This window comes from Cannabis sativa, chromosome 6 (assembly GCF_029168945.1).
Source record: "Cannabis sativa cultivar Pink pepper isolate KNU-18-1 chromosome 6, ASM2916894v1, whole genome shotgun sequence".
Taxonomy (NCBI): domain Eukaryota; kingdom Viridiplantae; phylum Streptophyta; class Magnoliopsida; order Rosales; family Cannabaceae; genus Cannabis; species Cannabis sativa.
The window spans coordinates 74,302,153-74,367,236 of NC_083606.1; the positions used below are offsets into that span (position 1 = coordinate 74,302,153).

General features: G+C 29.3%; 7 protein-coding genes across 9 annotated transcripts; 1 reads left to right on the top strand and 6 right to left on the bottom strand.

Moving 5' to 3' along the window:
- Positions 1 to 4,989: 4,989 nt before the first annotated feature.
- Positions 4,990 to 9,970, bottom strand: LOC115694690 (protein LUTEIN DEFICIENT 5, chloroplastic). The gene is made up of 15 exons (XM_030621774.2): positions 9,465 to 9,970; positions 9,052 to 9,268; positions 8,892 to 8,963; positions 8,585 to 8,695; positions 7,343 to 7,534; positions 7,093 to 7,254; positions 6,601 to 6,696; positions 6,412 to 6,513; positions 6,251 to 6,283; positions 6,096 to 6,176; positions 5,929 to 6,011; positions 5,720 to 5,851; positions 5,572 to 5,632; positions 5,427 to 5,492; positions 4,990 to 5,312 (listed from the first exon to the last, which is right to left on the bottom strand). The coding sequence occupies exons 1-15, from the start codon at positions 9,695 to 9,697 to the stop codon at positions 5,127 to 5,129; spliced, it is 1,827 nt and encodes a 608-aa protein (XP_030477634.2). The 5' UTR covers positions 9,698 to 9,970; the 3' UTR covers positions 4,990 to 5,126.
- Positions 9,971 to 11,031: 1,061 nt separating this feature from the next.
- LOC115724621 (arginine--tRNA ligase, cytoplasmic) lies at positions 11,032 to 17,886 on the bottom strand. 2 transcript variants are annotated; one of them, XM_030653948.2, is made up of 17 exons: positions 17,710 to 17,886; positions 15,943 to 15,985; positions 15,721 to 15,869; positions 15,557 to 15,632; positions 15,044 to 15,166; positions 14,731 to 14,946; positions 14,492 to 14,572; positions 14,321 to 14,404; positions 14,133 to 14,237; positions 13,870 to 14,048; positions 13,078 to 13,162; positions 12,730 to 12,986; positions 12,558 to 12,627; positions 12,089 to 12,178; positions 11,944 to 12,012; positions 11,753 to 11,854; positions 11,032 to 11,236 (listed from the first exon to the last, which is right to left on the bottom strand). In XM_030653948.2, the coding sequence occupies exons 2-17, from the start codon at positions 15,949 to 15,951 to the stop codon at positions 11,126 to 11,128; spliced, it is 1,806 nt and encodes a 601-aa protein (XP_030509808.2). In that variant the 5' UTR covers positions 15,952 to 15,985; positions 17,710 to 17,886; the 3' UTR covers positions 11,032 to 11,125. The 2 variants fall into 2 exon arrangements, with proteins under 2 accessions (XP_030509808.2, XP_030509809.2); XM_030653949.2 differs by lacking the exon at positions 17,710 to 17,886 and adding an exon at positions 17,147 to 17,545.
- Positions 17,887 to 19,275: 1,389 nt separating this feature from the next.
- On the bottom strand, positions 19,276 to 23,814 carry LOC115695916 (ruBisCO large subunit-binding protein subunit beta, chloroplastic). The gene is made up of 15 exons (XM_030623012.2): positions 23,484 to 23,814; positions 22,796 to 23,038; positions 22,578 to 22,703; positions 22,353 to 22,490; positions 22,162 to 22,257; positions 21,834 to 22,076; positions 21,493 to 21,727; positions 21,236 to 21,405; positions 21,073 to 21,150; positions 20,910 to 20,981; positions 20,716 to 20,820; positions 20,550 to 20,642; positions 20,372 to 20,464; positions 20,146 to 20,269; positions 19,276 to 19,587 (listed from the first exon to the last, which is right to left on the bottom strand). The coding sequence occupies exons 2-15, from the start codon at positions 23,021 to 23,023 to the stop codon at positions 19,574 to 19,576; spliced, it is 1,815 nt and encodes a 604-aa protein (XP_030478872.1). The 5' UTR covers positions 23,024 to 23,038; positions 23,484 to 23,814; the 3' UTR covers positions 19,276 to 19,573.
- A 6,707-nt stretch (positions 23,815 to 30,521) lies between these two features.
- LOC115725767 (beta-amyrin synthase) lies at positions 30,522 to 41,959 on the top strand. The gene is made up of 17 exons (XM_030655376.2): positions 30,522 to 30,659; positions 32,068 to 32,276; positions 32,865 to 33,050; positions 33,484 to 33,573; positions 33,677 to 33,880; positions 33,965 to 34,049; positions 34,159 to 34,325; positions 34,773 to 34,964; positions 35,520 to 35,633; positions 36,127 to 36,246; positions 36,939 to 37,061; positions 37,162 to 37,260; positions 40,159 to 40,215; positions 40,330 to 40,520; positions 40,624 to 40,801; positions 41,224 to 41,388; positions 41,569 to 41,959. Exons 2-17 carry the CDS (start codon positions 32,076 to 32,078, stop codon positions 41,698 to 41,700), a joined length of 2,304 nt encoding a protein of 767 aa, XP_030511236.2. The 5' UTR covers positions 30,522 to 30,659; positions 32,068 to 32,075; the 3' UTR covers positions 41,701 to 41,959.
- A 3,103-nt stretch (positions 41,960 to 45,062) lies between these two features.
- On the bottom strand, positions 45,063 to 48,339 carry LOC115725057 (malate synthase, glyoxysomal). The gene is made up of 4 exons (XM_030654472.2): positions 47,669 to 48,339; positions 46,720 to 47,045; positions 46,210 to 46,540; positions 45,063 to 45,904 (listed from the first exon to the last, which is right to left on the bottom strand). Exons 1-4 carry the CDS (start codon positions 48,077 to 48,079, stop codon positions 45,245 to 45,247), a joined length of 1,728 nt encoding a protein of 575 aa, XP_030510332.2. The 5' UTR covers positions 48,080 to 48,339; the 3' UTR covers positions 45,063 to 45,244.
- Positions 48,340 to 49,650: 1,311 nt separating this feature from the next.
- Positions 49,651 to 56,969, bottom strand: LOC115725058 (phenylacetaldehyde reductase). 2 transcript variants are annotated; one of them, XM_030654473.2, is made up of 6 exons: positions 56,808 to 56,968; positions 55,894 to 56,063; positions 55,042 to 55,233; positions 53,021 to 53,186; positions 50,781 to 50,964; positions 49,651 to 50,024 (listed from the first exon to the last, which is right to left on the bottom strand). In XM_030654473.2, exons 1-6 carry the CDS (start codon positions 56,923 to 56,925, stop codon positions 49,883 to 49,885), a joined length of 972 nt encoding a protein of 323 aa, XP_030510333.1. In that variant the 5' UTR covers positions 56,926 to 56,968; the 3' UTR covers positions 49,651 to 49,882. The 2 variants fall into 2 exon arrangements, with proteins under 2 accessions (XP_030510333.1, XP_030510334.1); XM_030654474.2 differs by lacking the exon at positions 55,042 to 55,233 and having other exon boundaries at positions 56,808 to 56,969.
- A 513-nt stretch (positions 56,970 to 57,482) lies between these two features.
- LOC115695582 (uncharacterized) lies at positions 57,483 to 59,012 on the bottom strand. The gene is made up of 3 exons (XM_030622639.2): positions 58,305 to 59,012; positions 58,108 to 58,206; positions 57,483 to 58,001 (listed from the first exon to the last, which is right to left on the bottom strand). The coding sequence occupies exons 1-3, from the start codon at positions 59,010 to 59,012 to the stop codon at positions 57,483 to 57,485; spliced, it is 1,326 nt and encodes a 441-aa protein (XP_030478499.2).
- Positions 59,013 to 65,084: the final 6,072 nt, after the last annotated feature.

Sequence of the window (65,084 nt, forward strand, 5' to 3'; positions counted from 1 at the left end):
GATCCTGGTGGAGGCTTTAGAAGCTGGTTGGAGCTGTGGTTTCAAATAGTTTTAATCGATAGCATGTGTAGCATTGCCATGACATGTTGGGCAATATGGAAGGCAAGGAACAAAACTGTTTAGAAGAAAGTAATTGCATCTGCTAATAGCTCTTGATCAATGAAAAAAAGCTCAAGATAAAATCACTCTAACATCCTTATGTCTCGGCAACAAGGGTGATGGCTCCGAGTTATGGTCTAAATTAGAAGAAAATACAATCAAGATAAACATGGATGATGCGATCTTTGAACAAGAGGAAAAGTATGGCTTCGGCATTGTTGTTCGTGACCAACTTGGCAGCCTTATTGTAGCACTTGCCGACTGCTATGATGGTAACTTTGCTGTTGAAGTTATTGAAGTGTTGGCAATTAAAGAGGCCCTTAGCTGGATTAAAGATAAACATTAGAAACGGGTTGAGATTGAAACTGATAATATGATCTCCGTGCAAGCCATACAAAGTAATTAACCAATATTTTCTACCTTTAGCTTGTTAGTTGCAAATTGTCAAATTCTTCTATCTACTTTACCTAATGTCCACTTACATTTCATATCAAACGATCAACAAATCAGGTAGCACATTATGTTGCTAGACACTCCCATTTAAATTCTGGTTGTAGCATTTTTTATTTTCCTGTTTGGGTAGATTTACAAAATCTTATATACTTAGAATATTAAACTATTTCAATAAAGTTGATATTTTATTTTTAAAAAAATAACTTAGTTCAATATATGGTCAAATTATTTTTTATTAGTTTCCAATAATATGATTACGAAATTAATATATTTCTAATATATTTTATAGGATCAATATGGAATTTTTGGAAAAGTAAATCCATAATTTACATCGCACTAATAGTTTTATTATAGTTTCTTGTTTATAATAAATAAAGAAACCATTTTTGATAAGAAAGAAAAACTCAATAGAAATTGTGCCAACCCAAACTAACAACTTAATAAACCTTTTATGAAGAGTTAATTTTTTATATTGTCAAATATATAATCACATTTTGGCTGATTGTTGCTATAATTTATAAACACTATGCAAGTATACGCAATCAAGTAGTAAATCTCACACAGGTAAGGTCGATCTCACAGGGAATTGGATTAAATACCACTAAACTATACTTATAATTCTATTTGGCAAATCGAAAAGTATTTATGATTGAAAAAAGATGAAAGTAATTTAGAAAACTTAAATAACACAATTGAAAGTTTAACAAGATGAGATAATAGGGAGGAGAATCCTGTTGTATGTTTACCTAAATTGTTAATGCCTAATTGTTATCCTTTTCTTGAAGTGAATGACAGATTATAAAATAACCTAGCTCTTTTCAGATCTTCTAGATTCTAAATCTCATGTTCTCTAATTAATCTCTTAATTAAACTAACATGATGAAATCAGCATTAAGCAATAATCTACTTGTCACATAAGTCATGTGAATACTCTCGTTTCACATAGAACATCGATTATCCAAATTTTAGCATTCTCAATTCTCACTTTTCAGATTTCGAATTGAGATCATAAAGCATGCATAAGGTGATCAATCTTAAACATGAAATTAAACACAAATTAAGATAATTTCACAACAAGAATGAAGGAATGGCAATTAAACATTAACTAGGCAAAACATTAAACAACAATCATCATCCTCCCTAAATGGGAAATTTAGTTCAGAAATAAATCCATAACCATTCCTATAACAATATTCAACATAAATAAATTAAAGAGGAATAGAGAAAGAAACTGTTGGTGGATGAATTCTGGATCTTCACTTTGATTTCCTCTGCTCTTCCTGCCGCTCTCTGCTGTGTTTTAGGGTTCCAAATCGCTTCCCTTCACTTCCAATTGCAGTTTTCTATTTATATCTAATTTTTAGGGTTCGTCGGACAAAAATACCCCTGACCGTACGGACGCTCGCCGCGGCCAAAAGTGGTCTCGCCGCGGCCAAAAGTGCATCAAAAAACCACGTTTCTGCCCAGACTTTCTAGCCGCGGCCATGGAATTCTCGCCGCGGCGAGATGGAATTTTCAGCTTCGACATCTTTTAGTAAAATGGGCATAACTTTCTCATACAAACTCCAAATGGGCTGATTCAAGATGCGTTGGAAAGATAAGAAAGAGATCTAAAACTTTTATGTTTTGACTTCTTCCAAAATATGACCAGAACATAGTCGAATTTAGGCTTAAACTTTCAGTTTTATTCTCTTTCAAAATTTTCTCTATTTTATAGATCACTGTTTTCCGAAATTTGTCCAATTTCTACATTCCAAGTGTAGAAACCTGAAACCAAAGAAAACAAGCGTAATTCTATTCCAAAAACAATAATAAAGAAGAAAAATAACTATAAAATGTGAACCAAAACTTAGGCTAAAAATAGCCTAACACTGATGCCATTCATCAGTCAATTTTTAGTCCTCAACTCATTGTTCACAAAGTGGTGTTCTCTAAGATTATTTTTTCAAAAATATAATAATAATAATAATAATAATAATAATAATAATAATAATAATAATAATAATAATATTTTTCACAAAATTAAGGAGAGATTTCACATTTTGTGTTACACAACAATAAAAAAATTACAAAAATAAAATTGTACAGAATTTTAAATATTTTTATAATTTTTAAGATTTTATTTACATAAAATACAGTCTTTTGATGTATTATTATGTTATATTCTTGTTATTTTATTGTTAATTTTTTATTATTTTTATATTATTTTTTTATATTATTTTGATGTTGTTTTCATGTTATTTTCCTATAGTTTATTTGAATATCGTAAATATATATAATTTTGAAAGTAAGAGTGTAATTTTTTTTTTTTATCAAAAATAGTAATTAATGCAATTTTCCCTTAATACTATCTTTAATTTTGTTATTTCGTTGATTTATGGGATTTGTCTCGATTGATTTTCATGCTATTTTGTTAGTTTATTTGCACTTTTAATTAATAATACGGTAAATTTTCCGTAAAAAAAAATACTATCTTTAATAATTATAAGGTCAATTTTAAAATAAGAAATGTATGAATTTAACCAATTTATAGACCTCAACATTAAAATTCAGACTAACAAGAACATACTTAAACAAATTATTTTTTATTAGTTTCCAAATAATATATGATTACCAAATTAATATATTTCTAATTAAAATAGGTTACACTATATATTTTATAGGATTGTTTTTTGGAAATGGATTACATATATTTTAAGAATATTTTAATATTTAATTTCGGAAATTTTCTTCCTTAATTTTCGTGAGTTGTTAAATGTCATATTTTTATTTTATTATTAATTTTAACTAATTTGATTTTCATTAGTTTTCTTACTGCTTTAATAACCATTTTAATGACTTGTTAAATCCAAACCTCTTTTTAAGGGATATTTTCGATTTTAATAATTTACTTTTCCCCACAAATTCAATATAATTATTTTAAAAATTTCACAATTTGAAATTGTTAGTTTGGCAATGAACAGAACTTGGCATTTTATTCATCGAGAAATCCCACAAAATCGAAAACTTTTTAAAGGAATAATACAAAAAAAAAAAAAAAAAAAAAAAAGTTCTCTTTTAATAATTTATATTTTTATTATTTATTAACTTAACTAAATATTAATTAACGATAAGATTTATTATCACTTTTTGTATAGATTTATTATCATTTTTTTGTATGTCTCCAAACATTTAGGGCAGTTTCAACTAGAGCTCATATAGTATATTTATGACATGTTTACTAAAAGGGAATGAGAATCAATTGTATGAGATTGATTCCCATTCATTTACTAAATTTTGGAATGGAGCCCACATAAATTAAGGAGAAAACGAAGAGAATGGTTCTCCCCATTTTCATAACAAATACATTTTTTTTTTTTTAACTTACTTTATATTAATTATATTTTTATTAATTAAAAATAAAAAAGACAAATATGCCCCTTAAAAATATATAAATAAAAAACAATTACATGTTCTAAATGACAATTTAGTCAAATTAAGTCATTCCGATTACCTTTCTTAATATTGTAAACAAAATAAAATGATTTTGATTTTCTTTCCGATCAGTTTAGTAAATAACAAAATAAAATATTGTTTTTCGATTATTTTATATTTTAACCCGATTCATTTTTTCCATTGATTATTCTGATTCTAATTACAGTAAACGTGCCATTAGTGTGTAATTTTTTTTTAACCAATATGTATAATGTCTACCATTTGCTATTTTGTTATAGTGTCCCACTATATATATAGTGTTATACTATACATTAGGACATTTCTATTTTTTTTTCCTATAATATTAAAATTATATAATTATTTTACATAATAATGTTAAAATTAATATTTTATTTTACTAATATCAATATAATAATAAGAAAAATAAGTTTTAGTGTAGCTTTTAGTGTTATGATTGGAATGAAAGAATTTTATTTTACTAATATCAATTTAATAATAAGAAAAATAAGAAAGTATAGCTTTTAGTGTTACGATTGGAATAAAAGAATGAGATTATTTCACAAATACACAAAAATAAAAAAAAAAATACGATTGTACGAAATTTTAAATATTTTTACAATTTTTGATTTTATTTACAGAAAATATACTCTTTTGATGTATTTTTATGTTATAATCTTATTCTTTTGTTGTTGATTTTTTGTTATTATATGTTATTTTTTGTTATTTTGATATTGTTCGAATGCTATTTTTATGTTACTTTTATGTAATTTTTTTTTTATTTTTATAAATGGGAAAATATTCTTTTTTATTATGAACAACAATAGTATATCCGATCATTGTAGGTATAACGGTAGACACTCAGGACTGAGCTACTATTATTATTTGGAACACCTTCATTTCATAATCTATTCTAAAAGTTTAGTTAAGTCTTGTTACTTCACTTAATTATTATTAGCTAAAATATGTGTTTATAGAGAAATTAAGAAAGAACCAACATTGACATTTTCAATTAACTCTTTTTTCTTTCTTTTCTTGAATTGATTTCCCTTTTGGTAATAATGTCACATTGTATTATTCTACAAGTAATGTGTATGTAGCTTGGGGAGCTAGCTTCACCATGAATGTACAAAAGAAGAAACTTAACCGGTCTGACCAACTAATGGATCGTTCCCGATAACACCGGCTGCTGATGATGACGACGATGATGAATCCAAATTCAATGCTTGTGTCTCCAATGTAGGCACTATCGGCGGTTTTACTCTTCTAGTCACCGTCATGTTTAATCCGTCGGTTGTGTGAATTGTTGCTCCGGTTGTCATTTTAACCTTTACACAAAAGAAAAATATAATAAAATCATTCTTTCGAAATAATAATTCTAAAAGCTAAAAAAGAACTTATAGAAGCTAAGTCAAACAGGATCGTTGAATAATTTGACTTACTTCGGGGGCTCCAACTGCCATTTGGAAGTTAAATCTTCGAACAAGCATAGCGAGCGCCACTACAGTCTGTTAAGCATAAGAGTTTCAATATGTTCATATGAAAGAAAGATTTAAGAATTACCAGAAATCAATCATGTTAAGTTACCTCATAGGTAGCGAACATGTCACCGACACATTTTCGGGGCCCTCCTCCGAAGGGCAAATAACTATGAACAAACGGGACAAGATGAGTTTCTCGAAAAAAACATTAGTCTAATTTGTCAAATGAGTAGGAAGAAAAAAATCAATATTACCTAAAACCTTGATTAGTCTCGTTTGGATTAGGTCCATCTAAAGGCCATCTTTCGGGTATGAACTTGTCTGCATTCTCCCAATGATTTGGGCTGCGATGTAGATTCCATACCGAAATAAATATGTCCTCTCCTCTGTAAGTAGAAGAATTTATGTTAGTTGTAAGTCTCTTGTAATTTGATTACTCGAAAACTATGTTCTTCGAAATAACCTTCTTATAGGGTATTGACCGAGCGTGTCATTTTCAATAGAGCGACGGATTAGCACCGGTGGTTGAGGGTAAAGCCGAAGGGACTGAAATCATTCCAATAAGAATCTTAAATTGGATACAAGATTGAAAAAATGAGCATAAAAGGAAAGGAAAAACTATCTACTAACTTCATTGATCACACGAGTCGAATACTTGAGTTTCTTCATGTCATCAATGGTTGGATATCGATCACCTAGAACCGAATCAACCTAAAGTAAAGAGAAAATAAAATTAAAGCTACAATCTTCTAGTTATGTTTAGATGACCGAAAATTTTGAAGTACCTCTTCTTGGAGCTTAGCAACAACCCGAGGCTCCTGCAACCAATCGAAAAGAAATATGTTAACATTTAGAACTGTTTTTTCGAAGTGTATAGTGTAGTATAGAATCATTTCGATCTCTAGTAGTGTTGAGAAATATTGTTAGCCTCATTTCGCGTGATTACCTTGGATAAAAGATAAAATGTCCATGTTAAAACCGCAGCTGAAGTTTCATGCCCCGCTATAAGCATTGTCATCAAATCATCGCGAAGTTGCTTGCTCGAAACCTACAAATAGATGATGTATTATTATCTCTAGAACATACATCATTATAAATAATACAGAAATAGAAAGAAAACAAAACCGAATCGTACGTCATCTCCAGAGGCTAAGAGGAAGTGAAGAATACTAGGATCCTTTTCGTTCATGTATTCCTCGTGGAATTGCAGCTCTTCTTCATCAACCATCCTCTGAAAACGCAAAATCGAGTTGCCTATTATTAGCAAATGTACAACTAAAGGATCAAACCATAGATTGGGTAGAGCTTGCATCAGAAGACCAAGTTAAATATACTATACCAAGGCCGAGATATATAGGTTGCGTTTGGCTAGAAGTAATGAAATAGAAAGGAACAAATTTTCATTCCAGTCTTTTGTTTGGTTGTATTTTAAAGTATTAAAATGTCATGCTAAAAGGAATGGCAACTTTTTCACTATTTTGGTAAAATGACTATTTCATTTTGAAACGAAAGAGAAGACAAAGATTTATTAATTGTTGTTAAGCATTTCAAATTCTATTCTTATTCTCGTGTTTTCATTCGTCACTACTAAACGTGTATTTACTTCAAAAAGTTTGAGTTTTTTTACCTTGCATATTGCAATAAGATTATCAAGCGTGTCGTTGATTAATTTGAGAGCGGTAGAAACCTTCCTTTGCCTCGGCGATATGTCCTTCCATATTGGGATCTCCCAGAATGGAATAGGCGAGATACTTCGATCCTCTGCTTCTCTCAAGACAGTATAAACAGCCTGACAAACAAACAAACAAACAAACATGTGAAAGTGTTCGATATGATGATGCTAAAACAAGAGCAAACATAGAGGGGAACAATGATACCTCAACTATCCCGGTATCATTAGTCAAAGAATCGAAATCATAATTAAAGAGTGCCTTGCCGATGATATCCAATGTCAAACGAGAAAAGAGCGATTCCATCTCAACATCTTCCCCGTCATTTGCTGCAGCATCTAGCTTCTGACAAAGTTTATCTGTAGCTTGTCCAAAGAGATTGATCATAGCTGCTACATACTACAGGTAGAGTTCAAAGAGAAAACCTATGTCAAATTACAAACAATTTGTTAAGGTTAAAAAAAAAAAAGTTGTTGTGAACTCAATACGAGCATGGGAAAAGAACGATGATCGTGATCATGCCATTACAACAACAAAAATATTTATTTTCCAACTTAGAGACCCTCCAACCACAAGCAAAATACTTAAAGAAACTCAAAGGAATCAAATTGATGACATCAAGAACCAGCTTGCGAGACATGAGAGTATTCCACCTCAATTGCTGGCCGGTAGTATGCAGTTTAAACGAAAATGAGAGCACAATCTCCAACAAGATCCATAACATTATATTGAGCTGTACATTGACATGATGACAACAAACTTTTCCTAATAACAAATGAATTTTTATGTTATTGCTATCTATTGGAGAGAAAGGAGCATGACATTTCAGAGTGAGAAGCGAAATTTTCTGATTTTCTTAAATTTTTGCTATAACTGAGTCTTATATTCTTGTGTTTGCATTAAGGCTACATATCTCATACAATGAAGTCAAGAAAGCTCGACCTTCCTGGTTATCTAAACTTTTCTTTGGAAGAGGAGCTTGAGGAGGCTACAAACAACTTTGATACATCTACTTGATATCAGTCATGTCATATTGAGCTTATTTCGAGATTGAGGGCATCGAAATTTGGTCAGTGCTCTTGGAGATTGCTTTGAATGCTACTTGGACATGTAACTTTGATACACCCCAATATGATTCTTACAGAAAAGAGAGTGATGATTATTGATAATTCTACAAAATTCGAGAGTCCTAGTTTCTCTCAAAGAGCCAAGGCTTAATACAAACAATTCAATCTCTAAGACTTTCCAAAACTAAAATTCCTAATGCCCACACTTAGCATAGGCATACCGAATTGGGGGTCTATCAAACTTCTCTAACTAAGCATCTTCATGTCTCTCAAGAAAAGGCAAACACTAAACCATCCTTAATGAAAACTCACATGAATAGAGAATGGAAAAAACTGACATTGAATAGAGATTATGATAACTGAACACTCAGTAATTTAATACCTTGAGATGCAATGCAGGAACAATAGTACGCCGACGAACACGCCATATTTCTCCATCAGCTGGGATAAGTCCTTTCCCCATTACAAACTCTAAGATTTCGGCTAAAATACCCTGCAAAGGAAGTCTAATATGAGCTAAACTAACAAACTTGAAATTGTAAAATTTGCATTGTAAGATCATTACATTGTAAATTTATGGTTGCAAACAGATCATTATGGTCGCACAGTGTAATTTTTGGTCGCTTGTGCCCAAATGTGGTTATTTCACTAACAAAAGAAAGAGAGAATTAAGCTCTCTAGTTTCTTACCTTTGAATAAGCCTTTGAATTATCTCTAAGTATATGTTTAGCAATGGAAGGATCAGACACTATCAAAAATGACTGCAACAACCAAAAAAAGCAAGTGATTGAGCAAAAGCAGAAAGTGACCCATGTATATAAACACAATCAAAAACCATAAAAAACCAACCTTTGGTCCAAAAGTCAATCTAAAAATTCCACCATATGTAATGAAAAGCTCATACAAAGGAATAAAAAAGGCCTCACTTTGAACAGCTCTAACAGACCCTTTTGCTTCTGGAACTTTGGGATAATCTCCATTGGAATCAACCCAACTAAACAAGAATTCCAATGTCTCTTTAGGAACTCCCAACTTTGACAAACCATTCTTCACTTGAGATGGAAAACTAAGTTACCAAAACAACCCAAAAATAAAAATCAAATTTTCAACAAAGAAAACAGAAAAATCAGCTTACTAACCTGAAAAGACTCAAACTTTAAACATACCCAGATTGGTTTATAGTGAAATTGAGATTGAAAACTAACCTAATAAAGTGAAAAGTCAGCTTACTAACCTAATAAAGGTTGAAACTTTAAACATACCCAGATTGATTTACAGTGAAATCTCCAGCAGCAATCCTAGCAGAGAGCTCCTCACGCTTCTTCTTCTTGACTAAGTCAGGTTCTCTTCCATTTGAAGATGAACATGTAATTACAGACAACCCTTTATGATTATTATTACTACTTCTTAATCCAATTGGGTATGAGGAAGTGGGTCTGAGTCTAGTAGTATGAAAAGAAGGAGGTGAGTGAAGTAGAAAAATGTTGGAAGCCATTGAAGAAGAAGGTGGTGAATAATGAAACACCTTAAATGAAAGAAAATTAACTAAAGCCTCAGATGTTTGATGATGATGATAATGATAATTCAAAGACAGTTAAAAAAAATAATAATAATAAGGTTTTTTGGTCCACTAAAAAACAGATTTTGGAATCTTGAATAGTTTTCACAGTTTGATACTTGAGAAGGTCAACACGTGGTGGATTTTTGGATCAGACAGTTTTGTGGCTCTGTTGTTTTTAGGTAGAAAAAATACTACATAAGCTTCAAATGTTCAATCTTTCATTGTAAAGACAGATTTTTTAATGATTAAGCATAGAAAGAAAGCTAAATTTTTAATGTCAAGGCTAATTTGTTGAATTTTTTTCTTCGAACAGATCATAGATACAGTACTTGAAAATGGTTGGATTGTTTCAAAAAAAAAAAATGGTTGGATTTTCCATGGGTTGATTCATTCAAACTATATTAATTATTAGGACACTTAGTTTTAATGCAAACCATAATATTTCTTATGGAATACATAAAAAGGGGATGTATAAGCGTGCATTGTAATATTTATGAACTTATGTTGTATTGTGGTGAAGATCGAATCGAGGTCGGGGCTAGGCCTAGGTCTGAGGCCAAAGCCATGGTTGGGGTCGGGAAAGGAGTTAAGGCTAAGTCTATGTTCTGAGGTCAAGGTTGGGGGTTGAGGTGAGATTTTGGATTTGAGGTAAGAGGTCACGAGTCGAGTCTAAGGACTAGAGTCTGGGATCGAGGGTCTAGGGTTGAGGATTTGGGTTATAGGCTCGGGGGTTGAGGTTGGAGGCCGAGTCCAGGGTTGGGGCTTAGGCCAGGGCTAGGGTTCATGATCCGGGGTAAGAGGCAGAACCTGAGGTCAAGGGCGAAGTCTGGGGTCCAGAGTTAAGGGTTTAGATCCAGGGTTGGCGTTAGGGACTGATCTAGGGTCAAGGTCCAGACTTAGGGCTAGGGCTGAAGTTGAGACCCGAGTCCGAGGTTTGGAGTCAGGGTTCATGTACGAGGCCTTGGCTAGAGTCGTAAGTATGTTACAAATGATATAATTGAACAAAAAAATTAATACAAAATATTACAATATTTTAGTTGTAGGTAAAAATAATGTGTAATATCCTCTTTTTGTTGCTTTATAGTTTAGTTATGATTGTCATGAGGTCAATTTTTTTCTTAATTTATAATTGTTGTAAGATTAATTTATTATTGTTTTTCTAAAAACATATTTTTGTAATTTTAAAACTTTAAAATTATACTTAAAAAAAATGTATAAATTGTAAAAATATAAATAAAAATACATATATATATATTTATATGAAGATATTTATGGAAAAAAAATGCTCTAGCCTCATAATAAGCATTTACTAGAAAAAAGTAGTCTACAAATTGTCAAAAATGTTGAATACAAACATATATATTAAATCTTGTTAAGAGGCTCAATTCCAAGCAAATAGAAGCATTTCTTCATCACTATCGCTGTTGCTTTACAAAGCAAGAGTCTGCTAGTTTCTTCTGCAGATCCAACCACCTGACCATACATTTACATATCAATAATATAATTAGTATATAGGAGATTTCGACCCGTTTAAAAGGTCGTTCGGGTAGATTTCTTATCTGTTTCAGGCATTTAGAAGAGTTTTTCAGTAATTTTTTTTCATGATCGCATATATTGTAACTATTTAAGACTACTTGTAAATTTTTAGAAAATTCCGAATAGTTTACATAATGCTGAAAATAAAATTTACATAGTTACTTACTATGAGTATAAAAAAAATAGTCGCGCGTCTACAACAAAATATGTAAATTTTATTTCGGCATTATAAACTATTTGAAATTTTCTGAAAATTTATAGGTAGTAAGTGGTCTTAAATAAGTATAACGTATACGATTATTAAAAATTGGACTAAAAAACTCTCTTATATGCAAAAATAAATAAGGAGTACCGAAACACCCTTTTAATGGGTGCACTGTAAACTTACTCTATAACATAATAATGTTTGTTTAGATTGATCAGTGAAGTGACTATGTATATATATATATGTACCTGACAATTGGTATAAAATTTCTTTGTGAAGATTTCTGACAAGTTGTAAAGATATTCACACACAACATTTGGCAACAGATTGGTGACTGCTTCTTCAACAGCCTTGCAAAATCAGAATCAAAATCAAAATTTAGACGACATGGCACGACACGATACAACACGACAGTTATTGTTAAGTACTTTTCTCTTACCTCGGAAAATTGTAGCAAATGAAGGCCTAATTCGCGCTCACCGGCATGATCCAAAACAATCACCCCACTCTGTTTAAAACAAAGTAAGGTTTAGCAATTAGTTAGTTAATTAGTTAGAATTATTAGCAAAGTAGAAATTACTTACTCTCTTCAACTCTTCTATGTCTTTGTTAGATTTACTAATGATTGAACATATCCTAGCATAAGCATAGAGCAAGTAGACAGCCGTATTTCCCTGCTCGGTCATCGAACAAAGAAGAAAAAAATAGCATCAAAGGTTGCGTTTGAATGACATTCCAATACGTTAAAATGCAGCCTAAGTTTTACTAACAAATATAAGTCGATTTTCACTAGTGATTAACAAATTCAATTAAAGAAAGCTCGTTAAATATCAACTCAAAAACACGTAGTGATCACCGAGCAGGGAAATACTACTGTGTTTCTGAGTTGACACTTAAAGGTACGACTGCAACAAAATCGTAAGATAAAGTACTTTTACTGTCATTTTTTATGCAATAATTACAAATGTTAAAGGGGGTTTCGCCGCATATACTAAAGAGTAATTCTTTTCTTTCTTCAACTACAACATAGAAGAGATCACAAGCAACACAAACCTTATCACTTAACATCTGATCAAAATCAAATGTATAATTGGTTAGCCTGTTATTCTTCAGATCAGCATACCTGCCACACATAATTATTAAATCAGAGAGATTAATTGAGATTAATCACATCACCATAAACAACGTGTTCATTCAATTCAAGCATTTGATTGATCACACTTACTTGACTGCACCATAACCAACTGCCTCAGCTGTTTTTTCAAGCTCCTCTTCACTCCACTCTTTGGCCTTGCCACGCTCGATAAGAGCTGTTTTACTGCGGCTCTTGGCTTCATCGAGCAAATCAACTAACCGAACAACCTCTGAGCTCCGAGTTCTGAATCTTTTCCCATCTTGTCCAAGTACCAAACCGAAACCAACATGACTGGTTTTCGGATATTTGCTATCATCAGCAGCAAGCCAACCTGCACGTTTGGCAGCCTGGAACGAAAAAGAAAAAAAACCAACTTCATTTAAGACTGTCAATCTTGATTTTGATACAAAATGGTAAAAATTTTGATACAACACATACCTTGAATAACATATCAAAGTGCTGCTGCTGACCAACATCAGTGACATATATTACCCACTCTGCTTCCTCTTCATTGAGTCGATACCTATCCATTGCAAGAAATCGATGTCAAACACACAAAATCAAGACACAAATAGTGAAATCCCTCGAATAATTCTTTCGAGAGGCTCTGTCTCTCCTATTCCAATCTTTCGAGAGAATTGAATTGATCTCTCTGCAAAAGTCTAATCTTCTCTAATTCCAAGCTACCCTTACAAAAAGAATTCGTATAACTAATCCCAACTATGATCCACTAAGAACAAGATTAAAAAACATGAAATAACAAAAAAGACTACAAAAACACAAAGTACTCAAATCAATGTCAAACACACCAAATCATGACACAAATAGTGAAATCCCTTGAAGAATTCTTTATTACAAAACAGTGACAAAGTATATAAATCGAGCTTTCGAGAGGCTCTGTCTCTCCTATTCCAATCTTTCGAGAGGATTGAATTGGTCTCTCCAAAAAAGTCTACTCTTCTCTAATTCCAAGCTACCCTTACAAAAAGAATCCATATAACTAATCCCGACTATGATCCACTAAGAACAAGATTAAAAAAAACATGCAATAACAAAAAAGACTACGAAAACACAAAGTACTCTATTTACTTGGGCAATCACCTATAGAAATTTCACATGTCAAGCAATCAAATAAGAATGTAAAAGAAAGTGCACAATAGATACTTAGATTAAGTGAAAGAAAGTGAACGATTAAAGAGTATTTAGACTAATAATAAACAAACAACTAACCAAAGAGCTGCGAGATCAGTTGAAGCATAGTTGAAACCACCATCACTCTTCACCACAATGAGGGGAATCTTAACCCCTTTAATAAAGATCACACGAGCACCGTCACTTTCCTCAACTAATCCTAGTTTGCTCAATTCCTTTATAACTCTTGGAATATATGGATTGTAAAAACTTTCTCCCTGTAAAAAAAACAAAACCAATGATGAGAAAATCTAAAAACTTCATCTTCAAGTAGCGGAAAGTTAAGCCTTTAAACTAACTACCTTTTCTTCTAAGTTCACTCCAAGACGTTGGTAGACTTTATCAAACTCTCTCCGGCTTATGTCACATATTTTGGACCATGCTTGTCGATACTCAGATTCACCACCCTGTGTAGAAGCAGTAGAAATTCAATGAGCAAAACAAAGAAAGCAAAACCCGAAATTAAAACAATGAAATGATAGTAACTTACCTGAAGCTTTACAACAGCTTGTTGTGCCTTCACTTTGAAATCAGCATCATCATCAAATTTCTGTTTGGAAGCCTTATAGAAAGCCTGCAACAAAGAAAAACAAACAAAATTCATAAAAAATAATAATAATAAAAAATTATATAATTGTTGTTTAGTGTTAGTTTCACAAACCTGCAAGTCTCCAATAGCAGTTTCACTAACATCTTCCAGATTTGGATAGTTCTCAAAGAGGAATTCAATCAACATACCAAACTGAAAAACACAGAAAAAAAAGAATGAAAAAGTGAATGATGACTACTGAATCCATTCTTTGACTTTTAATGTTACAAAAGTTCCAAACTTTTCAAAGAGAAAAATACGAAGTTCAAAACTTTTCGAGACAGTTTACAAAAAACTATCATTCTACCTACCTGTGTTCCCCAATCACCAACATGGTTCCGTCTTAGGACATTGACATTGGAGAACTCGAGCAAACGGGCTAGGGCGTCTCCAATAATGGTAGACCTTAAGTGGCCAACATGCATTTCTTTGGCTATATTCGGAGATGAAAAATCGAGCACAGCTTTTTTCACTGAAAGCTTCGGTGCCCAAGTTTCAATACCATCCAGCAACATGTTTTGTATGGTCTGCAGCACCAGGCATTTTACAGTTAATAATACTAATCCACCACATGACAGAACTATTAATCAGTTGTGAAATACCTTAAAATACAAAAAAGTATACCTTAGCTATCCAACTCTTTGATAATACAACATTCACAAATACTCTTTTAGGTTGTTTAGAGCCTATTTCAGCTATAGAGCATGATTCCACAATTTCTGAGGGTGGAAGATTATTGATGATGGCCTATACAAAACCAAACAGAATTAATCGAGTTCAAAAGAACAAAAAAAGAGAGGCATATAAATAAGGCTAATTGGGATTTTCACCCCAGAACTTTTCAAGACGATTTGGTACATGTCTAACTAATAATTTGTTTTTTATTTCTACTTTCGAATTAAAAATAAGTTAGGCCAATAGGAATTTGCCACGTAGATTATTGGTTGACATGTAAAGGTATCTAACTGCCACATCATACAACTGCTAATAAATTTGGATTGAAGTCCTAAAATTCAACACTTTCAATAGTTCGTGAAGAATTTTTAACGTCTTGAAAAGTTTAGGGAGCACGATTTAGTACATGTCGTAGTATAATCTTAAAAAAGATACACATAAAAATAAAAACAGAATCTTTACCTGTCCAACAGATGAAGGATCCTTAAAGTCAGTCCCTTTGTTTTTTATTTTTGACCACAGGCTCATGGTGTTATTACTTCACCCGAAAAAAGAAATGTCAACATAGAATTCAAAACATACAGATATTAAAATCGAAATCCAATGAAGAATGTTCATATGCTTACCACTGATAATCGCCACCAATTTTTCCTGTGCAAGGAGCGATCAACGGCTCTACATCTAACTCCTCATCTTGAACAATCACTCTAAGCGATGTTTTAAACAGTTTGGCCAACTGTCTCTTCACATTTCCAACTCTTTCTGCTCCATCATCCTATATCAAGAAATATTCAAATGAATTTCACAATGATCAACAACAAATTGAATGGTAAATTGTAAGAACTTACAGTTGCCATAGTAGAAAGTGGTTGTTATGTCTTTGTTGCAAATCTGTAGACAATAAAAGCTCCAAAGTCAACACAAATTGGGAATATATATACACAACCAATTTCATATCAAGACCAAGATAATCATAATAATAAAGAAAATCATCAACAAGAAGAGATCAAAACGGTGCGTTTTACTCGTGTTAAGCTACTTCGTCCAACAGAGACTCTTGCTCATCGCCATGCTTATCGACTAGTCACTACTCAAGGTAATGTATTGTTGTTATTATTGTTGTTGTTGTACTTAAATTTCGGGTAAATCCTAAGTGGGTTTTGATTGTTTTTCTCTGTAGATTCTTAAAGTTGTGAACTTTTTTTCGTTTTTGTTGTTGTTGTTGTTGCAGAAGTTGTTGGGTAAATCACTATTTCAGAAGTTCTTGCAAAAAATATACATTGAAAAAATGTACCATTTATGTATTGCAGCTAGCTTGAATTAGCTCAACCTTTTTTATCCTTCTTCAAGAACAATTACACAACTCATTATTATGTCAAATATGATTTAACCCACTTTTGTTACTTCTACTAAATGCATTTGTCTCATTCAAATTTCACTAAGTACAACACAATATTCTTAGTAGTAAACAAAATAAGCTAATAAGAATCTACTAAGTCAAATACCAATCTAAGTGAGATCATGGGCATATGACATAAAAACAGAACAAGGCCAAATCAACTTTGTCTTGGACAAACCTTAACAGATGAAAATATAAGCCAAACAAAATAACATTTTACAAATAAGTAAATGAATGAATAAAAGAATCTTACAATGAAAAGGTTAGTAACTATTTCAATGAAGTATTATTGTCTATTTTGGTTCAAAACTTTTCTAAAAAAGGTTATTAATTTATAACTATTCAATGAAAGCAAGCATTGACTATTGACTATTGACTATTTTGCTTCTCTTATTAAAATAATGGATAATAAAATCTGAAACAACTTCAAATTATCTCTCCAATCCAATCAAATCAAATCAACAACAACACAACATTGTTCCATTCCACATTGCATGCAAAGGTAACTTATTGTTGGGAAAATTAATCAACTTCAGGAACATCGAAATAATAAAGAGGCGAAGCAAAGCAAAACAATTTACTCGTTTTGGTAAAATTACCAAGCCCACAAATAGACATATATTTCATTTATAACTTCAAAATTACACACTCACACTATCTCAATCTTTCCACCGAAAATCCAATAGGCCCTTTGCTTCTTCCTCACTCTCGCCGCACTACAAACTCACACTCACTTCTCTTTTCACAACTCACTCTTCATCTCACACACACAACACACACATATATAAATACTTAAGAATAGGAATAAAACTTGGGCATTAAGATACTCTAAACTTGGCCACCAAGATTCATTTTCACACAATTATTAATTACCTAAAAAAAATTAATAAATAAATAATTTAAGTCAAACAAAAATAATAGATTTTTTTTTTCTCAATGTAACCAACGAAACACTTCCTAAACACCATTATACAGAATTATCCTAAAACTTAAATACAGTACTAAATAGCAAATGGAGTCTATAGTGATTAAGGAAGCAAAAATCACAAATTTATGGAAGTTTCTTTATCTCAGAATGAATCTTAGAACAAAGCAAATATATAAATTAATTATGCCTAAATGAAGATGATTACTTTGATAATTATAATGCCTAAATCAACTCTCAGAACAAAACAACAAAAGAGTGAAATAGATGAAAGGAAAGAACCGTCCGTACCTTTTGCCAGTGAACTCCTCCTCTCCTCTCCGATCTGATGGTGATGAGTGTGTGTGTGAGAGAGAAAGAGGGTTACTCACCAAACAAGAAATACCAAAACTTTGGCTTCCCTTTACATAATCGTGCATGGAAAAGGAAATAAAAATGTCATCTTTATTATAAAAATCGATTCTTTATTAAAAAACCAAAAAACAAACAATTTTTTTTTAATAATAATAAAAATCGTTTGTTTAAAATAATTTACAACATAAATATTTATATTTTAACACTCAATTGAAGATAATATTAAGTTTAATTTTCTTACAATTATAATTATTAAGTGTGAAGTCAGTAGTGATGTGCCTGATTGGTCTAAATTATTAAATTCTTAACTTTTATTTAAAAATTTATTTAAATATATCAATACAAAATGACACGTAAATAATGTGTTCGCACTGAACGGTTAGGTAGCTACCAAAAATTTTAAAAATATAACTTAAATATTATTATCATTGAAAAATTAAACCTAAGTATTCATCTACAACTGAGAATTAAACTTAAGTATTTATGTCGCAAATTACTCTTTATTATATTACTATGCGTGCAAGATATGTCATAGGCACGTAATTCCTGTCAAAAGTTGTGAATTATAATCATATATCTTACTTTTATTAATTATATTTAAACAATCGTTAACGAAAATTGTGTTCTAATAATGATATTATGGTATAGATTCAAAGTCGCCCGTCATCCCATCTAAATGTATGCTTATATAATTTTTTCTATTATTATATACTCTTAAGTAAAATTTAGAAAAATAAATAAAATAACAATTAACAAAAATTTATGAAAAAACAGAAATATCATGTCTATAATCGAATAGCACGAAGGACTAACCCAAGTATTTTGAGAGTCTTGTGCCAAAGTTTATAATTAGGCCCTTTATTATTGTAAAAAAAAAATTGTGTACGTTAAAACTACAATTTTACCATTCTAATGCAAAATGAAAAAAAAATATTTACTGATATAATCTTAACTGTGTTAGTATTTAGCAGAATTTTATAATCTCATTTTTTTCATAATCGTCTACATCATAATTATTTAAAATATCTTATAAAATTTTAAAAAATTCAAAAAAAAAAAATAATACAAAAAACATGATTCAAATAACCTATTTCACATATAAAATTAAAAAAAATTAAGTACAACAAACTAAACTCTATTTTTTAAGATGTTAAATTTTTTTAAATTTTTCAAAATTTTACAAAATATTTTAAATATCAACATGACAACTAAAAAATTCACTCAATGTAATTGCAAAAGTATTTAAATATATATTTAATAATTTATTACTAATTTTTATTTTATATATTTTAAATTTAATTCCATTACTCAAAACATTACATATTTTTTACAAGTGCTGCAATTTACCATGACACACCTAATAATACTAAAGAACATCTTAAGTTCTTAAATTTTGATATATTTTTATGATTTTTAATTTTACTAGACTACATGTTCCAAATTTATAATTTGCTGTTGGTAACTTGTTAAATAATAAAAATTTAAAAATAACAAAAGAAAATATTGACTACAAAAATGTAATTATTTTATGACCAAAATTAAATTCTACAAATTTTTTGCCGCAATCCAAAGATTTGATGATGAAGCTAAGCTAAGCTATCCTCTTCTTTCTTCTTTTTTTCACCAAAGATAATTACTTTCTCACCCACACAACACAACAACTACAAATTTCATCTAAATAATCAAAAATTAAGGTTGAGTTGAGTTGAGTTTCAAGTTGGTTTTTTCCATTTGAGAATTTGACTTTATTTCTTCTTAAATCTCCCTCCTTTCTCTCAAGATGGACTCAATTTTTCTTTCCTCAATAGCCATAACCTGTCATCAAAATCCAAACATTAGTAACCATTATATATATATACAAACTTTTAGCATTTTCCAAAACACACCCTCCAATCAATTACACTATGTTTGGTTAGAGGGAAGGAAAGGATAACAAGTCTCCTTAGAAGGATGGAAACATAATTATTTGTGAAAATTACTATATTATCCTCTTCAAATATATATTATTTATTTCTTATGAAGGGTATTTAGGACATTTAATATACTTATTTTTGTCCTTTTCTCCCTTTCCTTGCACTTTTGGAAAGATTGGATTTTTTGTACATTTAGAGGGAAAATGTATCCTTCCACTCAAAAAACCTTCCTACCAAACATAATATATTATTAAAGTTGATTTTTCTTTTCAAGTATTTACCAATCAAGTACAGATTTAACCTTTTCAAGACTCAAAAACAACAAACAAAACCATACAGAGATATTCACATTTTGTTTTTATAGCATATTATTAAAAATGGGATTTTTATTTGGTATTACTCTAAATTAGTTAATTTCCCATTTGGATGAAATTTGTTTATAGAGTGAAAAGCTACAAACCTGAATTGTCCATGGGGTTGCCTGCAGGCACTGGTTCAGGCTCCTTAATCTCCACAACCACACAGTCAGACATCAAGAATGTTTTCGCCACCGACGAGGCATGCTCTAAACAACACCTCACCACCTGAAAAACAATCAATTAGAAAATAGAAAACACAAAGCTAAGAACTTTCCCATAATTTTACACTCACAACCAAGTTTTTCCATAATTCACACTAAAACCAACCTTGGTTGGGTCAATAATTCCAGCAGCCATCAAATCTTCGTACTTTCCTGTGGCAGCGTTGTATCCGAATTTGAAATTGTCGGTGGAAAGCACCTGAAGAAAGAGTACAAATGCTTTAATTCATCACCCATAAGGAAAAGATTAAAACTTTGATATAATATCAGTTGATGATGCATACCTTCTCGCTGACCACGCTACCGTTAACACCAGCATTCTTGGCAATCAATTTCAATGGGTAGCTCAAAGCTCTCTTGACAATATCAGCTCCAACCTGAAATTTATACAAAGGTGAGTTTCGACTTTCAACATAAAAAATTTCCCTTTCTAATCGAAAAAGACGATACCTTTTCCTCGTCATTTGTAAGGCTCTCTCTAATTGCATCCACCTTTGATGCCAATCTCAACAAGGTGCATCCACCACCAACAACGATACCTTCCTCGACAGCGGCCTGAAAATAAAAGAACAAACTTTCAAGCTCTACTCGTCTCGAGTGAATGAATACAAGAAAAATAAATAGTTTGCGAGAAATTAAATTACCTTTGTTGCATTGAGGGCATCTTCAACTCTCAACTTCTTTTCTTTGAGCTCTGTCTCAGTTTGTGCACCAACCTTAATAACATTGAAAAGATTAGGCCACACCGAAACCAGGAATAAAATAATCGATAACACCCTGAAGCCTTAACACGACTCTAATGTTTACCTGAATCACAGCAACACCGCCGGACAATTTTGCAATTCTCTCGTTAAGCTTCTCCTTTTCGTAGTCCTGCTCTGCAGCCTGCGATAAAGTACAACTAATTTAAGCTACCGAAACTAACAAAGCTTTCACATTGATAATTTGTATAACACTTTAAAAAATTTACCTCAATAAGATTCTTAATCTGTGCAACTCGCTTGTTAACTGCATCTTGGGTACTTCCATCACCAACGATTGTGGTGGTGTCCTTGGTTAGCACCACCTTCGAAGCATGACCGAGGACCTCATTGCCTACTTTGTCCAAACTGAGTCCCACCTCTTCTCTGATCACAGTTCCTACACAAAACGAGAAAAAGACAATCTATCATAAGCTTTGTTATAAATAGGTAAGTAAGTAATGTGACCAATTAGAAGTTAACTAACCTCCGGTCAAAATAGCAATATCGTCAAGGTATTGGCTCTTGCGATCTCCGAAACCAGGAGCTTTAAGTGCAGCAATCTTCAATGCCCCTCTAAGCTTGTTCACAACAAGAGTAGCCAATGCTTCTTGTTCAATATCTTCCGAAATAATCAGAATTGGGTATCCACCCCTGATGGCTTCCTCCAAAACATTGATAAGATCCCTTGCATTTGTAATTTTCTTGTCAACAAGAAGCAGCTGCACAAATATGCACCCGAATCAGTACACGCTTAACAAAAATAGTAACATGTGGTTGTTAATAGTTAAAAGCTAAAATCAATTACTATAGCATTACTATATATACCTTGCAGTTTTCATATTCTACGGTCATCTTCTCGCTGTCGGTAACAAAGTAAGGGGAAATGTAACCTCGGTCGAATTGCATTCCTTCAACAACATATAGACTGTTTTCAGCACTTTTCCCTTCCTCAAGGGTCACCACACCCTTCCTTCCAACCTTACTCATGGCTTCGGCGATCATTCTTCCGACCTCGTGGTTGTTACCTGCACTAACTGCAGCCACATCTGCGAGTTCACTGTCCTCAACCTGGAATCAACATCACCAAATGATAATTAACCACTATAAAACAAAATAAACAGAATTGACTAATAAATTCAAACAATTCGCTTACCTCTTTCGACATTAACTTGAGTTCAGCAACAAGAGCTTTGGTGGTTTTCTCAATACCTCTTGTGATCAAAACAGGATTTGCACCAGCAGCTACCACCTGAAAAAACACAAACTCCCAACAATAGTTAGAATTCATCTCTCCACACACAACATCACAAATCATATATATGAACTGAACAGAAAAGAACAAACCTTTACTCCTTCAGCAATAAGACCTTGAGCAAGGACAACAGATGTAGTGGTTCCATCACCAGCCAAGTCATTAGTCTTAGCAGCTGCCTGTCTCACTAATTTAGCTCCAATGTTCTCAACTGGGTCCTCTAACTCAACCTTCAAAGTTTAAAACCAATTAAAGGGTTGCACTTGAATTGTTAACCTTATCTATAAAAAATTAAGAGCAATAATATAAACAATTACCTCTTTGGCCACAGTGACACCATCATTAACAATCTTGGGTGAACCATACTTGCTCTCAAGGACAACATTCCTTCCTTTAGGACCAAGAGTGACACCAACAAGATCAGCTAGCTTGTTAACACCAGTCTGAGAGAACGATTGTAAGTCATTATTAATACAACAAACAACATAAAGGGAAATCAAATTAGGTAAAGAGATAAGAGATAAGAATTCCTTACCTGTAATTTCTTGATGGCTGAACCATCCTTGTTGAAATGCAACTCTTTAGCCATAGCTGAAATCCTTGGAGAAGGGGTTCTTCTAACAACATTCTGTTGTCTTTTAGCAAAAGAACATGAAGCAATGGATGAAGAAGAGGAAAGCTTTTGGAACTTGTTATCCAAAACTCTACCACTTGGTGCAGCTAAGGAACCAGCAGAAGACATGGCTGCAAATGTAGATGCCATCTACTCTCTCTATCTCTACAATGGTTACCAAAACAAAATCAGATAATGTTTCACTTGAATTCCACAAAATTCAATCCAAAATGTAATCATTTCATTTCTATCACCAAAACCAATAAACCCAAATAAAGAAAAAACAACAAAATAACAAAAACCCAGATAAGGTTTCAGTTAAATTCACTCAAATTTAATATGCCATTTCATTTCTATCACAAAAACAATAAACCCCACAAAACAATTATTCATAAACAGAAGAAACTAAACAAGAAGATTCAAACTTTAATCCAATAAAACAACAACATAACAAAAACCCAGTTACGGTTTCAGTTAAATTCACTCAAATTTCATATCCCATTTCATTTATATCACAAAAACAATAAACCCCACAAAACAATAACTCATAAACAGAACAACCTAAACAAAAAGATTGAAGCTTTAATCCCTTAAAGTTGATTATACTTACAGAAGATAACTGCAGAGGAGTGGTGAGAGCTTTTAGGGTTTAGGAAGAAGATGACAATGGAGGAGGCTGGTGGGTTTTGGATAAGAGAGTGTTTGTAGTATAGTGTTGAGAGAGTTTTTGGTGAAAGGTTAGGTTTTTCTTTATTCGTTCTAGTCACAGAGAGTAAGTATTACAGTGATAAATAAATAAATAAAATAAAATGGAATAAATGTTTTGAAGCATTGATCTTGAACCTTCTAGAATCAGAATTAATCTGAACCGTCCAATTGTTTCTAAGGCCTTCTCTTATTGTCGTTTATCTATTGGTTTTTAGAACTCTCTAGAATTGTTTGTTTTAGGATTTGAATATTGAAATCAAAGGCTTTTATGTTGGTGGGTGTGGGTTCTTGGGCCTAGGGTATGGGCCTTATGTTGAGCCCAATAAAGATGTACTTACTAGCCTTCCTTTATGGTTTGGTATCAAACTCTCTTGGTTCTCCTTTACAAGAAAAAGAAGCCCAACAAAAATGGTCCAAATCAATAAAAATAGGCCTTAATAAGAAAGATCTAATGTGCAATATTGAAACCAAAGGCTTTTATGTTGGTGGGTGTGGGTTATTGGGCTTATAGTATGGGCATTATATTGAGCCCAATAAAGACATGTACTTTACTAGCCTTCCTTTATGATTTGAGGAAATTATACTCACTTTATATATTTGTTTTAATTTTTTATCATTATTTCCATATTCTTTAAAATACACCTATTTTTATAGATGATATATTTATTATAGATCTTAAGTTTAATGTAAATTATGTTCTAGACTTAAGTGGAAGGTGAGGATATGTTGGGCAACATACTCACAAAAGTAGGTATATTTTAATGAAATATAATATGAAGGTATCTTTAATTAATAGTACAGAAAAATGTATTCCTCAACTTATCCCTTATAATTTGGTATCAAACTCTCTTGGTTCTCTATTACAAGAAAAGAAGCCCAAAAAAATTGTCCAAAAAAATCAAACATAGGCCTTAATAAGAAAAGTGCATCTGCACCAAAATGCTATGATGAACCTAGGTATGCACAAAAATAGACCTAGAGTATGGACCTTATGTTGAGCCCTATAAAGAAATGTACTTACTAACCATCCTTTATGGTTTGGTATCAATCTCTCTTTGGTTCACCATTATTACAAAACATAGGCCATACTCATAAAGGTGTAATGTGCACCAAAATGTTATGTTAATGGATGTAGGGTGCCCATGTGAGTTCATGCTAAATAGGTGTTGTGTTGAGATTTAGGTATTACAACTTGCAACTTGCAAGTAAATGTTATATGATTGACCTAACTCAGTTCCTTTAACTCATTTATATGAAGATAAATAAATTATACTTAATTATAAGTAATTTATTAATTCATTAACATATTTATAAAAAATTTAACATGTTTACAACTTTTTTTAAGAAACATTTATGAGTAATTTCACATATTTATGTCCTTCTTTAACTAACTTAATATAATTTACATATAATAAAGTTGCATCATTTTCCAAATTAGGTGTGTCAACCTTAAAATAATATGTTTAAATGCTTCTTCAGTGCCAAAAAATTAATTAAATTTATATTGTGTCAAATTTAGTATAACAATGAATATATTTTTTTTATTACAATATTGCATTAATATTAATTAATTAATGAGTGATTCTAATAAATATGTCTACTTTAAAAAATACAATAGTGTCATTAATTAATTTTTCTTTTTTGAGAATATCTAATTGATAACTACTTTTTTTTTTATCTATTTGTATTTTTTATATATATATAATAGGGAGGGATTCGATCTCTTTTATGTGATTATAGGTATAAAATTACCATGTTATGCTTATGCATTGGAGAATAAATATTATATTTGTTCATTTTTTTTGAATTTTTTTGGGTCAAATTTAACACATTTTTTAAATCATGCATTTTAGATTATCTTAGATAATAACCAAATGAATAAAGTTAACTATGTTTTTTTCCTTTCAAGCTGTAAAATGTTCTTGTTGGTAAGTAACACTAGTTAATTGGCTATGTAAGCAATTTTCAAAGTTGTTTAATTTGGGTTTGGTATATAATATAGTTTGATAAAAAGATTCAAATGCCAAAGCAAATTGTCTATCACCAAAATTTTGATTCTTACAAGTTTTGTTATTATTTATATTTTTTCTAATTAAAATTGTAAAAATGATGGATGGTTTAGAGGGAGAATATTATAATTATCAATAATAATAAGTTTTTTAATTCACTAGGATGGAACTTTCATTTATGACAGACATTTGTTTGTAAAATTAAACTAAAATTGAATAAAATTATTGAATCTAATAATTTTAATAGTTCTAAAATTTTTTATCAACTTAAAAAGTTTAAGTGACATAATTTTTTTTTTATTTTATTTTATGAAATAAAGAGCGTTTATAGATTCAAGAAAATTACGTCTTCCCGTCATTACAAATAATATTTTGAAGAATGAAGAATACTGGACACTCACTATAAAAAAATCTTACTTTTACTCACAACAAAATTTGTGACTAATTATAAATGATTATTCATATGCTGTGATTAAAATGTACGTGGTTAAAGATATTAGTCACACAAATTATAATTTGTCGTGACTAAATGTATTTTTAGTCACATTACTTGCGTCTAATTATTTTATTTTTGTTGTACATTTATGAAAAAAGCCCATTTTTTTATTTTATTTTATGAAATAAAGAGCGTTTATAGATTCAACAAAGTTAGGCCTCCTTATCATTACAAATAATATTTTGAAGAATGAAGAATACTGAACACTTCCAACATACGAGCATAAACTCATTTTATGAGCTACAAAATTAAAAGATCTATTAATACTAAAGAAATTACAACCTAAAAATGCATTAGAACTCCTTTTACAATGTGTAATATAAGTATTTATTTCCCATTTAGAAATTTGGTCGTTAAGGGTTTAGATGGTAATATTGGAATTGCCTTTTAAAATAACAAATTTACACACAATTTCATATATATGTCCAAATTCATAATTAATTAAACATTTATATATATTTATGTAATTTATTAATGATAGGGTAATTTGCGGCAAAACCTCCTAAAGTGGACAGGTTTTTGCAACTAACCCCCTAATCTAAAATTTTGGTGGTAAAACTACCTAAACCACTAGTCCGTTAGCAGTTAGCCCTTTCCATCCATATTTGGCTGTTAAGTGCCAAGTTGGAATGTCCACGTGTACACAGTGTACACGTGGCACAATTTTATTAGTCCACATAAATAAATATAGAGCAAAAGACAAATAATAACCTCTTTTAAAAGAAAATCAGCCACGATTTAGTATATGTCAAAAATTATAATTAATAAGACATCTATATATATTTATTTTATATATTAATGATAATATAAACATGTATGCACTAATATAACCTTGACCAAATTATATATAATACACTTATAAAATAGTAAGATATAGAATGATTGTTTGTTCCCTTTGGTCAAAATTATTATTGGTAGATAGATTTTCTCTTTTATGATTTCTTCTTGTTGGGATCAATATTTTTTTGACTACATATGCTAATCTGTTGACTTATTTTGTCTTCCTATGATTTATTTATATTTGGTTCTAGGAGTGGTTAACATCAAATCTAATCTAATCGAATTTAATTGATTTAATCTAATCTAATTATAAAAAAAAATAGATATTTAATTACAATTAAATTAGATTGGATCATAAAAATTAAATTTTAATTGAATTGATTGGTTATTGAATATTAATCTCAAAATCTAACTAAAAATCAATCTAATCCAATTATATTTATATATATTAAAAAAATTATTTATATAATAAAAATATATACATATTAAATATATTTTTAGTAGCTTTTTTGTTGAATTTGTAACACTTAGTTGTTTTGTGTATTTATTTTATAAAATTTTAGTTCTATTTTATTACCCGTTAATGTTGTTGCTTTAGTTATTTTAATTTTTTAGTTACCTTACTCATATAATGATGATATTTATATAGAGTATTTTTTTTTTTGAAACAAATATTGCAACTTTCATTAAAGCAAATCAGCTAACAGAATAGTTTCCAAACCAGAAGGGACAGACCCCCTACTGGAAATACGACCAGGACATGAACCAGAAGAACGAGCTAACCAGTTAGCCGCTTGGTTCCCAGATCGTTTAACAAACTGAACTGAAATATCAAAACTAGAAAAGGATCGTATAAGAGAAATACAATCCGAAACAATAAGACCAAGAGGAGATAGAATATGGCTCTTGCTATTAATAGCATTAACCAACACAAGACAATCCGACTCCAACATTACCGCTGTAGGACAAAATTTATAGAGTATTGAATTTAAGTAAATGATAATATTTTAATTTTACATATATCTTTTTTTTTTTATCTTTTTAAGTTAATATTAAAATTAAATATGTAATTGGATATCAAATTAAAGAATCGATCCAATCAAATTAGTAATTGTATTACATTAGATTTAATTGGATTTTAAAGTTTAATTAAATTAGATTGAATAATAATTCTCTAAATTTAATTATTAATTGAATTTGATAGAATGAAAAAGAAAATTGATTTGGATTTGATGTCCAACCTTATTTGATTGAATTGAATGACATTTCATAAGTACTTTTATTAGTTTACTTATAAATTATGTTATCTTTTTTTCTTATCATAGCTTTCTTATAATATGTACTTTTATTAGTTTACTAATAAATTATGTTATCTTTTTTTCATATCATATCTTTCTTATACTATGTATTTATCTTATTCTTAGTCTATGAATTTTCAATTATATATTACATCATAATTAAATGCTAAAGCATACAACTCGACCAAATTAATCTCTTAAAATATTATATACAATCTTGTGAGATATTATGAAAACAATTTAAGTATAAAATAAGTAAAATATTTTGTATAATTTACCCTAAAAAAATAAATATATAATTGCAACACTGAAAATATTAAGTATATACCATTATTAAGAGTTTGTGTTTGTTTCTTCTCTTTTGAGAAGTGTAGTTTGTTTGTATTTAACGAGTTGATTAATGAAGTTTTTTTCTTCTTGATCAAAAAAAATATATATACCATGAGAAAAAAAATGAGGTATAAACATATTATATTTAAAAATATTAAATATTTCAACCATATTTTACTATAAAAATAATGACAAAAACTTAGTAATAATAAAATAACACTATAAATATTTGTCAAAATAAAATTTAATAATAACGAGACTGATTATATCTTTTGCATCTATTCGTGTTAAAAACTGACTTTAAGTTGGTTATACTAACAAAAAATCGAGTCTATGTTACATATAAACTTAAAACTTTAGATACTTACATTGTAGATATTTTTTTTCTTATCAATATGTTGCCAATATTGACACTTAAATGAGGTGGCCCATTATATTTTTTTCAATGTATTTTTATAATTTTTTTGGGAGTTTCACGTTTTAGTACTAAGGAAAGAAAGAGGAACATACATTGTATACTCACTTTACTTTACTTGTTTTAATTTTTACCTCTATTTTCATATTCTTTATAAGATATACCCACTTTTATGAATGATGTCTCCATTAATTAATGTAAATTATATGCTAGACTTAAGTAGAGAGTAAGAATATATTGGACAACCTAATAAAAAAATAAGTATATTTTAATAAAATATAATATAAAAATATTTTTGACTAATAAATATAAAAAAAAAATATATATTTTTTAACTTATTCCGAAAAGAAAAAGGTCATATTATTTTTTACTAACTTAATAAAAAGTCTTACATTATTTAAAAATACTTTTAAGTGTTATTAATATTGACACCTACTAGCCAGTAAGATAATAATTAATTTTTTAATTTAATTTATACTAACAAATATTATAAATATATATACATTTATGTTGGTAGGTAAGACATTATTGGAAAGTCTTATCAAAACAACACATCTCAACTATATTGGTATTTTTAATATTTTCGATATGTAAATGAATAAGTTGCAACTTAATTTAATTTATAAAACAATAACTTAGAATGTCCAAATTAGAATTTAAATTGCTTTTTGCACACATCTATCAAAATAAGCAAGGTGCATACAACAAAGTATTTGAATTAATTATAATTTTGGTATTATAAATTATTTAAAATTTTGTGAAATGTTTTTTTCAACTATATTATACAATGTTATAAAAATTGCATCATGTATAATAAGAGACTGAATACAAAGAGGATAGTCAGACCTCCAAAACAGGTGCCGACAAAAAGCATACTTAACCAAAGTGTGAGCTGCTATGTTAACAGTTTTAAGACAATACACAAGATTCGCTATATTAAAATGTCTAAATGACAAACTAAAATAAGTCCTAATTAAGACTCCAATAAAATATGGTTATTAAATTTAGACACCAAATTAAGATAATCAGACTCAAAAATAAACATTATAAAAAGCTAAGTAAATAACATTGTGAGGCAGCATTCCTTAGAGCCAAAACTTATTTCTGGCGGCTTTCCATTATCACCGTTATTATAAGTAATACAACTAAAAGAGGAGTAAACTATTATCATTATTATAAGGTCGAACCTTTATAAATCTCTATGTTCTTATTTGCTTAATTATTCATTATTATTAACTATTATCTATTTATTTCAATCATTTAATTGACTCAACGTCGTTGGCTAAAAGTGAGATGTTAACAAAATGTATCCTAAATCTATCATTTTCTCTACAACTCTAGTTTCAGTAATAGCAAAACGGTCAAAGTAGGTCAACACGAATACGACACATTTTTTTACGAGTTGAGTTAGAGTTGAGAAAATTAGACACGAGTAAAAAACGAGTCGTCAACACGCCAGACACAAAATATAAAAACGGGTCATATATATAAAATATGACACAAACATGACACGATAATATTTTGCCAACCCTAATTAACATAATTATATATTTAATATATAAATTCTATATTGTTTTTGTTTATTCTCAACAACTGTGTTTCTTAGCACGTTTCTTATCCTTACCCACCTAATTATTATATTTATATAATTTTGTAAGTATATATAGCTATACTTATACATATAAATATATGTAGTAATAAAGCCAATTAAGCTTGGAAAACAAAGAAAATTGAAGTACATATCAACGAGGTATTATTCTCTCCCTAGTCTTCATAATATAATTGAAGTACTATATGTATTTATTTTCCAATTTAAGTCATAATCCATTTTTTTATTTTCCTATTTATTGGTTATTTTCAATCATAGTTTTTACTTTAATAAAGAGTTTCCATTTTTTTCTATCTTCTTTTTCCTTTCTCTTTTTGAATTTTTTTGAATGTCTTAATAGTTAAAATGCATTTTATTTACATGTATTTTTTTAGAAGATGACATAGAACAAAAAAATTAATATAAATTAAAAATATTATTATATGTTAATTATTTTTCTTTTATAAGTTTTAAGGGTATCTATTAAATTTTGGGATGTTAATAATGGGGCGCGATTGTATATAAATATAGTTTATACTTTTTATGTAGAGTAATTTGCGGCAAAACCCCCTCAACTATCAATTTACTTGCAAAAAACCATCCAACCTCATATTTTGGTGGGAAAACCCTCCAAAGTACTGTTTCGTTTACATTTTTAAGGTGCCGTCCATTCTGCCTCATTAAGGCCTAATTTTGCCCACGTGGCAATGACAAGTCACTAAAAAAATATCCTACGTGGCCATATTTTACAAAATAAAAATTAAAATAAAAACAAAAAATTTAAGAGTAATTTGCGGCAAAACTCCCCCAACTATCAATTTACTTGCAAAAAACCATTCAACCTTAAAGTTTTTTGGATAGTTTTTTGCAAGTAAATTGATAGTTGGGGGAGTTTTGCCGCAAATTACTCTTAAAGTTTTATTTTTATTTTGTAAAATATGGCCACATAGGATAATTTTTTAGTGACTTGTCATTGCCACGTGGGCAAAATTAGGACTTAACGATAAGACGTACGACACCTTAAAAATGTAAACGGAATAGTACTTTGGAGGGTTTTCCCACCAAAATATGAGGTTGGATGGTTTTTTGCAAGTAAATTGATAGTTGGGGGGGTTTTGGCGCAAATTACTCTTTTATGTATTATATGATTAAATTTTGATCAATTTAATTGTTTTGATACGATGCCTTGTTATTGTTATTAATTAATGTATAGTTATAATAAGTTTCGATTTTCAAAAAATTCTAAATAATTTAAGTAACTAAAAGGAATAAAGATAGTTTCGAAATTGCAGTTTCACACCACAAGCATAACATTTTATTCAGAATCTACTTTAACAACTGAAATTATTTAAATTTTTTACTATGAAATTCTAACTTATCTATACATGTGAACTATAAATATGTGCTACGATATATACTTTCTATTGTAATTTACCATACCATATTAATATTATTAATTTTGAACAAAGATAGAATAATCTTTTCTCACAAGTTTTTACAATCACATAATACATAATACATAATACATAATACAAATTAACAATGTATTTACGAATCGAAAAATGAAAAGGAGAAATTATGTGGAGGCTTAAGATAGGAGAGCGAGGAAATGATCCAAACATTTATAGCACAAATGAGTTCGTGGGAAGACAAATATGGGAGTTTGATGCTGAGGCCGGTACAGCTGAAGAGCGAGCGGAGGTTGAAGCCGCTCGCTCCAACTTCTACAACCGTCGTTCTCAAGTTACGACTTCTGTTGATTCTCTTTGGCGAATGCAGGTATACATATATTGTATACATATGGATAGTGTTACATGAGTTTAGGGTTAGCTTAAGCCCTCTTAAATGTTACTTTTACTAATTATTTAAATTATATTCTTATTTTTAAAAATAATAATAATATTTCAGCTCTTCTTATTTTTTTTTTCTTTCTAATTTTTGTTTATAATCATATTATTGTAAATCGTGATTATTATATTTGTATACTTAGACATACATATCAAATAAACTTGTTGTTTGATCATATACAAAGTTTGTACTAATATTGAATTTTCAACCTATTGACAATTTTAAGAAAATTAAATAGATAAATTCTAAGTTTAATTTCACACAATATATGTTATTAAATTGTCTCCGAACCCTCCCAGGCAGAACCCCGACCAAGCCCAGTGAGGTTCTGACTAAGAGAAAGAAAATTAATATTATGACTAAAAGTGTGAAAGAGACACTAAAAGTGTTTATCTATACAAAAAGATTACAATTTAGTAACTATAATAAAGACCTAATTGATTTTTTTTATATTTTATATCATAATAGGATAATATGAAAAATATCTTAGTTTAATTCAATTTTCGAAATATTTTGTAGTTTTTGAGAGAAAAAAGTTTCAAACAAACAATTCCCGCCGTTCATATTGAAGATGATGAAGTGATCAGTCATGAAAAGATAACATGTGCAATAAGAAGGAGTGCCCACTACTTGTCCGCCTTACAAGCTAGCGATGGACATTGGCCTGCAGAAAATAGTGGTCCATCGTATTTTTTACCGCCATTTGTTAGTATATTTTATCTTTCTTAAATATAAATAATTTATAGTTTTTAATTTAAAGAATATACTTATTTGATACCCTTTAGTTCGATAAAATACAAAGTTATAATTTATAATATCGAGTACCTTACAATCCGAATTCAAATAAACATACATTAGTACTTTAGGTTTAAATTTGGTCACAAGCTACAAGGTACCAAATATGTATGTTTTCGTGGGTGATAGAGTGCCTTTTACACCTATCTTCAAATTACAAGATAACTTACATTTAAGAATACAAACATTACCAAAGTATGCACGATTCAAGTTATAGAGTACTCGATAACTGTTAAAGAGAACATAGGGTACTTAAAACTATATTTCGTTACCAAATAAGTATATTCTCTTTACGTTATATAAATACATTAACATATAAAACATTTTGTTTGTTTGATTGCAGGTTATGTGTTTATACATTACAGGTCACCTTAATACTATTTTTACTAGTGAACATCGTAAGGAAATTTTTCGTCATATGTATAACCACCAGGTAAAAGTATTTTAACTAATTTGGTTACGATATCCATCTCAAAAGGACACTTTTATTACTGTACACATTCATTTATTAAGGAACATTATTTTGTGACATTTAGAATGAAGATGGTGGATGGGGATTACATGTAGGGGGCCATAGTTCAATGTTTGGTACAACTTTTAATTATATTTGTCTACGAATTCTCGGAGAAGAATTACCTAAAAATGGTGAAGAAGATAACGCTTGTGCAAGAGCAAGAAAATGGATCCTCGATCATGGCAGTGTAACGAAAATACTCTCTTGGGGAAAGACTTGGCTTTCGGTATGCAAAAGTTACATTAATATGTTAAATAAGATGATAAATTATAAATTATTTCTCTTAATTAACCTTTTCCTTTCCTTGTAGATGTTAGGAGTCTTTGAATGGATTGGTTGCAACCCAATGCCACCTGAATTTTGGATTCTTCCACCCTTTTCTCCTATACATCCATGTTTGTATATTTATATATTTTAATCAATCATAAATTAATATAAATACTTACATTTTGTTTGACATATTTGTGTTAATTGACACTTTTTTGTTTTGTTACAAAATTGTAGCTAAAATATGGTGTTATTGTCGACTGGTTTATTTGCCTATGTCGTATTTATATGGAAAAAGATTTGTTGGTCCCATCACACCACTTATTCTACAATTGAGAGATGAACTTTACACTCAACCTTATAATCAAATCAACTGGAAAAATGCGCGCCATCAATGTTCTAAGGTATGTAATTAGTTGACACGCACATAAAAAAAAATGTTAAAGATCGACCACACCTTAAAAGGCCTAACCCTTTATATACAGAGTCGACCCTGAAATAGGGTATGTTTTAGGTGAAAAGAAAATTATTAGGCCCTTTATTAAAAAATAATCTATAGTATTTTCAAAAACCACCTAAACAATATGTATATTTTTCAAAGGATATTTGTTTGGCCCTTTAGGTTAGGTGGGCCATAGATGCAGGTTTAGCCCAACTCGAAGCAGGTTATATATTATTATTAGTGTAATTGAATATCAAGTCTCACTTAAAATAATTTATATTTGTTCAAAGTGACTTAATACGTAAGTATGTGTGCGTACACATCAAACAAACATATCTTATACATTTTATTGGTTAACATTTATCTCTATCTTTATAAGTTAATGTTTTTTATGACTTCATTATTGTAGGAGGATCTTTATTATCCACCTCATTGGATACAAAATTTTTTGTGGGATAGTCTCTACCTATGCACTGAGCCTCTTTTAAGTCGTTGGCCGTTGAAAAAAATTATAAGAGAACAAGCTCTTCAAGTAACAATGAAACATATTCATTACGAAGATGAGAATAGTCGATACATTACTATTGGATGTGTTGAAAAGGTGATAAAAATATTCAAGCATACATCGAGATATTATATATTATGATCATGTTTTAAAAATAAACATACATTACATTATAACATTATGTCAATATGTTAAACATGCATTAAAGTTATAACACTACCATGGTGTTATTTTTCTGTTTTTGACACTTTCAGAAATTATAATCTAATATTTTTTGGTAATAAACATACATTAAAGTTATAACATTCTAATCAATATGTTCGAAATTAATTTAAATAATTTATGATAGCGAAATCAGAGTTCAAATAATTTTTTTTACCATGCTTATACAAAAAATTACATTTGCTTAATTATTTGAATATTAATTTTAACTTTGGAAATTATTCAAAATTTCTAGAATATTGGCAAGATACTTACTATAATTATAATACCTTAGTTCATATATATGTATGGAAAACATTATGTTATAACTTTTTTATATACCAAAAATAAAATAAAAAAAAATAACAATGAAGTGATGGTATTTTTAAGGTCTCTACTTAAGATTCTTCTATAATTTATAAAGTTACTCAAACTCTTTATTCAAGACAGGTGTTATGTATGCTCGCTTGTTGGGTTGAAGATCCAAATGGAATGTATTTCAAAAAGCATCTTGCTAGGGTTCCGGACTTCATATGGATTGGTGAAGATGGATTGAAGATACAAGTGAGTATTATTAATAAAGACCTTAGTTAAAAACTAATCAAAACATCCCAAATGAGAAGAACTTGTCTAAACCCAATAATGATAGGCAAATCTTTACTATGAGTTAGTTAGCAATTAACATACACTAACTAGTATAACTTACTCTTCTTCCTATAGTGCACATATATTATACAAGGTTAGCCTTAAGTTGAAATAGGCCAAAAGAAAAATAATATTTTTAGGCTTTTATTTTAAAAATAAATAGTATTTATAAAAATTATTAAAAAAATATATATATCTTAAAGTATATCTTTTTTATTTAAACTTCTAAAATATGTGAGCTATAAGCATAGACCTAACTCGTCTTAACCTAAAATCAACCCTGTATACATATCTTATTTTATATAAACACTATAGAAATTAGAAACACACATGGATTCTTTGTGTTTGTATTTTAATAATATATATATTTATATAAAGAGACATGTAGTGATATTTACATCTTTGTTTGTAGAGCTTTGGTAGTCAATTGTGGGATGCTACATTTGCAGTTCAAGCTCTTCTTGCAAGTAACCTTATTGATGAAGTTGGACCAATCTTGGCAAAAGGTCATGACTTTATTAAAAAATCTCAGGTTAGTGCTAATTTAAAAGTTTATGATTATTTTGATACATGTTACAAAAAAAGATTGTGTAGAATATTATCTCATCAAAACACTTTGAGAAAAAAAAAATATTTATCCTAATTATTGCCTAACTTGCTTGTAATATACTTTTAGATGTTATACAAAATAAAATATTAAAAATTATTTTAGATTTTCCATCATAATTTTGTAATATATATAAGAAATATGTATGCATATTAATTTTATTGTATTCTTTAACTGGTTGAAAAAATAAGGTAAATATTATTTTAGATTCTGTGTTTTATAAAAATTATTGATTAGGCCATTTATTTGTTAAATGATAAATTGGACTATAGTACTCTGAATTGATTTTTCTTTGTAAAAATAAAAGTTAATAATAGCCTAATCTAAAGTTGCTATGATAAAACTGGATACATTTTTTGTATCTGGCAATGCTAGAATTGTCTTCAAGTTGGTAATATTAGAAAAAAAATTATCGAAAATTGAGCTCAGAGTACTATTTTGTATCATTTTTGAAAATATAGAGTCCAAAATGAAATGAAGCCAAAAAAATATCACGTTAATTAGTGTGTATTATTTGAGTGTAATTTGTGAACGTCCATATTAATAATTAATTTTATTTCACTCGAATTAACTAATTCTCTTATGTTCGATATTTACCGGCCCTATAATTCTGTTAGGTCAAGGACAATCCTTCCGGTGACTTTAAAAGTATGTATCGCCACATATCGAAAGGATCGTGGACGTTTTCCGATCAAGATCATGGATGGCAACTTTCTGATTGTACTACGGAAGGTTTAAAGGTTAATTAATATAATTTAACCAAATTAATGTTTTTAATTTATTTTCACAATAAGATTAATAATGTTTTGAACTCATTTTCTTAATACTTTTAATCTACAGTGTTGTGCAATGTTGTCAATGATGCCACCAAAAATTGTTGGAGAACATATTGAAGCTGAGAAATTATATGATACTGTTAATGTTATACTTTCTTTGCAGGTGAGAATTATTCTATACAAAATTTCTTTGTTAATTAGTATAAAACTATTTCTTAGAAAAGAAAAGAAAAAAAAAATAAGCTCAATGTGACTGAGCATTATTATCAACTTCTATATTTTATTCTTCAAAATATATTACCAAAATTTTGCTTTCTTTATTTACCTCAAACTTTTACTTTAAATTATACATCAGCTTCTTTAAAATACACCACTCAAACGAGTCAAACCCCCACTTTTTCAATTTTACCTTAAACTTTTATGGTAGAGCATATATCATGTAACACCCTAACTACCTTAGGCGTATTACGTGATTTTTAAACGTACTGTGCAGCTCGTTGCTAATCAACGAGGTTTATGGAAAAACGTGATTAATTAAAATTTTGCTTTTTAATTAAACGTATAAAACCATATTATAAAAGACTCGGGATCCCGATGATAAAAATATTTACAAAAAGTTTAACTGTTTAACTATTACATCAAAATAAAAGTCGTCTAACGACAGTTACAAAAATTCAAATTTCGTCGTCCCGAGGATCGTACGCTCCAGGCCTAACCGCTCCAACATGTACAATCTCATAAGCTCGCTCACGGTCCATCAGCTATAGCCTTGCCTTTACCTACACATGAACATAAACTGTGAGTCGACAGACTCAGTAAGAAAAGCATAATAATATCATACATAATTCTAACCGCCGTGTCCAACACGATACTGAGTCCCGCTACTGCCATGTCCAACATGGTACTGAGCTACTACCGCCATGTCCAACATGGTACTGAGTTTTGAACGTTCAGGGGACGGTACTATTGACAAGTATCCTCCTGATCGGTCGAACCGGTCATACTCCGGCTGCTGGTCATACTCCACTCGTACCGACGGATAGGTCAATAAGCACCGAACCACCAACCAAATGTCACTGACGGCCGAACCTGGCCATACTCCGGCGTCGGTCATACTCACTCGTACCGACGTGACAGGTTGGATGGTTCGAAGCCTAAATACATAACTAATGTAATCTAGCAAGCCTCCTACATGCACGTTAAACATGTACTCTACATATGCATATCGTTATACTAATCTTACCCGGATTCCGATTTCAAAGTGTGCGTCAACCCGACCGAACCGGGAAGCCGAAGCGCTGACATCGGCTCCTAAAACCATAAAAATCACAACGCTATAAGTGACACGCTAAATCACTTCCCGGACTAAAACTAGGAACTAAAAGTTTCCCTATCGATAAAAAGCATGGCAATACCCCTAAAAACAGAAAAACGAGGAAAACTAGTGGTCCCCCGAATTTTCCCCAACCCAGACCGCTTGCCCACCGAATCTGCCTCCGGAAAATTCGTAACCCTCATCCGAATTCCGGATGCACAACCGAATTCCGGCTCGCAGCAGTACCAACTAAAATTCTCATAACTCGACCAATTCAACCCCAATTGGTACCAAACTTTCCGACTCGTTCTAAACACCCCAAAGAACAAATCTAAGGCCTCAAAACCACCCAGAAAACACAGAGGCAAAAATCACCATTAAAGACCAAGCTTTGAGTTCCAAAACTCAAACTTGGTTAAATCCACTAACATGCATCCAAACCTAGTTAATTCTACTCAAATAAGCTTGAAATAGCTTCTGAAAACACACAAGAACATCCAGCAATTTCACAGAAACAAAATGAACCATTTCACTCAAAAATCACATATTTGCATAGGAAATTCAAAGCTTTAAACAACACCACTAGCATGCATTAAAACCTATATAATCCATCCATTTAAAACCTAATTAAGCTACTGGAAACAACAATTTAACACAGCAACAAGAACTTCAAATTAACATGCATTTTCTCAACTTTTTCATCAAACAAACTCAAGAAAACAAGGTAGAGAAATCACATAAAGAAATACCTCAACAAAGGATTACTAGAGCTTGCAATCCAAGCTTGAATCACCACAAAAATTCCAGCTCTTGAACCCCAAGTTTCAGCCGAAAAAGAGAGAGAGAAAAGAGAGTGTTTTGCTTGAAATTTTCTTTCTTTTTTCTAAACTTAATATTTTGTGAAAATGAAAAAGAATTAAACTAACCAAGCACTATTCATTTCAGCCAAATAAACCATGAAATAAACATTTAATTTTTCAAATAAAAAGTCACTAAAGACAAAAGTCATTGGGGCAAAAAGACCATTTTGCCCCTCCACCATAAAATCACAAAAATCATACTAAAGGGGTATTTTTGGGAAATTCTAAATTCCCGGCCATTCCCGACATTCCCAATGTCTAAAACCCGTCCCCAAATTACTAACATACTAAGTTGTGATTTCTACTGAGCCAAACGCCGAGTTCCAAAATACCTAATAATCGAAATGCAAAATATGCAAGCTACTGAATAACATAAATAACAGTATCATAAATTATTTAAATAGCTATAAATAATTTCATAATTAATCCCAATTAACTGATAATTTCCAAATTAGCTAAGCGGGCTTTACATATCAACTTCTTTAAAATACATCTACAAAACTCTATTTCTTTTTTTACTTTTTTTTAATATATTTTATTCATTTCAAACATATAATATTTATATTTATACACATCTCCATATAAAAAAGTAAAATTAAAACCCCCAACAATTAATAAAATAAATTTAGACCAATGAATAATATTCTATAAATGTAATATAAATAGTGAATTTTAAAGAAGCTTTAAAATAGAGAATAAATTTATAGCATCTAATGTAACGTGTTTTAGTTTAGTTCTTTAAATATTTTAGAGAATTTTTATTTTAAAGCATCTGATATAAGTACTCATACTTGGATCTAATTTTCTTATATTATTTTAAATTATTTTTCACAATTAATTAGTGTTATCTCTAAATAATAAAGACTACTAATTTGACTTATTTTAGAGTAAAAATGGTGGTGAAGCAGCATGGGAGCCTGCTAGATCACCAGCTTGGTTGGAAGTAAGTAGTTCATTATACATGCAACATAAAACTACAAAGAAAAAAAAAAATATTTACACATAATTTGTATTAAAAAATAATTCAAAAATGTAATTTTTGTGTTTACAAATTCAGATGTTGAATCCCGTTGAATTTCTTGAAGAAATTGTTATCGAGCATGTGTATGTGGAATGTACTTCGAGTGCAATCCAATCTTTAGTTCTCTTCAGAAAGCTATACCCCGAACATAGAGAACAAGAAATAAAGATGTTCATAACAGGAGCAGTTCGGTTTTTGGAAAACATACAAAGGCACGACGGTTCATGGTTAGCATAATTAACATATTTACAACACATTCAAAATTTGAGTTATAATTTTGTTTTGATAAACAAATTAAATTAACATGGAAAAATTATTATTGATTTATAGGTATGGAAATTGGGGAATTTGCTTTACATATGCGTCGTGGTTTGCCCTAGGAGGACTAGTTGCAGCTGGTAAAACTTACAACAACAGTTTAACTATACGTAAGGCAGTAGAATTTCTACTCAAGAAACAAACACTCGATGGCGGTTGGGGAGAGAGTTACCTTTCATGTCCAAAAAAGGTATACATTATTTTACATCGATCATTAAATGTGAAAAAATCATGTAATTTAAGTGTATCTCAATCATTATTTCAACTAAAAAGTATATTGTACAATATGCGAGTAAAAACGTGTGACTAAAAGTAAAAAAGTTATGACTTACTATAAAACATCATTCCTATGTTGTGACTAAAAAATTCATGGCTAAAAGTATTAGTCACAAAAATTATAATTTATTGTGACTAAATGTATTTTTAGGCACAATATTTATTGGACTAAAACTAAATTAGTAACAACTTGTATCTAAATACTATATTTTAGTCACAAGTAATTTTTTTATTGTAACTACACTGAAATCCCAAATATGTAGTATTAAGAATATTGGTAAATTTTTTCTTCATTTTTTTTTTCTGTTTTAATTAATTTTGAGTTTATTATTATAGGAATATATAGCCCTTCCTCAAAATAGATCAAATTTAGTACAAACTTCATGGGCTATGATGGCTTTGATTCATGCTGGCCAAGCAGAAAGAGACCCAACACCTCTTCATCGTGCTGCAAAACTCATTATCAATTCTCAAATGGAAAATGGTGATTTTTCAGAACAGGTATTTTTGTTTATTTGAGCATTATTTTTAAGAAATAATATTAATAAGAAAAAGAAATACTATATTTTAAACATATATACAACAAATTTACATAAAATTAAAATTTTCCTATTTAATTTTGGTATGGTTTTCAACAAATAAAGTAATAATCGATTAATATTTTTTTTTATTATGATTCAGGATATAGTTGGAGTTTTCAAGATGAATTGTCCATTGCATTATCCAATGTATAAAGACATTTTTCCATTATGGGCGCTTGCAGAATACCGCAATCGAGTTTTTTTGCCAGGAAAAGATCACGTAAAAATTTGAAGTTAAGTGTGTTTGGGTGAGAATATAGACGACTCTTCAATGTTCTTGTGTTGCTAATGCTAAAACTTTAAATAAAACTTGAATAATGTATGGTAAGTATCTAAAATTAATATTAAGAGTTGTGGAGGTATAAAGGCCTAGCTTTTAGTACTTGGTACAAAGTTGTTTGTGTTGATGAATTTTATTTATGTAAGATTGAAGCTCTTGGAAGAATAATGGGAAGAATTAAAAAAATGATATAATTTTGTTTTAGTTTTCGTTAATTTAGTCGGTGTGTTTAGAAAGTCATTCTATAATTGGGTTTGAGTTTAATTCGAGTTAATTACTCATTTTCACTTATTTGGTTGATTATATAATTATGGGTAAATATTATTTTGGACTTTCTATTTTGCAAAAATGATTAATTGGACCTTCTGTTTTGTTAAATAACAAAATGAACACTGTATTTTTCAAAATAGTACAAATAGAACCCTGAACTGTTTGTGAAAATAAAATTTAATAATAATCCGATCTAAATGTGTTATAGCAAAATTGTTTACATTTTCTGTATCTATTCGTGTTAGGAATTGTCTTCAAATTGGTTATATTAAAAAAAAGTTATCGAAAATTAAGCTTAGGGTCCTATTTTTACCATTTTGGAAAATACAGGGTTTATTTTATCATTTAACAAAACAGAGGGTCCAATTAGTAATTTTTGTAAAATATAGAATCCAAAATGGTATTTACTTTATAATTACACAGTTACATTTAGAGTAAATTGTAGCAAAACTTCAAATAGTTTCTGTTAACCCAAAAACTTATCCGGGTGATATTGACATCAATGTTTGGCACATGGTAGAAAGAAAACATATCGGAGTTGCATTGTCCAAAGTCATAGAAGTTAACCTTGAAGGGGTTTCTAGCTCTGCGCCCAAGTTGACTTTGGAAACTCTAGAATTGCTTATGCTTTCTTGATCACCTTCCCCATCTCGCACTTGTCTCTCACGTGCATGGGTTCTAGTCGATCTGCTTTACACATAGGTCCTTGATCTTGACTTACTTGTATTTGTACTTGACCCAGTTTCTTAAGTTTCTTCTCGCACTAACCTCCATATTCGAAACAGATTCGACACGCGTCCTCTACTTAAGTAGGTGTATGCATTGTCTCTGTCGTTGTGGTTTGGCCTTTATGAGTGTCTCGATGGTCGACCCATCCCATGCCGATTGCCAACACCCCTCCCATCGTGCTGAGAGAATCCTTGATTCCCAGGTCGTGATTGCCTAGCATTTGCATTCATGCGGGATGATTCTGGGTTTTTAGGTTGTATGTTCCCACAATTTATATTTCCACAGGAAGTTCATGGATCGTTGGGTCGAGTTTCCATGTTTCCATTGTTTCTTGGATTTTGGTGGTTCTCTTCATCCACTGGGATATCCCTCCTATTCTCAGGTCGGTCATCCTGAGTATTTGTGGGATTTCTAGGGTTATCCCTCTAGGGACATCCCCATGTCTTCTGGTCCTAGAGCCTCGGGGTCTTTCCCGAGGCCGTCTAGTTGATGTGTTGGGTTAGTTTAGAGGGGCATCACCACCCGCAGCCCTTGCAGTCGCTGCCTCACGCTCTAGTTCTGCATTTCTTCGATTTGACTCAGCTAGTTGCTGTCGAAGTTGCCCTATTTTCTAGTTCCACTAGTAGAACATATCTTGTGGGATCATAGGCATCTTCGCTTTGTCTTTCTAGGATTTCATCCCCAGTTTGTTCAAATTCTCCACCATTTCTCCCAAAGTGAGGAGTCTCAATTGTATTTGTCCTATGAGAAGTCTGATGCTCATTTCCAAGACGTTGAGTTGTCTCTCCTAGCTGATTCTCTTCGTTTCGAGGAGTATCAGCTGCCATGGATGGTTTAGATTTTTTATCAAGGAGGGTATTATCTGAGTTTTTTCTTACAAAGCTCTCATTGAATGCACCAAACTATTAATGTAGATTTTCATTAACTAATAAATAAGCCTTTTATGTAATTAATATACTCAGGGATCTAAATAAATAATGATGATGATGATAATAATAGTAATAAATGACAAGAGAATTTTTAACGTGGTTTTTAGGTTATTTTTTGATATTCCACGAGTCCATCTTATTTAAGAATTGATAAATTGTATATAGAATACAATAAATTGATTATAGAATGAATGACATGTATATTTCTCTTTCTCTCTCAAATTGGTCGTCCTTTATTGCCTGGGTACTGTCCCTATTTTTAGGAGTCTAAGATGACAAATATTCCCTTGAGATCTTATCACTTATAACCGTTCGTGAAACGTAGACAATCCTCACGTTTTACATTTACACACATGAGATAATCACAAATAACTTCTCATAACTGCTCTTTTAATTTTATCTACAAGCGATTATGCTAATTATGCTTCATTCTTCTCGCAATGTAACAATCCTCCTTTAATAATAATAATAATAGTTTATATTGTTTACTTTATCACGAAACGTAATTACAATGCTTAAATTGACTAAATTATCTTTTTAAAAGATAAAATTGTTATTATATATTTAATATTAATAAATAAATAAAAAACATTACCTTTAATAATATTCTTTAAAAATTTAGCGAGGGAAGTGTTCTTTTTTTATTATCCCTTATTTAATCAATTTTTTTTAACTTTAATAAAGTAAATAAATAAATATAAGAGAATAACCATTTTACTATTAATTTTATTACTTATTAGTAAACATATCATTAATTTAGGGAAATTTACATGGTATATTAACTTTTGCCATTTTTTTATAAAAATACTGCCATGCTGTATTTTTTTATTTTTTTACTGTGTTTTTTTATAAGTTTCATACTGCAGTATAATGTGTTAAATTTTCATTGATGTTCTATTAGTGTTTTACTAGTGTTCTACGGTTGTTTTGAGTTGTTCTGCTTTGTGTTTTACTGATATTTTATAAAAATACAGTATTTTTGAAAAGATTTCCATGTGACAGTATTTTTATAAAAGTTAATCCAAATTTTAATATTTTTGTAAGTTTCCCTTAATTTATTGAATCATATCAGAATTCTATAGTCAAACATATTTAAAATTAATAATTCTCTTATCTTAAAATTTTATTATTATTAATTTTATTAGTTATTAGTAAACATCTCATTAATTTAGTATTTTCAAAGGAATCAAATAAATACATTCTACTTATATTATTATTCTTTATTAAAAAAGGAAAGCTATTCTTATTTTCAATAAATCTATATTTTTTTTCAATTAAATAGTTTTTGCTTCATATAATTTCTTAATATAACATCATAATTGTCATGTATAATTATTTCTAGATTTTAACAAACTAAAACTAAAAGGGAATATAAACAAAATCATAAAATAAGAAAGTTTGTAATTCATTCAAAGCCTAATTAAGCCAATAATAATACACCAAACATTTCTCATTATTAGTTCTTAAAATAGAAGTTCATGATATCATCACATACTTCATTATTTGCAAAAAAACGACACTGAGAACTTAAAAACGACAATAATAATATAAAAGTGGAAAAGGAAAATTCAAAGCCTAGATTGTGTCAACTTAGGGTGATGAACAACAATATTGTTATAGGCATCAAGAGTGAGAAAATCATCAAGTGTTGAGGTAGTGCATTGCCTAGTGAAGATCTTAGAAGCCTCTTTATACATTCCCTTCTTGTACTTCTCTTTCCCAACTTCTTTTTCGATTCGAGCCATCTCTTCTTCCACAACTCTACCAAACAACTCCTTATTAACCCTAACACCGAGCCCATCTCCATTCAACTCGGCTCCATACTTGAGCCATTGCCAGTTCTGAACCCTACTAATCTCGGCGGTTGCAGCATCTTCCATTAGGTTATAGAGAGGCACTGAGCCCGAGCCAGTTAGCCATGCTGCTAGGTATTGGATTCCAACCCTAGTGTTGAGTCTTAAACCTTCCATGGTTCTAACTCCTCTTGGCCTCTGCAAGAGGTCTTCTTCGGTTAGATTTGCAGCCTCTTCACGCTTTGCGGTCTTGATTTGGTTTGGAGAATTGCCCATTGTGTTGTTGAAAACCTCCATACAAGCCGGGATTAGTCCCGGGTGTGCTGCCCATGTCCCGTCATGCCCTGCTCTCACTTCTCTTAACTTGTCTTTCTTTACCAAATCAAGGGCTGCCTCATTGGCTTCTTTGTCATCTTTTATTGGAATTTGAGCTGCCTATTTTACCAAAAAAAAAAGATACATTTTGTAAAATAAATTATTTATTTTTATTATTCCACAATAAACACAATCTAAATTTTGCTTAATTATTTTAAAATGTGACACATATTTTTTTAAAAAGAAAAATCTATTTTCAATTAATTTTTAGTTCAAAAATTTCTAGTTACAACAAAAACTATACCTAAAATGCATTTTGGAGTTTTTTTTTAATATATATTAAAAAAATATTTAGGAATAATTTTCATTAATTACTCAATTTAAAAATAAAAAATAAAAACAAAAAATTAGTACTTTTCACATACCATACCGCCCATGGCGTGGACACCGCGCCTATGGCAAGTCCAAATGAGGCGATCAGAGTAGCTCTTCATGAAATGTTGACCCATACCAACCAAAAACCGATCGGGCAAAAGGCGATCGGGATGACCTTGAAAGGTTTTAACATAACTAAAAATATAATCCCATCTTCCACAATTCAACCCAACAGAGTGATCCCTCAACTCATAGAGTATCTCATCCATTTGAAAAGCAGCTGGAAGTGTCTCAATCAAAACAGTTGCTCTAATACTCCCTCTTTCGATCCCCACCATTTTCTCCGCCTTCTCAAACACACAATTCCATATTTTCGCCTCTCTGCCAAAACAAAACAAACAATTATAACACAAACATCTCAAAACTTATCTCAATATTGATGCACATAGATTGTCTAAGCATGCCCTTAGAATAAATAATAAACTTTTTGGTTGTAACATTTATTACCTTAATTATTTTAACCTTAAAAAAACCCTAAACTCGGTTTTGTATTTTAGTACCTTGAGTGCTCCATTTTGGGGAGATAGAAAAAGGGGCCGAACCCCGCCCCTTGGCCCCGGCGAAAAGGGGCATAATTATGGAAAAAGTAAAGACCGAAATCGACAAGACAAGCGGTGGCCGGCTCACCGTCTATGAAGATGTGAGATTCGGGTAAATGCCAACCTCTTGGCCTAACAAAAAGCTTGGCAATTTGGTCATTGAGTTTGTAAACTCTGTTTCTTGCTTTGTCATGAAAACTTATGGTACCATTAACAGCATCTTTTAGATTAATATGACCATTCATTAGATTTTCCCAGCTTGGTGAAAGTGCATCTTCAAAATCAGCCTATAATTAAAAAAAAAAATAGTTAAATTATCCTATAAATAAATTTCATGTTAAACTAGATATAATTAATCATATAGCTGTAACATTAATAAAAACACAAAAAAATGAATAAAGAATTACACTAGCAATTAAATAAAAAATTGTGTGATTTTATATTGTATATTATATATATTATGCTCTCTCAACAAATTTATATTATCAGTAATTATATATTATTATCTCCATGTTTTAACTAAAAATAAACAAATAAGAGTATTTTTTCCAAATGGAAAAAAATATTAATAATAATAATAGATTAGATAATAACACTTTATATAATTTTATTTTACATAAATGATATCTATAATTTTTTTCGAACAAAATTTATATATATACAGTTTGAATCAGCAAATATACTCTGTTTTATTACAAGTTGTTCTGTTTTTAAAAAATTATTAGTAAAATAATCATTTTTTTTATAAAGAAAACCATAATTCATTGACTATTAACAAAATAATCACGTTTGATGATCAAAATGATTATTTTGTTGTCAGAAAGTATAAAGTTATTTTTTTTAAAAAAAATTATTTCAATTTTGGAAAAAAAATATAATTACTATATTATTATATAAATTAGAAAAATACCATGAAGACTTTAGCACCAGAATTAAGTGCATTAATAACCATCTTTCTCTCCACCGGACCAGTGATCTCCACCTTCCGATCCGCCACAGCTGGCGGCACCGCCGCGCAAACCCAATCACCCTCCCTAATATTCTTAGTGGCGGGATCAAACCCGGGGGCAGATCCGTCATTATACCTCTTCTTGGCCTCTTTTCTACACTCAAGCGCGTACCTCACACGCTGCTTAAACTCCCTCTGTAGCTGTGCCACAAAATTAAGAGCATCTCTTGTTAGAATCTTAGCAAATTCTCCGTCATAACGGCCCCGAATCTCCACCCCCTCGGGCGCGTCATATCCCGCCATTAGAAATGGTTTTGCCACCGGCACCGCGGTGGCGCCGGTGTAATATGATCCTGTTCCTACACCGTTCATAGCATATAAATAATTTTTTTCTTTTGTTAATTATAATGTATGGAACATTTGGTATTTATAAGTGTATATATTATATATTATATAGTGATGAAAGAGTTATCGTTATGGGGATGATATATAATTTATAGAGGCAAACGGTGCATATGTGGATTTATGTGCGTAAGCATTATCGATTGTGACGTATGTATATTATGTATGAGAACTGAAGTGAGTATTAGAAAAGTGTTAGTAATTTTTTATAATATTTATTAAAGTAAAATAAGTGAGATTTTAATATTGAGTTGAGATTAAAAATTTGTTTTTTAGGGTTTAAAAATAGTAATATTATAGTTTATAAAAGTAGGGAGCCGATTTTGTGCTTAGACATGCAAAACACGAAATGTATTTTGTTGTATGGTAGGTGGATTTCAGGGTATGTAATAATGTGTGTGAATTTATTTATGGGTCTTAGGGTACGTAATAATGTGTCACAGGATACGTTACTATTTTTTAACCTTAATTAGCTCTAGATCAACCACAGCTCTCAGATCAAATAACTACTCAATCTAGCGGCTGCCGTACATCATAGAATATATCCCCTAAAGTATACTAACGGAATAAAATCGTATCCCTATAAAAGTATTAAACACTATAAATATTTGTTAACATTTATCATTCAAAATGTTAGAAGATATATTAATACTCTTTCAATATTATATTTTTAGGGATACGATTTTGTTCTGTAATGTATTTTCACGGAATGTATTCCGTAGTACATTAGATAGGTCTCAGGGTACATTAAATGAGTGCCAGGATACTTTTTTACTTTTTAATCCTAATTACTCCTAGATCAATCTTAATCGTCAAATTAAATAATTGCCTCATTTGACAGCTACGGTACATTACAAAATTCAGTATTGTTTTATAGAATATTAGGATGTAGGATAAGGTAGAGGAAAATATGGGATGCGTTTTAAAATTATTGATAGTTGTGCCTAGCTAGCTAAGCTTGCCTCGGGAGTTGCAGAGTACACCTTTTGTTTTGGGATAATTAAAAGAAGAAGATGATGATGATGATGACACTTTCATACTATTCCTCCATTTCTACACGTGTCCTTCACACGTGCCACTTTTGCTTTCTTTCACCGTAAATAATTAATAAAAATTAATTAAGATTTTTATTTTCAAAATTAATTAAAATTTTTGGTTATTTATCTCCTCTAGTCTATAGTTAAAAATTGTGAGATAGAATTTCTACTCATCTTCTTTATGTTCTTACTTAATATTGCGATTGACTTGTAAGTTTTTATTTTTCTACCCTATTAAATAGGTAATATTATCTCAAACATCTAAATAGATAAATGTCAGCAATAAATTGAAGAAAATAAAACATTATAATAAAAGAGAAATATTGAAGGATACTTAGTAGTGTCTAGCACTTTTTTACGTGTCAATATCGATATTGGTTTAACTAAGTATTAGGTCTCATATAATTTAATATAATAATTTTTAAGAAGTATTAATGTTAACAAATTACAACGTGATATGTCGAGAATGTACTAAGCACCACTGATATTTAATAACAATGTTCATAATAAAATATTGCTTCATTAAAATTGGTTATTTTATTGAAAAATACTCATTTATGAAGTAACATTCATATATAAAAAAAAAAAAATCCAATCATAAGATTAGATAATCATAATTCTTACAATATTAAAAACAATTTATTCAATCAAATTAACCATGCAATATTTTAAGTATCAAAAGATATAAATATATATATATATATAAGACTAATTTATTGCAGTTGTTTGTTTATCATCAAATTTTGAGGTAACCCTTTTCAATAAAGCTTTGAATAGTGTCCCTTAGAGTGACCTCTAATGGTGTGAATTTAACTCCCAAACTTAGTGCTTTCACCTTTGATGTTTTGGGTCCTTCCACAAGAGGATATGATTCACATCTATACCATACAAACCACAAATTAATAATCAATAAAAAAAATGAAAATATAACATACTTATACACAAAAAAAAAATGTTTTTATATTAGGGTACAATCTATGTGAAGTACCCTAATTAATTTTCTTTTCTATGACAATATCTATATTATAATTATTAATTTATTGTGTTCAAACTATATGTTGTTCTCGTCTCTAATTTTTTCATACGAGTAAAAAAAAATTGTTCACACCCTAATTTAAGTACTATAAATTATTTAAAATTTATTAAAATTTTTGCTGAGCGACTGCTACAACTACACTAAACACCATCATATAATAATAATAAAAAAGAATAAAATATTAGAAATATTGCTAAACTTTATATCCCATATAATAGGGTTTTGTGATGTGGATTAGTTCAAATTCTGGGATCAAAAAATAAAAATAATCTGAACCCTAGCTACGTACCATTGAGCATTTTTTGCATACCCGACATGGAGATGTAATATAAAATTATTTATATACATATGTTGAGTGTATAATAAAAATTCTACATTTGGTTAGAAATGATATGAGTCTTTGATATATAAGGACTGACATTATCTCCATTAGAATGAGGTCTTTTGAGAAAGTTCTCAAAAATAAATTTGTGAGGGCTTAGGCTCAAAATAGATAATATCACTAATGGAGAAATAGATAGTATTCGACGGTACTTACATTTAATTGTAATGTATATGTTGCATGGAAAAATATGAAAATAATTAATAACTAACTTACTTGTTAGGAATGGTGAGTGTGGGATAGAGTTGTTGTATAATTTGTAGAGTATGAGAAATGTGCATATAATTTGCAACAAGACAATATCTTCCATTAGCTGAGTTCTTCTCAAATGCAAGAATATGTGCCATTGCAATATCTCTAACATCACTAAAATCATACATCATATTTGGAAAATTTTCTTCTGCAAAAAAAAAAATATATTTTTATATATCGATATGCAATAGAGAAATCAGAAATTTTGTTCACTGAGAGCGAAAATTAAAAGAAATTAATGTATTTAAAGAAACATAAATGTAATAAAATGTACACAAAAATATATAAATGTAAAAAAAAAAAAATATATTGAAAAAGAGCGCAAATGTAAAAATTTATATAAAATAGGCTAAATTTATATAAAAGAGCGCAAATGTCTGTTGTAGTGTCCTATCTATCTGAATGTCAGGAGAAATTAGGGAATGGATATCTTTTTGCTTTTCCATCTGAGCTATTTGATCGTTTTGAGGCCATAAAACCTGTCTGGGCTCCTTATTACACCATTCACAAGGTTTAGTTTTACTTGATTTGTTTCACTACATGTAAGAGCCCTAAAACAATGTTATACAATTTAATTTTTTGATATTTGACAGATTCTAGCAGGTTTACCGGATCAATATACATTAGCTGGTAATTACAATGAACCTAATTGATTTAATTGATTTAACTATGTATTTACTGGTGTAATATCATGGTTTGCTTTCTAGAAATTTTCTGTGTTTAACCTTTTCTTTTGGGAGAATATTTGTATAATTATGCATGCATTGAGTAATTTAGATAGTATGCATTGATCAGACAGTTTATCTATAATTATGCATACCATATATTTGATAAAATGACTCAAAGAAAATTTTGGCTACTTCTTTAGCATTGTTTGCATTGATTTATTATATTTGGGGGTAATTTTAAGATGTAATCTTTCGTACCAGTAGTTTTATTTATTGTTCCTGAGTTATTGGATAAAACTTTTTTTTTTCTCTATTATTTGGTTGGAGAAATTTTGTGGAAGCAATCTTTTATTTTCTTAGTGGTATAATTATCAATAATAGACGATTGCCTAATGATTTATTCTATTGCAGTGCAGATTAAATCATGCTGACCTCGAAAATTCACAAATCACTACAATAATGAAAAGTAATGAATTTAGTGCTTTAGTTCTTCTAGCACTACAACGATATTGGGGTATCTTATAGCACTACAAAAAAAATTTACCATTTCTTAATTACCATATTTAGTTTTCATTAATTTGGCTGTTATATAAGTCAACAACTTGTCATGTTTTTCTTCATAATAAGTCTTCCATAAGTTTAGGGGTTAAACAATGAGCTTATATGGAATGGTTCTCTACCTTCTATTTTAGCTTGAACCTTTTGTACTTTTGTTCTTTTGTAGTAAAATTCAGGTTTTCAAAAAAAAAAAAAAAAAAAAAGTCTTTCATAATTTTATGTGTATTTATTGTTCATCTAAATTCTTTATATAGCTCAATCACCATGTTTAGTTTTAAGGTAAGTGTATTATTAATTCTTAATGCAATAATTACCATTTCTCAATCACCATGTTTAGTTTTCATTAGTTTGGTTGATTTTCTATTATATTTTAGTTATATACTTTGCAAGTTTTGATATAATTATCCCCTAACGAGTTGAATGTATTTTATATTGCTAATGAATTCAAAACTCCTCTATTATCATTTTTGGTAAAAATGACCCTACACTCTCTTTACTTTTTTAATTTTCTATTTTATGATTAGATATTTTTTATTTGCTTTAGTTACAAAAGTAGTGTCCCTTATACAAAGGGAAAGACGTTTGAATATAATTACATCAAAATTAGAATGAGCAAATCTAAAACAAATAAAAAATATAATATGTTATAAAAATAAACTAAATATACGTGCAATGCACGTAACTTCAATCTAGTATTAAAATATATATATATAAAAAATTAAAATAGCAAAAATTTGAGTAGGGAGAAGATTTTTAATCCAAAAATTTACAAACAAACTTATTAAATATATTTTTTTTTTCTTGTAATATGTTAAAAGGATAAATAAAAAGTTATATTTAATTATTTTTATAAAAAAATAGGGAAAAAAAGTCAAATTAATTGTCACATGATCTATTATATAATCTAGGCTAGTATATTTATAAAATATTATTTGATTATAAAATGAAATAATAATTAATGTAATATATGTAATGTACCATTATTTATAATATTGAGAATCATTTCCATAGTGAAATTGAGAGTTGGTTGTAAGAATGGACCAATCACAAATCCAGGATTTAATGAAACCAAATCAATTCCATTTTCCTTAGCAAATTTCCAAGCACCTTCCTCAGCTAGGGTTTTTGAAAGCATATACCAAAGCTGCATATAATGTAAACTCATTCATGAATAAATTCTAAATTTTTCAATTTTTTTTGATAGAAGGATATTATTTTTTAATAAAGAATAAATAAATACATATTCTGCTCTCTAAATTTCGGTCGAAAAAAATCTTCCCTATGTTAGATATTCTCAAGATCAATCTTAGATTAAGGCGGGCTAAGCCCACACTAAGGCCCATCTAACATAGAAAACTGACTCTCTGAATGTTTTCTTGAACTACGACTATTATGGGATTTTTGTTAAATAATTATGACTACTATTATATTTTATCATTAATTTTTATTACTATCAAATCGTACCCTTTTCATAATAAATATAGTTATATGTTAGTGTGCTAATCTTCTTAATACTAAAAGATAATGAGATTTAAAACTCCTCTGACTTTTGCTTCAAGGAAGAGTTTCTCAAATCTAGTCATACTAAAAAATATTTTGACCAAATAGGATTTAAAGAACTATTTTCTAATGCTTTTACTAAATATGACACAAAAGTTAATTTTTTAAAAAACACAAAGTCGATAAAAGTAATCATGTAAAGTACAAAGTCTCAAAAAATGGAGGAAATTACACTCTATACTCTTTTTATATTGTTCTCTTTTATTTTTACCCTCTTTTTTAAAGTCTATTTGACCTCTTTTTTAAACATTGTACCAATTTTGCCCCTGTCACTTCAAGATACTCTCCATGTGAATCTCTTATGTCAGGGTATTTTGGGTACAATACATATAAAAAGAGATATGTTTCAAATAAATATAAAATTAAAGGTAAATTTGATTAATTGATTAATAAAAGAGGCATTTTTCAACTTACCCCCAAAAAATCGAATTAATATCATTTTAGGCTGTGTATTTTACAAAAGGTTCAATGTAATATAAATTAGTACTTTGAGCTTAATTTTTTATTTTTTTTAATATAACCAATTTAAAAATAATTTATAGCACGAACATATGCATAAAATGTAACTACATCTTGTCATAATGCATTTATATTGAGTAAATTTTAGGGCAAATTGCGACATAAATACCTAATGTTTCCGATTTTATACACTTAAATACCTAATGTTTATTTTTGGGCAAAAATACCCAATGTTACAATTCTCTTACACTGTTACTACCACTTCCGTTAACTCATAAATATGGACACGTGAAGGGTTCAGATGCATTACATTTATTTTTATTTTATTTTAAAACTTAATATTCTTAATATCAGAAACTAAATGCTACTTGTTTAAAAAAAAAACGTGTTCTCATTAACAATTTTCACAAGATATTGACACTTCAATTCGATAATCATGTTCCATATACTATACTGATTCACTCCGCTATGGTAATTTAGTATTGCATCTCTCTTATTTTTTTTAAAAAAATAAATAATATTTAGTTTTTTATATTAAGAATATTATAAATTTTAAAATAAAATAAATAAATGTAATGTATTTGAGCCCTCCACGTGTCTATATTTATGAGTTAATAACGGAAGTGGTAGTAACGGTGTAAGAGAATTGTAACATTGAGTATTTCTGCCACAAAAAATAAACATTAGGTATTTAAGTGTATAAAATCAGAAATATTAGGTATTTATGCTGCAATTTACCCTAAATTTTATTTTGATAAAAAATCAATTTAAGGTACTATTTTGAACCGTTTCGAAAAATATAAAATTCAATTTTTCATTTAACAAAACAAAGACTCCAATTAATAATTTTTACAAAATACAAAATTCAAAATAGTACTTATCCGAAAAAATACAAACCCTAAAATCAATTCAAAAAGAACCATAATCATCAATCAATGAAGATATATATTATATATATGTATATATAGATATTGACTTACTTTGGAATTTTCACAGTAAAGTGGATCTGAGTACCAAGTCTCATCAATGACCATATCTGAAGTGAGTGGTGTTCCATTAAAGATAAGTGAAGATGTGGAAGATGTTAAAACCACTCTCTTAAGTGAAGACACTTTTGCACATGACCTCAAAACATTAAGTGTTCCCTTTAATGCTGGTTCAATCAATTCTGCCTAAAATTAGTATTAATTAATTAATTAATCATCATCATTATTATTATTAGGTCAAAATTAACTTAATAAGATATACATCAAACTTTAACAAGATTAATAGATAAGATGCTACATTGTTTTATAAAAATATTTTAATTATAATTAATTTCTTCAAATGGTAAAATAAAATACCGATTAATTAACTTTTAATTTAGGGTGATATAATATATAATGGAGAATTTTTTTAAAAAATACTTTTCTCTTATGTTTTATTTACAATTTTACCACTAAAAATTTTTATTACAAAACTACCTTTGTAAAATTTAAAAATTACAAAAAAACACTTTTCTCAGTAAAAAGTCAAAAAATAATTAAAAAATAGCGAGAAATCAACATCACGAAAACTATAAATAAATTATAAAACAATCAAAAACAGAAAAACAATCTCATAACAACTATAGTATAATTATAAATAAATTATAAAATAATCGAAAATACTCAAATTTAAGAAACAATCTCATGACAACTATAACTAAATTATAAAATAATCAAAAAACGGTTTATTATTAAAACGTAAAAAAAAATATTTTGACTTATTTTTGTAATTTTTTTCAATATTTAGTCTATTATATAAAATTTTCATAAATATATATATATATATATATATATATATAAAAGTACCTGGGGATCATTGACTGTGAAAGTAAGAGGTGATGCAGTATGAAAAACACATTCACAATGATCAACCACAGAGTCAAATGAACCTTCTTCTAATAAATTTGCTTTAAATAGTTGTAGCCTTTCCTTGGCTCCATCAAGTGAAATCAAATGTTCTGTTTTCTTTGCATCACCTAAGTTTACACATATAGATACAAACATATTACTAGAGAAATGAGTATAGGCTGACATCGGTACATAACCGAAATGCGTTGACAAATATCGGTTACTGAACTAACGCTAACATTAATCTTCAAGGAGAACCGATGCGAAAAAAAGGATACTCTAACTTTTTTTATTATAATTATTATTGTAACTAATGCATTCCTTTCGTGTTTTTAACATTCATATAGTTTTAATTTTAGTTTTTTTGTATGACTGTGACATAATTATTTAGGACAAATTGCAAAATTTTAAAAAATTCAGAATAATTTACAATATAGAATATAGAAAGCAGAGTTCAAACATTCTATTCCTCGTTTCATTTTGAACCTTATTTTCTAGCACATAATATTTTTCTAAATTTCTTCAAAATTTACAAAATATATCTTAAATAACTACATTGTATGTAGTCATATTGTATGTCGAAAGCATGAAAAGGATCCTGCACCATAAAATTTTCCTATATATATTTTTTTAAAAAAATAAAAAGCCCAAAACATTTCTTTTAATTTTTTGTACCCCAAAATATATAATAATTTTATTACAAGTGTAAACATAATTATTAATTTTTTTAGTTAGGGTTTTTATATAAAAATGATGACGTCTAGTAATTAAAGAAAATTTTATTTTATTTTATTTTTCTAAGAATCATATAATTATAACATTTCTCTTGAATTAATAATAAACCAAAAAGAGATTAAGAAAGAAAAACTTACTAAGATCACGAACTGAAGCTTTAACAGTGTAACCGCGTTGTAACAAGAGCTTGACTAGCCATGAAGCTATGAAGCCAGAAGCTCCTGTTACACACACTACCTTTCCTTCTCCACTCATATTCTCCAAATTATAACTTTTAATTTTGTTGTATTTATAATTAGTTATATATTTTTGAGATGATATATATAGGAAAATTCTAATGTAACTAAGTTGCTCGAACATGCACAATTAGGTTTGTTCAAAAAAAACGTGCATTATTAGGTTAATTATGAATTGCTAAAAGGTTGGTTTATAGTGTTGGCTATAAATTTCTCAAATTTTTTTCTTTTGAAAATTTGGTTTATTATATATTAGGATCATTAATTATTAGGTATTAATAATGTTCAACATGATTGAGAAAAGGTTAACTGTTTTTCATAATTTTTTTTTTTTTTATAATTCAGAATTTCATTGCACCACAAAACAAAACTTTACAACCTATAAGCACCTAATAAAGTAGGCCTTAACTTTTCTATACAATTTACTTATAACAAATCAAACCAATCTCTATCTTTTTGTTTAATCTTCTTAGGCCATATAGACACTACTCTACTCTTAACACACCACTTTACTTTTTGGATTACCTCAGCTACACTAGATTTTTTTCCTTCCCACTGCTGCTCATTTCGGGTCTTCTAGGGCAAGTATACAAGGGCTGCTAAACCAGCAGCCAGTACTCTCTTTTTGAACCTGGAGCAACTTGCTTTTCTCACCCTCCTCATGATGCTTTGAAGTGAACTCTCTCTTGTATTCCAACCAAACCAGGCCTTGATCTGTTCAATACATTCTGCAGCAAAAACACAGCCAAAAAATAGGTGCTCTGCTGTTTCAGCAGCCGAGTTGCAGAGGAGGCAAGTGTCTATGTCAATCGATCCATGCTTGAGTAATCGATCCTTGGTTTTGAGCCTATTCATCATAGCTAGCCATAGTACAAAACTATGCTTCGGTGGATTCAATCTAGACCACACTTCATTGCTCCATGGCACCTTTTCGAACTCTTGAGCAAACCAAGCTTGGCCCTCCACAATTTTGTAATCATGTGCTGAGAACTCACTATGTTGTACATAGTTTTTGATTTTGTCTTTAAGCTCAACCATTTTCCTCCAATACCAACTTCCATTCAAAGGAGCTTTGTACTCCCACCAAGATTGATGCTTAATATACACACTATGAACCCATTTCACTCACAAATTGTCCTTCTTTTTCTCAATTGCCCACACATGTTTCACCATGGCTGTTGCATTCCAGTGAGGAATATACATCAGTCATAGACCCCCCACTTTCTTTGAGCAACACACCTTTTCCCAAGCTACAGCCCCTGCTCCATTCATCAAACTTTTCCCTGTCCATAAGAAGCTCCTACATATTTCTTCGAGCTCCTTAATTATTTGCTTAAGAAGGAACATAATTTGGCACCAATATATATGGATGGAGAGAAGAACTGATTTAATCAATACCAATCTCCTCGCAAAAGACAAGTGCCTCGAGCTCCAAATCCTAATTCTAGCTACCATTTTCTGGACTAGACTACTACAATTAGTAGCCGAGATCTTCTTAGCACAAATGGGCACTACAAGGTATTTAAAAGGCTCATGTTGCTTTGTAAAACCGGACATGTCAAGCACCCTTCTAACCTCATTCTCACTCATTCCACTACAATATACTGCTGATTTAGCATTATTAGGCACCAAACCCGAAGTGATAGAGAATAATTTGAGAGCTTGCATCATTAAGTAGATCCTTTTGAAGTCCCCTCTACAAAAAATTAGGACATCATCCGCAAAACTTAAATGATTCAATTCCATATCAGCACACCTTTCATGGAAACCAAACTCTTTTTTCTTCCCAACCTTCCTCATTAATCTACTAAAGTATTCCATGCCTGATACAAATAACAGTAAAGACATTGGATCTCCCTGTCTAAGCCCTCTCTTAGTTTCAAAAAAACCATGCATGGATCCATTGAACATTAGAGAGAACTTAGGCGTTCTAACACAAATCATAACTAATTCAGTAAATTTCCTAGGAAATTGCAAAGCATCCATCATTTCCTCAAGGAAATTCCAATCCAATGTGTCATAGGCCTTTTGTAGATCAAGTTTAATCAAACAATTGGCCTTAGCTCCCTTCCTTCCATAGTTCCTAATTAGGTCCTGACAGATCATGATATTATGCGCTATATATCTACCCTTAATGAACCCTCCTTGATTTAAAGAAACTAAACCCGGAAGGATGTTCTTGAGCCTAGAACATATTAGTTTTGTAGCAATCTTATATAGCACATTACAACATGAGATAGGTCTAAAGTTACTCACCAAATTAGGGTTTTTTTATAATAATTATTAAATTAAAATATGTAAAATTTTATCTACTTAATTATGATATATCTTGTAGTAATACTTGACATTAGTAGTTATAGTAATTTGTGGTATAAATCCTTAAGTTTAACTCCCAGTTATAAATAAATATTTAAGTTTAATTTTTTGGGGTAGTAATACCTAAGTTATAATTTTAGAATTTCTGTAGGTACTTGGCTGTTAAGTGTTAAGTAAATTGCCACGTGGCAATCCCTGATTGGTCCAAGTCATTTTTTTAAAAAACAAATTAGTTTAAATATACCAATAAGAAAATAACGCGTGGATAATGACTTAACATTTAACGGTCAGGTACCTACAGAGTTCCAGAAATATAACTTAAGTATTATTACCATCAAAAATTAAACTTAGGTATTTATTTACAACCGAGAGTTAAACTTAAGTATTTATGCTACAAATTACCCTATCTTTATATAGTATTTCTCTTATTTATTTATTTATCTATTGAATAAATTATGCAATTTTATTAATAGTAATTAGCTAAAATAATAGTCTGCAATCCAATCGAGACATCTCTTCGTTGGAGACACGACCAGAGTTAGAATTAGAAAAATGAGTCAAATAATTAACCGTCTAATTTTTAAGTCGTTTAATAATAAAACTAATGTAAAATCAGATGAAAAAGATTGTAACATTACAGTTAACTTTGAGAACACATATATTTAGTTTCATCCACCGCTCAGAAGACACAACAGTATGAAATGTTGCAGCAGGTTCATTCAGTATCGTAACTTAAGCACTCAACTAGTGCAAGGCACGTAATTGCAATACTAACAACCCCTTCACTCGTTGAGAACTTATTATTCACAACCATTAACAATGATTTTATGACGAGTCATTGAAGAACAAAAAAGAACTAACAACGAAACAAAATAAACAAAAACATGTCACACATATAATATTGAACACTTATAACCGAGACAAGATTGAAACACTTAAAACTATGTCATAGAGGCAAGACTGGTTGCAGTAATGAAAATCGAATCGCAATAGTAAAACACAACTCTGACTAAGCCGTAAGGGAAGATCAGCGGGCCTGGCGAAAGAAAATAAACAACCTCCAGTAACTATAAATTTAAGAACAAGAACCTTAATTTTTTCCCCCAACATTTCTCTTACTTTATTGTTATTATCCAAGTACTTTTTTAGTACATATTTAAAAAGTTAATCATTTTTATAACAAATTGTTATTAATAATAAATATAAAAAATAACTCCACATTTTCTTAAGATAAAATTAAACAAATATCATTTAAAGACAATAGGAAATTATAATAAATCAATAAACATATAAAAAAACAGAACATATATATAATATTTTGAAAAATACTATTGGAAATTACAAAAAAAAAAAAATAGACTACTTTTGTCACTAAAACTTAGTATTACTATATAGTATGGGTATGTTTACAGTCCTCTAAAAGAATTGTTGACGTATATTTTTTTATCTGTTTCAGTGTTTAGTTGAGTTTTTTAATTTTTTTTTATTTTTAATAATCATATATACATGGTAGTTATTTAGTATTATTTATAAATTTTTAAATTTTTTTGAATAATTTATAGTGCCAAAAATAATTCAAATAATTACTTACCATACTTAAAAAATAATTATGTGTAATTTTTTACATTATAAATTATTTAATTTTTTTAAAAAAAATTACATGATCCTAAATCATTGTACTAAAATTATGAAGAAAAAAAGAAGGATAAATATTATTTTGGACTTTGTATTTGCAAAAATTATTAATTGGACTTTCTATTTTGTTAAATAACAAAATAGACCCTGTATTTTCTAAAATTGTATAAATAGGATCCTAAATTGATTTTTTTTTTATCAAAATAAAATTTAATAATAATCTGATAGAGATGTTATGATAAAACTGGTTAAATTTTCTGTATCTGTTCGTGTTAGAAATTATCTTAAAAGTTAGTTATATTAAAAAATAAAATTATTGAAAATTGAACTCAGGGTCCTATTTTTACTATTTTGAAAAATATAAAGTTCATTTTGTTATTTAATAAAATAGAGGATCCAATTAATAATTTTTGCAAAACAAATAATCTAAAATGATATTTATCTTAAAAAATTCAAAATAGTATTTATCAAAAAAAAAAAAAAAAATCTAAAAATCTCTCTTTTACCAAAACGATAAAACAACCATTTAATGGGGTGTACTCCAAAATATTTGACTTTTTGTAATTTATTGTGTTTTTTTGTCGTTTTGTACAATATATTTGATGGGAAAATTAAATGATGTACCTGAAAAAATAAAATAGGTATAGGTATGTGAGATGTGGATGCACCTCTTTCCTAATCATAATAAGAGTAGTTTAAAGCATAAATATTTAAATTAAGTTTTTAATTATAAATAAATATTTAAATTTAATTTTTGGCACTAATAATACTTAAGTTATATTTCTAGAACTTTCTAAGTACCTGAACGTTAAATGTCAAATTATTATCCATGTATTATTTTCTTATTAGTACATATAAGTTATTTTTTTTATGAAAAAATTAAAAATTCATGATGTGGACCAATTAGAGATTGTCACGTAGCAATTTACTTAATATTTAATAATCAGATTCCTATAGAGTTCTAGAAATATAACTTAGGTATTATAACCGCCAAAATTAAACTTAGGTATTGCTATACCCAAAATTCGGTTACACTTCAAAAACTGACACGTGTCTTGCAGTGGAATATAAAGCACCTGATATAATAAAGTTATATCATTAAATGCAAGATAAAATAACTCGTTAACAAAGGTTTAATAAAAAATATTCACAACTCACTAACTATATAATCTTAAGCGAGATAAGGATAAAAGACTATTAAAACTTAAATTGACGAGACACGCACTTGCCTCAGAATACATAGTAAAAGAAGATATTTATTTATTCAAAGTAGAATAAATACAATTACACAGGACAACCTCCGGTTACGTATAGCGAGACAGTCACCTCACGATTTGAACTAAAAAGACTTAACGAGACGAACCATCTGCTAACACTTAGCGTTTTTTCCACATCAAGATGGACAATGAGGATAACTCAAGTTAAGCGAGATATAATTGTCCAAATCAGCATTAACGATCGAAAATGATAAGAACAAAAGGTACTTAAGTAGTTATCAAATATTATCCTACATGCAATTAAATGAAACGTGAGAATTGTCCACGTTTCATGAACAGTTACATTTTAAACTGATCAAGTAAATAACTGTCAACCTATATTCCTATAAATAGGGGCAGATTTCATAGAAAAATGGATGAAAAATTTTGGAAGAAAAAATATCATCAATTAAGTATTGTATCCTGTATTTAGAAAATATCATAAATAAGATAGACTCGTAGAGTATGCAGATTTAACTGTAAAATCATGTAAAAATATCTGGAGTTATTTAATCATTTATTATCTCTTAATTTTGAAAAGTATTTATTACTAAAAGGCTTATTAATTTTGGTTAACGAAAATCTGCGTTAACAGGTATTTATTTGCAACCGGAAGTTAAACTTAGATATTTATACCACGAATTAATCTTATAATAAATGAATTTTACCGTTAACATTTTATTACAACTTCTTAGTTAACTTTTGTGTCAGAAAATATATATCAGAATATTTTTTTTACAACAGTGTTTGTTATACTCACAATATCATCTTTATAAATTTTTTAAAAACTTCAAATAGTCTATAGTATGAAATTTTTTAAACATACGTGGTAAACTGGAATACCAAAAACTTTATTTTCAGTACTATAAACTATTTAGATTTTTTTCAAAAATTTTAAGGAACGATATTGTAACTATGACGAATACTGCTATAAAAAAATATTTTGGTATGTAATATCGCGCGTAGAAATTAACTAAAAAGTTGTAATTAACACTCATCTTTTTAATATCTAAATACAGTAGAACATCTATCTAAGAATACTTTATTTAAGAATAACCTCTAATTAACTTATAAAAAATAATATTCAAATCATTTATTGCACGTCTATCTTTTTTATTTATGCACATGTAAAAAAAGTTGTTTAAACATACTTTTTCTATTATAAATTATTATAAACTTCTCAAAATCTTACAATATATATTAAATAACAACATGACTTAAAGAATATCAAGTGTAATATCTTATAGAAATACTTTTATTTTTATTTTTATTCTTATAACATTTTATATGTTTAATTTTGGTTGTCTTAATATTTCTAAAATATCTATTTAGGATAATTACATAAAACACTATCTTTTGTAAAAATTTTATATTTTTACGTTTATTTCTTTTTATATTTTTACAGTATTATATAAAAAAAATACAAATACAATAAAAAAATTTATAAAAATAACAGAAAAATAATATTCAAATAACAAAAAATAATATACAAATAACAAAAAATCAATAACAAATTCATAAGAGTACAATATAAACATACATCAAATGACTGCATTTTCTATAAATAAAATCATAAAAATTGTAAAAAAAAATATTTAAAATTTTGTACAACCATATTTTTGTAATTTTTTTTTGTTATTTTTGTGTATTTATGAAATAATCTCATACATTTATTATATATATATATATATAGAATGTGAGAAATGTTAGAAATTATCGGGGTCACAATTGTATATATAAAATGTGTGTTGGGTCATCATATAAATAAGGCAAATTTATGTGGTCTATTTTGGAATAAAATTTGTGACTTAAGGGCATGATTGTCATGATTTTAATATGTGGATACCCTAAGGACAATTTCTATTTTGATGAGGAGCCAAATAGAAATAGTCAATAAATATTACCAACAGTTTTATCTGTTGGTAATATAACGGTAATGGTCCCCAATTTGCAGTATCGTATCTTTTCATTTTCTTGAAACTCCATCATCAAGAGAAAAAGTTTACAGAGAAAGAACTCACTGCAAATTGGAAGATCATACCAATTGAAGATCATTTAAAGGTTGATTCTATGGACTCCGGTACGCTTCCGCTATTCCTTAATCTTATTGTTTAATTCTCATGAATTAATAAAGGTTATATACAGATTTACAATATTTCTAACAAGAAAAAGAGGGGAAAATTAAGTGAAGATAAATTAAAATATTATACAAAATAAAATATTAAAATAAGATATTTTTACAATTTTTAGGAAAACAAATAAAACTCCCTAAATTCAAATTTACTTTCTATTTTTATGATGAACATCTTATTAAAGGTTAGATATTCAATTACAATTGGATTAGATTTGATGTTAAAGTTAGATTCTAATTAGATTGGATCGGTTATTGGATATTAATCTCAAATCTAATTAAAAATCAATCTAATTTAATTATATTTAATATATATTACAAAAAAAATATTTATATATAATAAAATATTAAAAAAAAATAAAAATATATATTTTAATTATATTTTTACTGGTTATTTTTTTTTTGTATTGAATTTGTAATACTTGGTTGTTTGTACATCTATTTCATGATATTTTGTTTTATTTTATTACTTGACAATATTATTGTTTTAGATATTTTAAACTTTTCATTGCATTAAATTTGTAAGAATGATATCCTTATAAAATATCAAACTTAAATGAAGGGTGGTATATCGTTTTTAAGTATTTTTCTTCACGTTTTAAGTTAATATTAAAAATTAAGTGTATAATTAGATACCTAATTAAAAAACCTAAATAATCCAATTAGTAATTTGATTTGAATTTGAAATTTAATTGGATTGGATCAGATGATGATTTTTTTAAATCCATTTAATGACTGGACTGGATCGGATTATGAGAAAAATATTGGATTAGATTGAATGTTCAATCCTATCGATATTAGTGAAATTAAGTATCAAGTCTCATATAATTTTAAAATTTG

What these genes read in the sequence shown, in the direction of transcription:
- LOC115694690 (XM_030621774.2), bottom strand. Translation starts at nt 9,697, where the DNA reads ATGGCTTCCAACATTTTTCTACTTCACTCACCTCCTTCTTTTCATACT. An exon ending in GATTGACTTTTGGACCAAAG is followed by an intron (nt 8,964 to 9,051) that starts GTTGGTTTTTTA and finishes TGGTTGTTGCAG; the next exon opens with TCATTTTTGATAGTGTCTGA. An exon ending in CGACTCGTGTGATCAATGAA is followed by an intron (nt 6,012 to 6,095) that starts GTTAGTAGATAG and finishes GAATGATTTCAG; the next exon opens with TCCCTTCGGCTTTACCCTCA.
- LOC115724621 (XM_030653948.2), bottom strand. An exon ending in TTGGTGATTGGGGAACACAG is followed by an intron (nt 14,573 to 14,730) that starts GTAGGTAGAATG and finishes TGTGTTTTTCAG; the next exon opens with TTTGGTATGTTGATTGAATT. An exon ending in AATTTTATACCAATTGTCAG is followed by an intron (nt 11,237 to 11,752) that starts GTACATATATAT and finishes ATGTATGGTCAG; the next exon opens with GTGGTTGGATCTGCAGAAGA.
- LOC115695916 (XM_030623012.2), bottom strand. Translation starts at nt 23,023, where the DNA reads ATGGCATCTACATTTGCAGCCATGTCTTCTGCTGGTTCCTTAGCTGCA. An exon ending in TATTGCTATTTTGACCGGAG is followed by an intron (nt 21,406 to 21,492) that starts GTTAGTTAACTT and finishes CGTTTTGTGTAG; the next exon opens with GAACTGTGATCAGAGAAGAG. An exon ending in GCGGTGTTGCTGTGATTCAG is followed by an intron (nt 20,982 to 21,072) that starts GTAAACATTAGA and finishes AATGTTATTAAG; the next exon opens with GTTGGTGCACAAACTGAGAC.
- LOC115725767 (XM_030655376.2), top strand. Translation starts at nt 32,076, where the DNA reads ATGTGGAGGCTTAAGATAGGAGAGCGAGGAAATGATCCAAACATTTAT. An exon ending in ATGTTATACTTTCTTTGCAG is followed by an intron (nt 37,261 to 40,158) that starts GTGAGAATTATT and finishes GACTTATTTTAG; the next exon opens with AGTAAAAATGGTGGTGAAGC. An exon ending in CAAAGGCACGACGGTTCATG is followed by an intron (nt 40,521 to 40,623) that starts GTTAGCATAATT and finishes ATTGATTTATAG; the next exon opens with GTATGGAAATTGGGGAATTT.
- LOC115725057 (XM_030654472.2), bottom strand. Translation starts at nt 48,079, where the DNA reads ATGAACGGTGTAGGAACAGGATCATATTACACCGGCGCCACCGCGGTG. An exon ending in CTGGTGCTAAAGTCTTCATG is followed by an intron (nt 47,046 to 47,668) that starts GTATTTTTCTAA and finishes TTTTAATTATAG; the next exon opens with GCTGATTTTGAAGATGCACT. An exon ending in TCCACGCCATGGGCGGTATG is followed by an intron (nt 45,905 to 46,209) that starts GTATGTGAAAAG and finishes TTGGTAAAATAG; the next exon opens with GCAGCTCAAATTCCAATAAA.
- LOC115725058 (XM_030654473.2), bottom strand. Translation starts at nt 56,925, where the DNA reads ATGAGTGGAGAAGGAAAGGTAGTGTGTGTAACAGGAGCTTCTGGCTTC. An exon ending in AGCTTCAGTTCGTGATCTTA is followed by an intron (nt 56,064 to 56,807) that starts GTAAGTTTTTCT and finishes GTGTAAACTTAG; the next exon opens with GTGATGCAAAGAAAACAGAA. An exon ending in TTTACTGTGAAAATTCCAAA is followed by an intron (nt 53,187 to 55,041) that starts GTAAGTCAATAT and finishes CATTATATGCAG; the next exon opens with CTTTGGTATATGCTTTCAAA.
- LOC115695582 (XM_030622639.2), bottom strand. Translation starts at nt 59,012, where the DNA reads ATGATCTGTCAGGACCTAATTAGGAACTATGGAAGGAAGGGAGCTAAG. An exon ending in TGTCTTTTGCGAGGAGATTG is followed by an intron (nt 58,207 to 58,304) that starts GTATTGATTAAA and finishes AGAAATATGTAG; the next exon opens with GAGCTTCTTATGGACAGGGA. An exon ending in GTGGGGGGTCTATGACTGAT is followed by an intron (nt 58,002 to 58,107) that starts GTATATTCCTCA and finishes GTGTATATTAAG; the next exon opens with CATCAATCTTGGTGGGAGTA.